Here is a 72089-nt window from a genome sequence, read left to right as displayed (position 1 = left end):
TTATTTCAGGAAGCGGCAAAACAATTTATTCTGTACGAGCCTTTTTCAAGTCTCACACAAAACACACGCATTCATATTTCAAGCTGTCATATACATACGCGCACACAAACATACGCGCCCACGTCCACACATGTACACTTATTCACGTTCGCGTACATACACTCACATTCACGTATATATACACACACACTTACGTATACACATGTACTCACACACGCGAACACGAACACGCACATGGACGACGTCACTTCCGCTTTCTAAGGAAATACACATGCGCAAAATACACTCTGGAAACGAGTATAAAACAAGGCGATAAACTGTTTCTAACTCGCTTTAGATCCACCCTCAACGAGAGAGGTTGGGCTAACAAGCCGCCGCCGTTTCGGCGCACACGCACGCGTACCTCACGCCCACTTCCTACTATGTATGGGGCACGAGCTAAAGACTGTATGTATACATTCTCACTCTTTCTCTCTCCATCTACTACTGGCCACTAAGAACACCTTCGCGTAGCTGACTACTAACTGATGACAACTCTAATATCCTCTTCTTTGTCTACACGCTGGACTACCATTCTCAATTTTCCTACAACATTTATTTCTCTTCCCACGTGCGAACAAACAATAGTGACCCGAACTAGAGATGAAAACACATTTCCTATTCTTGCTACAACACCAGTCCTGTAACGAACATGGGTTACATACACGCGGACATGTTATAACTAAAACGTTCATTTCTTTCAACAGCAAATAAACGACATTTATCTTATCCATTAATTGAGTCTTTGTTTCCTTCAATTCCCATTCGTTTCATTATTCTTTTGTAACGGGATTGGGGTATTTATATATCCTAGTCCCCTACAATTCTAACACATTGAATGAAATAGAAAAATTTGCCATCAGCGTCTGATATTTACTTGACGATATAAGCATAACATGAGTTTTCATATAAAAAAAAAAAAAAAATCAACGTGGTTTTTTAAAAAAAAAGGTTTTACACTTTGGACTTTACAGTTTTCCAAAAAAACAATTCTTTTTTTTTTGTTTTAAATTAGAATATTTTCTTTATTGATCTTTTATCTTTTAATTTGTGATTTATAAAACTTTGGTACATAAATTAATTATTAAAATTTTAATAGACATTTCAAAATGGGGGGTTGAATTTGAAAAAAAAAAAACGTTTGTCTAAAATATTATATTTGGTTTATTGGAAAGAGCATAAAATTTTACATTGACCCTGAAAATATCGTAAAAATTGAACCAATAGAGAAATTTTGATAAATTTTTAAAGTTTAAAAATTGAAAAATATTTAACTCGTAAAATTTAATTGATTTTATTACGTAAAAGAATGGCTGCATGAAGGCACGCCAGCAATAAACACTGTTTTTTTTTTTTTTTAAATAAAAAAATAATATTTCTATTATTTTTTAAACAACTTTAATAGTTTATTTTGGAAGTATATTCCATACAGAAAATAAACAACCTACTTTAAAAAGAGAAATTACGAGTTTTTTATATTTTATTTGCAGTTTCCTGTTAGGCATGTCAAAAATTCCTCCAAATTTCTGATACACCTAGGCCTGTACCACTTTCCTTTTCAAAAACTTCTACTAAAAACGTCCTGATGACTAAGAAGTTCTGAAGGCAGCATAGAAACATTCAAGTTCCTAACGTATTCTTTGCTGATATTATTAAATTTTTGTTGTGACTCCTCCTCCTCCTCCTCCTCCTCCTCCTCCTCAGCGTCTTCTATGATTGCTGGCAATGATACTCAAGCGAAGACATTCCCAGTCGAAACATGGAGTCAAATGTTTAGTAACAATCCGATCATATAGATCTCTTTTAACTTCTTGCTCAAGCGTTTGATCAATATCATCTTCAGTTTCTCCAGGTAGCTTTCTCTTTCTTCTAATCAGAATTTTTTTGCACTTGGTTTTACTTAGATACTTAGATGAATCGAGTCAGACACCAGAGCGTCTTTGCTTTGGTTAAAGAGAACTTTGGCTGTTTCCATGCGAGTTACGCAAACATCCAAACCAATGCTCTGTTCTTGGACTTGCTTTTGGATCCGATTCGTGTGTGTGTGTGTGTGTGTGTGTGTGTGTGTGTGTGTGTGTGTGTGTGTGTGTGTGTGTGTGTTTTGTAGGTGTGTGTGTGTTTTGTAGGTTATGGGGTATGTGTTCAGTACGTGCTCCCATATGTGGAGGTATACATTTAATATCAAGAAACGATAGGGGAAGGGAGCGATAGCATGTAAAGGTAGACAGGATGTAAAGGTATGGAATTATGGGATATGAATAGAGAGGGAAGGAGGTTCTTAAAATAGAGGACAGAAGTTAGGTCAGTATATATCAGAAAGAGCAATAGAATTACAAAGCAGTATTAAATAAAATATAAATCATAAAATAATAAATAAATAATAAAACAAATAAGGAATAAAAACCTACCATGGAAAACCCCTTAACCACATTACATACCTACCACTTATATCCACTATGTAATATCCACAGTTTTCTTTCTATATAACATTAATTACTGTAGTTTTCTTTTCTTCCTTCCTCCACATTTACAATGGTTTCACCCTATTCCTCTCACACCTCATTATTTTACCCCTAATGTAATTATCGCTAGACGTCACTAATATGTTACATAACACCTTCTCTCCTCTCCTGACGAGAAGCATTAGGCTTCAAAATACCTAGATATGAAGAGCATATTTATTCTACACTTCTAATTGATGTAATCTTCCTATTGAATCAATGATTTAATTTATATGTATTAGTATATATTTTTATATTGTCGTTTTTTTTTATTTTTCCTTATATATATATATATATATATATATATATATATATAGCATAATATTTTTCTAATAAATATTAACAAGCATTTTTACAGACACTAATGTTTCATGCTTACGCAATTATCAGTGTATGAAGTGATAATTACTGCTGATCATGAAAACCTGAACCCAGTCACAAAGCCATCCTAGATTTCATAGGCTAGTATCTTACCTCAAGGCCACCGGCAATTAATACAAGAATTAGCAAAATAGCAAATAGGGTCCTGAACAGAAGCGTGTGCTCTATCCCAACCATCATCAATGGACCTGAGGTAATCTCGTTAGCATCAGACGAAGCCAGACTTTTTGCATAGAACTTTGCAGCTAATTCTACCCAATGTGACCAAGGCCGCCAACCCCCATTATTTTCGCCTGTATCAGAAAACATGCTATGCAACATACAAATATCTGTGCATGATGCTGCCAAGCTAATCGAAAACTTTGATTCCAAGAAAGCAACTGGCCCTGACAGCATTACAATTATAGTGCTGACAAAGCTTCAACCAGAACTAGCTCCCATACTTACAAAGCTGTTTAAGCATTATCTTAAGGAGAATTGCTCCCCAACACCATGGAAAACCTCATCAGTATGCCTCGTATTTAAGAATTCTGGTGATCTGTCATCTTCCTCTCAGTACAGACCAATTAATCTCCTGTGCATCATGAGTAAGTTGATGGAATCTGTGTTAAATAGAGAAGTAGCCAACCACCTCAGCAAAAATAATCTTTTTAGTGACATGCAATATGGTTTTTATTCTGCTAGATCTACAGCAGATGTGCTAATGGTTATATCTCATAGAATTAGTGAATCTCTTGATGGAGGCTTTCTTTCTAGGGCAATTGCTTTTGACATATCAAAGGCCTTTGATAGGGTATGCCATAAAGGTCTACTTCATAAAATATTCAGTTACTGTATAGTGGAAATGTTTTCTCAATTATTCAATCATTTCCGTCGGATAGGTTCATAAGATTAGTGGTTGATAAGTAGAAATCAGAAGCTCACAGTATTAATGCTGGCGTTCCTCAGGGGTCCATCCTGGGTTCAACTTTCTTCTTGATCTACATCAATGATCTTACAAATAACATCCTAAGATCATTCGTTGACATTTATGCTGACGATATGGCAACACATCAAAGACTGTAAATGACCAAGTTCTCTCTGAATCTCTCTCCTCTGATCTTGAGCACATGGTACAATGGGGAAAGCGGTGGCTGGTTACTTTTAATGTATCTAAAACCAAGCTTCTATCTTTACATCATCACTGCTCTGATCCCCATCTGGCATCAATTGAAATGAATGGCTCTCGTCTTAGTGAGGCTCCATGTTTTGACAAGCTTCTGGGCTTGACCTTTACTCCTGATCTTAAATGGAACACATATATCGAATCAGTTGCCAAGGTCGCTGGAAAAATAGTAGGATCCTTCTACCGCTCCAGTAGATATCTTACTGCTGATGCAATTCTCTACCTATATAAAAGCCAGGTATGGACAATGGTGGAGTACTGTTGCCACATCTGGGCAGGAGCTGCTAGAAGCAGCTTATCCTGCCTAGACAGAGTTCAAAATAGACTTCATAGCTTAGTGGGGGATGCCCTTTTCTCTTCCCTGATTGACATTTATGCTGACGATACTTTGATAAAGTTCATGTCATTGCCTTATCATAACAGAAGAGTTGTCACTAGCCTGTCTCTGCTTTATTATTATTTTCATGGTAAGTGCTCAGCTGAGCTTCAATCTATGGTCCCCCCTTGCCAAACTTTCACGAAAAGCACTCGTCTAGCCAAAACCACTAGCAATAATTTCCCACACTCTTTATCTGTGCCTAAACCTAAACGTAGATTTCATGAATAAAGTTTCTTTCTTAGAACTGCACACCTGTGGAACTCTCTTCCATTTGCCTGCTTTCCGGCTGACTATAATATGGTCGTCTTCAAGTCCAACGTAAACAAGTTCTTGATAAACTGTTCCTCTTAAGTAATTCAATTTACCAAATTTCCACTGCTAACAATTACTACAACATTATCCCATTGACCAATGTACACTTATTAACCCTTATCCTTGAGTGGCCTCCTGGTCTTGATAAAACAAAAAACAAGGAAATTAAGTGCCTATAAATATCATTATTTTCATGGCAAGTGCTCATCTGAGCTCCAATCTATGGTCCCTTTTTGTCAAACCTTTATGAAAAGCACTCATCTAACTGAAATCACTATCAATAATTTCCCCCACTCCTTACTTGTGCCTAAACCTAAATGCAGATTCCATGAGCAAAGCTTCTTTATTAGAACTGCCCACATGTGGAAAACTGTCCCATTGGCCTACCTCCCAGCCGATTACAATATGGTAGCCTTCAAGTCCAATATAAACAAGTTCTTGTTCAGCCGCCCCCCCTTAAATAATCCAAATTCTCCCTAATCTACACCACTAACAATCACCACCTTACATTCATTACATTCATCAACCTTTATCCTCGAATGGCTTCGAACATTAATAAGTGGTGAGTCCTTTGTAAAAAAAAAAATAATATATGCAGAGACAAAATCAGTAAACATGAAACTAAAAACAGAAACAAAAACGGGACCAAAGAACAGACTGACAAAGCATGAATGGGAAATCAAAAAGTGTAAAATCTAGATCAACAAACTTTGAAAAGAAGCTAAAATTGTAAATAAGATGAAAGAAAAGAGGAAACGATGGAAAGACTGAATAAGTCATTTTTAATTTTAATTATGCATTCCCTTTCTAACACACACACACACACACACACACACACACACACACACACACACACACGCACATATATGTATCGTTAAAAAAATTATTTATTATTTTTTTGTTAAGTAAAATTAAATCGAAGCAAAAGCAAAGAGAGAAGATAGGAAAGACTTGTTCAATTTTTGGTATGTTAGAAAAAGAGTATTGTGCACAAAATAAAAGTAAAAACAATTTTAATTTATGCACGCCTTAAAATAATATTTGTAAAAAAAAAAAATGCAAAGAAAATGTGGTGGTCCTCTGGGAAGGTTGGTTCTCAGGGTTCTGACTATTATAGTCAAATTCATTTTCTGTATTAGGTGTAGTACTAACAGTACTGGGTCGGGTCTGCATTTGCAATGTGGGGTTGAATACTTTTAGCAGGATTTTGAGGTCTATCAGAGCGTGGAAAGCGAGCTAGATATCTCAACACTACTGAATCTTCCCGGCCATCATTATGTCATATTCTTGCATGTGTAGGGTTAGCTTCGAGGAGTTCCACTACATCGACAATCGGGTCATATTTGCTCCTGTTACCAAACCGTTTTAATAATACCTCCCCAGGGTCACAGAGCCAAACAGGTAAAGCAGTACCAGTAGAAGTGCGCCTTTCAAAGTTGAACGTGCGTTCGTGAGGAGTTGCATTTGTAGTAGTGCATAGCAGGGAGCGAATAGCATTTAAAACATCCTGTAGAACATCCTGCCAATCACTAAGGGGTAATCGTCTAGATTCCAGAGCTAACAACAGGGTGTTCCAAATAATGCCATAGTAGCGCTCGCATTGACTGTTGCCTCTTGTGTTGCTGGATCCAATTCCAAGTCGTGTCAAAAAATTTTGAATTCTTCTGACATAAACGAAGTTCCTCAGTTGGAATGAATAAATGAGGGGAGTCCGAATAAATGAGGGGAGTCCGAAAGCAAAAGGAAATCGACTGTATTCATCGACGACAGTAAATATGTAACAATATTCTATCGAAGATACTGGGGCAGGATCCTTTGTAGTCTATGGAGAAGCACTGAAAGGGTACAGTAGAACGGATAAATGTATTATTAGTAGAATCGAAGAATTGAGGTTTTATTTTGGCACAAGTTGTACATTCAGATGTCACACGCCAGACTTCATCAATTGAATATGACATATTTCGTGATCTTATAAAATGCCAAAAGCGTTGTACTCCAGGATGTATTAATGAATTGTCTAGGAAGAAGCAGCAACACCACATACTCTCAATAATGCATCGGCAACAATGTTTTCGGGATGGTGTTTTATGTTCTATGACAACGGGAGAAGTTCCATTTTCCACCGTATAATTTTATCATTTTTAATTTTTCCTCAGTTAGCAGGTTTAACATAAAAGATACGGCTTGCTGGTCTGTTACAATAGTAAAGTGCTTCCCAGCAAGGAGATCCCTCCATTTTTGGACGCACTCGACTATGGCATAAGATTTTTTCATGACTATGTGAAGTCGTATTTCAGGTGGGTTTAGCGATCGAGAAAAGAACGCTACAGATTTCTCAGCCTGTAAAAGAGTGCCTCCGATAGCCTTTTCTGAGGCATCAGTTTCAATAGTAAATAGTAATTCATCATCAATAACTTTTATAGATGATTCGGCAATGTCTTTCTTTAGTTTTTCAACGGAATTGATAACTATAGGAGACATGGGAAATTGTTTATTTTCGACCAGTGGACGAATTTTGTATGAATACTTAGGTATCCATTTCGTGTAATACGAAAACATTCCAAGACACCTCTTTAACAAATCTGAATTGGAAAGAGGAGGCATTTGTAAAAGAGGTTTCAAATGCTCAGGATCGTTACAAATTTGTCCCGTTACAAATCTGGTACTGAAACAAATTGATGGAATGAAGTGAAAACTTTGATTTTTCTCGGTTTATTTCGAGGTTATATGTCGAGGCAGCCTTCCAAATTAACATCATGTTCCTCCTGAGTTTTACCGCAAATAGTAATATCATCTATATATGAAAAAGTTCCAGATAATTTGTTGTCAGAAATAAAAGAATTCCTCAACCGTTGAAAAGCAGAAACCCCATTAGTGACACCCATGGGTATTCGTTTGGGGGGGGGAAAGCAAAATTTACCCCCCCCCGGGCATTTGGGTGCCCGGAAAATTCGTCCATGAAAAAAAAAAAAAAAAAAAAAAAAAAAACTCGTCCGTGGAAAATTCGTCCATTTTTTTGCTAGGTAGGAAAACTGGTCCATTATTATTAAGTTAACATTTATTCTGTAGTTGCTTAATTTTCATACCTTGCGAAAATTAGTTCTACGGTATCTAATTTTCCTAAATTCAATTAAATTAAAATTAAAATATGAAAACTGATTTTTAATATTTTTTATTCATTTGAGATTTTATCTGTTTTCCTTTTGTTTTAAGTAGATGGTGGGGGTTGCCCGGGGTGATTTTTTCCGATCCCCCAGCTAGTAATTGTAAAGTTTACAAGGAGTTATAGAAAGTATGCTACAAAAATAAACGTTTGATACTTTCAAAGTCTTAGCCTCATGAATTGGACAGTAATAAAATGAATGAATTCAAACTTTCGCATATAATGTTATTTTCTCTTTGATGTCGGTGTATATACACCCAAATATCCAACTTTCTTTTCGCATTTCCCCTTTTACGATCTCAAAATGCCGCCCCTATGCCGCCCCCACGCCGCTCAGAAAATAGGGACACATTTTTTCTGATTCCGATACCCCCCAAAATTCCAATTTTTTACAACCTTTTTGGTATAAAATTTCATATTTTTTGTTAACTTTTGTTTATTTTTATTTATTTATTCTACTTTCTATTTTTACCCTCTCAAAATGCCGCCCCCTCAGGTGTGCCGCCCGGGGCGCCCCCCCCCCCTAGCTACGCCAGTGGGTCCACCAAAAGAAATAGTGATACCCTGATGTAGTTTGAAAAAAGGCACTCTGAGTATAATTAAGAAGCACTGTAAAGTCAATTTCTTTATACTTGCAACCATTGAAGGAAATGTTCTCCATGCGATAGTTTGAAGGAAACGGCGGATGGTGCCATGGAAATTACAGAATTACGTTTTGAAGTCAACAGCTTCATTGTTTTAACAATACGAGCACTGATGAAGTTATCAGAACTGCCGGTGTCTATGAGGGCAGTTATTCTTTTTTCCTTTTAATTCAACAATTTTAGTAACGGGAGGGCACCTATCACCTTTAGCATGGGATACCATAATAGCAGAAGTAGATCGTGAAGGTGTCGGCATAGGAGAACAAAAAACTTTGGAGAAATGACCGAGTTTACCACAGTTTCGATATACCTTATCGCGGGCAGGACAATGACGGTGATCATCTTTAAAGTGACGTCTCCCTCCACAGTTGTAAAACTTACCATGAACAGGAAGGGCAGCAAAAATTGTACAGAGTCATAATCCATATGAGACCAATAGAATCAGAAATTTTAGTAATAGTGGCCTCCTCGGCAGGATCAGTAGACACAATGTTAGTTCTAGCAGAAGTAGTAGTAGCTGCAGCGGCTGCTCCAATCGGGAAGCGTATGATTCAGCACGAAAGTGAGCTTGTTCTAAAGCCCTAGCACATTGAGTAGCCTCTTTGAGAGTTAGCAGATCAGTTTCAAGAAGTCTAGCACGTATTAGTGAGGACCGAAGACCACGTATAAATGCATCACGGACAGATTCCGGTAAATAGTAGCAGTAACGTCTTTAAAGTAACAGTCAGGGGCAAGTTGATTCAAGGCCTGGCGATATTGGTCGACAGACTTGGTTTCTTCTTGCAGACACGTGGAAAGCAGATGTCTAGCATGAATAATGTTTGGAGACTTATCATAAACACCTTTCAGTAATTCGACAGCGTGTTCAAATCCTGAACAACCCTCAATAACGTCAGCAACGGTAGGACCGATCTATAAAGAACTTCGAGTTTATCAGGGTTTAACGAAGCAATAGTTGATAAATAGTAATTAAAGTTACGATACCACAACCTCCAAAGCTTGCTAGCCTGAGGGTCTGCCGAGGATACGTCAAATTTGTTCAGACGAATGATCTTCTCCATGAGGGAAATAAAATTTTGTTCAATAAATTGTAGTGTTGTAAGTAAATGAAGACGTAAAACAAAACCGCTTTCCAAGGCTTTATTGAACAAAATTCACAGCTACTAAATAAAGCAAGAGAGAAAGAACTCAGTTTTTTTTAAGGAAAAGGAACATGTGCAAAATCACGTGGCAAGAAAATGAATTTGCGTATCTATTTATTTATTTTTTTTAAATAGTAAGAACAAAACAATTTAAATGAAAATATAACAGGGAGGTTAGCAGTTTTGGTTAGCCTGTAGATTTCATGTTACTCCCTCTCCTCCTCTTCGTACACCCCCCCGTTGTCCAGCAGTTGTTTGTGCACTGCTAGAGATGAATAGGGAAAAATTGAAAATAGTTGAGTGCATGGAACTGTCCAACCATGTGGTGATAAGTATATTTGGCGAATAGGGTAGCTATAAATATCTGGAAGTTTTAAAAGCAGACAGAAATAAAAGAGATCATAATAAAAGAACTATGATACTCTTAGAAACGAAACTATATAGTAAAAATCTATTCTAAACAATAAAAATCTGGGCAGTATCACTAAGATAATCTGAACCATTCATAGGCTGAACCAAAGGTTCGGCTAACACCACAAAGAATAGTCATGCAGGATCAAGGAGAATGAAAAGGCCGAGGAGGGAAAGCACTAACCAGACCATCACTAGAAGAGTGCAGAGTGTACTGGAACCTTAGGGAGGAGTATTGATACCCAAATTCCAGAGAAGACCAATGGTCGTTGCCAGCAAGAAATTAATGGTAAGTAGCTGTTGCAACAACTCTAAGTCATTTGTAATAGTTATTGAAAGAAGTGGAGAGTACTAGAAATGTCATCCAAAGAACACCACCGGTTATTATCAGTGAGTAATCACTGATGATGACCTATGTGAGAACTCCTGGTGAGTACAAATAATAATAATAATAATAATGATAATAACAATAATAAGAATAACAATAACAATAATAATAATAATAATAACAATAATAATAATAGCTGGCAGGACCCATGGAAATTACATGGAATGAGAAATATATTTAACTAGCCTGGGTGCTCGGCGTTGCCTGGTTGTTTGGAGATGTGTGTTGAGCCCAAAAAAAAAGTGGTAGTAGGAAGGCAGGCTTGAACCCGTGACGCGAAAGTGGAAAAGAAAGTAAAAGAAAATCTGACGTTTTACCGCTACTCTATGATGCGACTGGAAGTCTAACGTGTTCAAATTTAATGTAGTCAATCAAAAACCAAAGATGACTTGCAGAAATGGTGTTGCGTCCCACGAAAGCAAATTAGACACAAGGTCATTTTTAATGTGGGGGGGGGGAAACCAGCTCCCCAAAAAGGGGACGCTTTGGCAGTATCCAAATAAACAGTAATTGTCTCAGTAGGAAGGGTTTTCTCTACATTGACCAAGGACCAATTACAGAACAGATACTAACCGACCCGAAGGTCAGGTGTTTGCGTTCGAATAGTTTCACTTTATTTATACAAAAAAAGACAAACAAACAGCCAAGATGACGGCACAGTGGGAATTTTGTTTAACTCGCTCAAAGAAAGATAGAGACGATGTATGTTGGCGAATCTGAGATATTACGTTCAGGGAAGTATGTGGAAACTTCTCACAGAATCTAACCGATGCGAGAAACCCGATGCAAAAAAACTTTCATTGGCATACACAAACGCACACGCCCATTTTGCCCTTTATATAATAGATTAGCAAATATGTTTTCATTAAGTTATTTCTCTGGATAGCACAAAAAATTAGTCTTTTGGACGGAAAAACCAATAACATACAGTAAATATAAGTTTATGATATAAGTTATTATTATATGAAAATAGTGTCCATTGTATTTTAAATACAGAAGTGACTCAAATGAGATAAATTAATAAATACTAATAAACACTCTATTCGAAAATGAAACTACATCAAAGGGAGGTCACTCTCATACTCTTGTCCAGGGTTGCCAGACTGTTTTTTTTAAGGCAAAATTTTGTGAATTTGGTCTTTTTTGAAGCAGTTTGGCCTTCAAAAATTGTATTTGGTCTTTTTCACAGCCAAACGTATGAACTAACTAAATAAGGAACAAGTAGAATATTTTAACATAGCATAGACACGCAGATGCAAATGCATGCAAGGTGACGTCACCTGCAAGGAAAAATAAAGACTTTAAAAAGATCACTTTAGAGACAACAATAACATTCGAGATCATGTGAGGAGCATGGATGACGTTCGAGAGCATAATTACATGGGTGACATCACAGCTGTAACAATGAGGAAATAAATGTCGTTGTTACATAAAAAAAAACAAGTTTAAGTTCTTTTCTATTCTTTTTCTACTTTGCAACTGAGGCTACAATGTGTTGGTTCCTAGACAATGTTATAATAATTCTTTGATGATAGCCTGTGTGAAAACTCAATAATAACAATAATAATAATAATAATAATAATAATAATGATAATAATAATAATGATAATAATAATAATAATAATAATAATAATAATACAGAAACATAAAAAAGAAACCAAAATGATCAACATGAAGAAAGCAATGTGGAAAAAAAGGAATATTGGAAATGTAACTGGCAGGGAGAGGCTAAACAAGAAACATGAAGAACTGGACCAAAAAATAAAAGCAAAAGAAGCGAGATTGAGACGATATAGATATAAATCTGAACAATACAAACAAAACAGAACATTTGAAACCAACGAACGCCAATTCTACCAAAATGTGAATGGAGGAAAAACAAAAACAGAACAACCAAATCTGAGAGAAACAAAACTCTACTGGAGTAAAATATTGGAAGAGCGGCGAGAACACAATAGAAATGCAGAATGGCTGAAAGACATGAAAGAAGAGTTACAACAAATCGAAGAAGGAACAGTGAATGAAATCAGCAAGGAAACCCTAAAGAAAACCATAGGAAAAATGGCAAACTGGAGAGTACCAGGGCACGACGGGATACATGCATACTGGTTCAAAAAATTCACAACCTTACACGAAAGGCTAGCCCAAAACCTGAGAAGATGTATACAGGAAGCAAACGTGCTAGACTGGATGATAAAAGGTAGAACCACACTGCTGCAGAAGGACACGGAGAAAGGAACCGTCCCCAGCAATTATAGGCCAATCACGTGCCTACACACCATGTGGAAGATACTGACAGCACAACTGAGGGAACAAATCTACCACTCACTGAATAACCGTAGACTCATCCCCATCCGATAACCGTAGACTCATCTGAACAACAGAAAGGATGCCAAAAAGGGAAAAGAGGAACACATGATCTGCTATATGTTGATCAAAAGATCCTAAAGGAGGTAAAAAGGAAGAGGAAAAATTTAGCCATGGCATGGATTGACTATAAAAAAAGCCAGAGAGTTAAAAGGGATTTGGATGATGAAGAAAATCAAAATAGTACCGATAATAGTAGGAGCACTAGGAACAATCCCGAAAAACCTGGAAAAAAGAATGGCAGAAATTGGAATCAGAGGAATAGCTGCAAAAATACAATGCCTAATGATAAGGAAAACGGCTGAAATATTAAGGAAAACCCTTGAATGTGGAGAATAACACAAAACAATATAACAAAGAAGCGTTACAGGGAATGAAGAACACCGAAGCTGCAGATCTACATGCTCTACCCCCCAATCATGCATCCCTCCATTGTTTCACCACCGTTCCCCTCCAAAAAAAAGTGATACCAAAGAGCCGAGGTGAGTCAATGAGGATGGAAAGACCGAGGAGGGAACACTGGCCAGACCTCCGCTGGACAAGTGCGAAGAGAACTGGGATCTTGGGGAGGCTTAGTGCCACTCAAGTTCCAGTATAAACCAATGGCCACTGGCAGCGAGAAATCAATGGTAAGAGGCCGTTGCAATGATGCAAATCTATTTGCAAATGCTAGCGAAGGAGGAGGAGAGAGCTGGACGTCTGGGGAGACTTGTTGTCACTCAGCTTCCAGAGAACACCACAGGTCTCCAATCAGATCGTTTGCTGACTTAGGTGAAAGCTCCATGTGAGCCGATAATAATAATAATAATAATAATAATAATAATAATAATAATGATAATAATAATGATGATAATAATGATAATATAATAATAATAATGAGAATAATATTAATGATAATAATAATAATGATAATGATAATAATAATGATAATAATAATGATAATGATAATAATAATAATAATGATAATAATAATAATAATGATGATAATAATAATAATATAATGATAATAATAATAATGAGAATGATATTAATGATAATAATAATGATAATATTAACTAGCAGAACCCGTGGAAATTCCACGGTAGTTGAAAACATCACATAACAAAATGATAGAATGTCTTTCAATAGAATAATCAGTGTAATATAAGATCCGATCAGACCGTGAATTAAAAAATAAATATTTTTCTAGCCAAATATGGAGAACTGCTTGAGATATATTATTACAAGAAATAGAATTAAAGTAAGGCGTAACTTTTTTCTAGAGATTATTATTTAATCAAAGTAACTTGCAAATCAGTAAGTAATAACTAGGGCTGTGACAACAGCATATTCTTTCCATTTTTTTTTTTTTACTCTCGGGTATATATCCGACGCAGTTAGACACACTTAATCAACCAAGAACCACATCCGTCTATATAAAAATATAAAAGATATTAACGGATATATATTCAAGAGTCAAAACAATGGAAAGAATATGCTGTTGTCACAGTCCTAGTAATAACTATGTCACAATGTTTTCTTGATAATCTGATAATTTGGCACGTAAGTAATAAGATTTGATGGAAACATGTTATATGTCAACTTTTGCAATTTTTTCATAAGAAAATGGAATTAATCAGTAAGGAGTGCGATTGGTGGGATTTGGTTAAAGAAAAAAAGTAAAAGTGTAGGATGTTGATATGGCAACACTTGCAAATAAATATTTCATACAATAAATATTCTTAATTCATTATGGAATTGAATCTCTGAATTTCTTAGATGAAATAAAGTTGTTTTTTAGATCATAAATTGCTTCAGCCATTTCCAGGACTGACTTCTTACAGCCCCCATTTCTTAAAAATACATATGAAATAAAGTGATGTTTAGATTGTAAACTGCTTCAGGCATTACCGGAAGTTATATCGTACATTGCACTACTAACAAAAATATGTATGAAATAAAGTGATTTTCAACTTTATTAAACTGCTTCAGCCATTTCCGTGACTGACTCTTTATACCCCTTTCGTTCCCTCCATTCGCTTTCACAATGAAACAAGGTACTTGTACAGTATTCTACCTATATGAGAAAACAATGAAATGTCATAATACTCAATAATTAGACGTGATTTTCTGTTTTAAAAACTTTTATGGACGTCACAGGTAAGATTTTCTGTGGTTTTTTTTTTGTGTACTATATTGTTTGGCCTTCGGGACAAGATCAAAGTGTAGTATCTGTTCCGGCAGATGCTGCACTTGAGATAATTTGTACCAGTCAATGGAGGGGAAGCCCTCTATACTGGGACAATTATTATTTTTGGTAACCAGAGTGACCCCTTTTAGGGGAGCTGGTTTTTACCTCACATTAAAAACGGCCTTGTGCCTAATTTGCTCAGTGGGGAGCAAATAAATACCATCTGTTCCGGCAGATACTGCAAGCTATGACTAGCTATGACTAGCAAAGACCAGATGTGGGGGCAACCCCACATGCCTGACCTTTAACCAGCTCCCATTTCCCACCTCTCGGGAGCTGGTCCCCCCTTTCCCTTCCCCCTCCCTTCACTCCTCACATTAAAAATTGGCCTTGTGCCTAATTTGCTCGGTGGGGGAGCAAATAAATACCATCTGTTCCGGCAGATACTGCAAGCTATGACTAGCTATGACTAGCTATGACTAGCAAAGACCAGATGTGGGGGCAACCCCACATGCCTGACCTTTAACCAGCTCCCATTTCCCACCTCTCGGGAGCTGGTCCCCTTTCCTCTTCCCCCTCCCTTCACTCCTCACATTAAAAATCGGCCTTGTGCCTAATTTGCTCGGTGGGGGAGCAAATAAATACCATCTGTTCCGGCAGATACTGCAAGCTATGACTAGCTATGACTAGCAAAGACCAGATGTGGGGGCAACCCCACATGCCTGACCATTAACCAGCTCCCATTTCCCACCTCTCGGGAGCTGGTCCCCTTTTTCCCTTCCCCCTCCCTTCACTCCTCACATTAAAAATTGGCCTTGTGCCTAATTTGCTCGGTGGGGGAGCAAATAAATACCATCTGTTCCGGCAGATACTGCAAGCTATGACTAGCTATGACTAGCAAAGACCAGATGTGGGGGCAACCCCACATGCCTGACCTTTAACCAGCTCCCATTTCCCACCTCTCGGGAGCTGGTCCCCTTTCCCCTTCCCCCTCCCTTCACTCCTCACATTAAAAATCGGCCTTGTGCCTAATTTGCTCGGTGGGGGAGCAAATAAATACCATCTGTTCTCCAGATGCTGCATTCTATTTCTTGTTCTCTTTCGGTGGAGGAGAAATCCTTCACGACTGAGGCAATTTTTATTTTTGTACCTTTTCTCCACGTTAAAAAACGACCCTGGTGTCTAACTCTGTTCCGTGGGGAGGCATTGTAAATAGGTACATTATTTCTTGCATCGATTACTATACAAGTACTTTATTTCTTATTTAAAATATGAAACTAGTCAATTATTTTATGCCATTTTTGGTTGTGCTGACTTTTCCGTACATCACAACTAAGAGTTTGTTTTTTCATATAAGTACTATACTGTACAAGTACCTTATTTATTTAAAAGTCATACTACTTGATGATTTTACGTGATTTTCAGTTTTAATCACTTTTATGTACATCACAGTTAAGATTTTCTTTGTTTTTCATATGGGTACTATACTGTACAAGTACTTTATTTCTTGAGTCGATCACATTTATTTCTTATTTAAAAATGGAACTCTTCAGTTACTTTATGTAATTTTCTGTTGTGGTACTTTTTCTGTACATTACGGCTTAGAGTTTGCTTGTTTTTTCATATGCGTACTATACTGGAGAAGCACCTTATTATTATTTAAAAGTTATACTATTGGATGATTTGACATGATTTTCAGTTTTAATAGTTTATGTACGTCACAGGTAAGATTTTCCTTTCGTTACGTCTAAGAGTTTGTTTTTTTTCATATAGGTATGGATATCACATGTTAACTATTGCTAAACAAAGGAAAGAAAAAAATGCTTTGGAAGCTTGGCATTGTGAGAACAAAACGAACACTATTTCCCCCCACCCAGCCCCGTCTAAACAAAAACGAAGGAGATAATGTCTGGGAGATTACCTTCTGACCACACAATAAATATTACTCCCCTACTCTTGCCTAAAAAGAAAGTTTAGTAATCCCAGGAAGCATGCAGAGTACTTATAAAAGCAAAATAATCATGCTGGTAATGGAGGTGGCAACGGTGGTAGGGGTTGATGCTGGTGGTGACCACACACTGGCTGGCAATAACTTACTAATGGTGGAAGCAATGGTGGTGATGGGGGATGCAATAGTGGTGATGATGTGGTGGTGGTGAGGAGTGTAGGTGATAGTTGTGGTAGTGGTTGTAGCATGTTAGCAGTGGTGGTAGTGATGTTGTTGGTGGCAGTGATGGCGGTAATGGTGCTGGAGGTGGCAGCAGTGGTGGTGCAAATAATGGTGGTGGCGACGGTGGAAGTGACGGTGGTAGTGGTTGCAGCGGCGGTGGCGGTGGCAGTAGTAGTGGTGGAGATTGCGGCAGCAGTGGTGGTGGTAGTGGAGATAATCATGGCGGTTGGTGTTGGTGGTGATCTGCACTGACCACACACAGGCTAGTTTTCCTCATCCAATCAGAATGTAGCTGGGGCCTAACTAGTGACACTAATTTTTTTGTTTAATTTTAATCAAATCCAATTAGAATCCGACTAGAGCCTAAACCAACTAGAGCCTAACCAGCGACATTAATTTTTTTTTTTATTAGTTATTTGGAATAGTCCATTTTTTTTTTTATTATTATAATTAATATATAGATAATAATAATAATAATAATGATCTTGAAGAACATTTGAACTTCTTGGGAATCATGTATAACCTCACCATACTCCAGAAGTCAGTTCTGCTTGGAACAGCAAACATCCTACGCCAGGTGCTTTCCAGCTAATTAATTCTTTGACTATGCTCACTAGCTTTGGTGTTGTTATGAAATAGATATGGAAGAGGATTGAATAGAACAAGGACAGATAAAAGGAAGACAAGAATGGCTTAAGTTATTCTGCAAACAAATCTACATAGGTATTTACAACAGCTAGTGTCCGAGAATATGGAGACTTTTAAAATGTAAAACAAAGGGGTGTAACTGTGCACCAATCAATAAGAGGAAGTGACTGAATTGTTCTACTAATTCACCACACGCTCCGCCGCCCAGGAAAGTCCAGGTTTCTTTGCTTGTAAGAGATCAGGTTACTACAGGTGCGTCTGCTCAAACTGAAATAGAGAAAGAAGAAGGGAATGTTCAAAGTTGGTAATTTTCCGCTAGGTACTGAGGTTTTTGTCGAAGTCTAGGGGAGCATCAAAGAATTGTTATCTCATAATCTTCTTAAGGGGTCGTCAAGTTATCTTCCCGAAGTGTAGATTGAGGCAATGTCGAGGGGGGGGGCATTCTTTGGCAGAGTTCACAAGGTCAGCAAAATTATTTAGGTCCCCCCTTGTGGAGAAAAAGGAAAGCTATATTGATTGTTCTGGATCACAAGTGGAGGGTCCAACTGGATAAGAGCATCCATAGAATCTAGTTCCAGATGTAACTGTCAACTGTCTGCTTCTCCACCTATAGGTGTAATATGGCGAAGAAACACAGTCGTTTCTCTTCCGTTATTCAGCCATATGAGAATCCCAACTGTTTTTTTCCACTAAGGGCTCATATTTGCTACCACATACATACTGCTTCAGGAGTACGGATTTTGATTTAGTTAACCATGTCGGTATGGATTCTCCAGAGGATGATAAGCTTTGAAAGTTAAACATGCGTTAATGAGGCGTATTGTTGGAGGCAGTGGAAAGAATGCTACATCTAGAACTTTTTCCCAGCTAGCAATAGGGAGATTGCTTGACTGCAGCGCTAGGTTCACCATTTGCCAGATGATGCCATTGTCTCTCTCTACCTGTCCGTTGCCTTGAGGATTGAAGGTGGTAGTTCGGCTAGTGGTGATTTGTCGAGAATGTAGGTATTTTCTCTCAGTTCATCTGATATGAATGCGGTTATCCAGTCGGATTGCATGAAAGAAGAGTTCCCAAAAATGGAAAATAGGTTTGCTAAATGTTTTTTTACTGTGGCTGCTGAGACATCAGCACAAGGGTAGGCAAAAGGGAAGTATTCATCAACCACAGTTAGTATGTACCCATTACGAGAGTTACGGAGCAAAGTGAGTAATGGACTAATTCACCACAGGTGTAAAAACCTGCTCCTGAGTGGAGAAAAAACCGGTGTAAAAAATCACAACACTATGAAATTAACGAACATGATGATTAATAGTAATAATAATAAATGAATAAATAATTTTTTAAATATTCCTTTTCTGGTCAACCAAGAGGGAGAAACAAGAAAGTATATGACAAGATGACATTGATGCCCGTCTCGTGTCACCCACACACTCCATCACTCAAGAGTTAGTGAAATAAAGTAACAACAAAACTAAAAAAGAGAATTGAAAAAGTAATACCACATCAGGATTTATTATTTCAACTAAAAAAAATATGACTCACTCCCCCCACACACACTCTCTAACGATTTGTATCATCCCCCACCATCACCCAGAACATTTATTTGGGGTTAAAATGCCGGAAAGACAATTATTTTGAGCTTTTCTGAATGTTAGTTAGACTGTGTGAGCCACGTATATATTTACTGAAGAAATATTTTTGTGTAGATTATGAAAAATCCTTCTTGGATCCAAATGCTGGAATGTGTTTGTGAAACAGACAAAATTCCTTGCAAGATGGATCGGAGCGGAGGGAAGAGACTGGTCTGTTTTCAGATCAGGGACTTGCAAAATGGATGGTACCCCCCCCCACACACACCATTCCCCTGGAGTGTTAGAAAGGTTTATGGTGAAGAAAAAAAAAGAGTGATAGGGGACGTTAAAGATGAGTCATTTTCACCTGAGGAAGAGAAGTTCATTCTGTTGCAGTCACATATTTTGATGCACTATTTTCTTTTGATGTAAATAGACAAGGTTTATCACTGAGTGATTCGTCCATCAAACAATCAGATGTAGGGATACAATTTGCAGCACATATAAAGTATTTTTTATTTCCTAGTTTTCCTAGGCAGTTGAATTTCAACAGTCGTACGAACTGGCCATTCTGTTTCTCGCTCTTCCAACTTTCTAGCACAAGATGAAATCTACAAAAATGTGCGACTCCCTGCTTTTTTTGTAAAGATAAATGACTGTTTATAATTGGTTTTAAGCACTGCCAAAATATTAAAGAAAGTTCTTTCTGTGAATCTTCAATATCGTCTGCCATTGACTACTATGTCATCTATGAATTGAATGGACATTCTAATTCTTTGGAATACAGAGTCAAATGGATGTTATATCATGCCAAAACTTTAATTATGATGAAGACAGATATCTGTTTACCCTGTTCATTATAACTATTATAATAGAATCAGGTGGACTTTCTCTAGCACTCAAATTTTAATTATAGTGAAGATGGATACTGTTTTACCCCATTCATTATAACCTGTTGTGAAGTAGAAAAAAAAGAAATTAAAAAAAAATATATAAGACACAGCTGTTCCTTCCAAAAGGTCGAGCTCTTCAACGTCCAAAAATAATTCACTGTGACAAAAAGAATTTGCCGTCACTTCTTCCAACCATCGTTTCACTCTCTGCGCTCTTTACACCTGCTTGAAAAAAAGTACCGTTTATATGCTGCCCATTTCTCCACTTATGCAAATTGACTATCAACCAGAGCCATCTAGTTTTCCATTTCTCCAAACAGCCAATTTGCCAAGGGGGACAACTCAAACCACACAGAGCCATCTAGTTTTCCATTTCTCCAAACAGTCAATTTGCAAAGGGGGACAACTCAAACCACATAACCATTACAATGGAATCAGATGAATTTTCTATTATAACGTTTTAGATTACTGTAAGTTATACATGGGTAATTTTGCTCTTTCTTTTATATGGGTTGTCCACAAATCCAAATTTGAGTAGAGAAATAGCTCACATATGAGAGAGAGACTAGTATTTTCTTAATTACTTAGTTAACTATCTTAAGGATAAATGGGTGGACATAGCAAACAGTGATCTTAGTGGAGCATTTCACTCTTGACAATTATCTAAGTCTTCCTTTCAGTTATTACAGCATTGTTGATGATCTGTCTCACGCAATGTCCCATAAACAAACTGATCTGAAACTGTTGTATCTCTGTCAACCTCATTATCCGTGACATCATTTGGATGACGTTTCTTTATTTGTACTTCTACTTTAACCTTTTTAACCTAATACCTAACCCTAAATTCATCTTTACCATCATAGGAACCGGCTCATTTCTCAAACTTTGTGTCACTTTGATCTGTACTTAGTACGGCCCTTGTCAAGATTAACACTAGCTGATGTAATCGCTATCCAAGATAGGCAAGTCATTATGTAAACTGTCCATAAGACCTTCACGAAAACCCTTTATAACGGCTCCAAATCGAAAATTAAACGAACACTGGTAGAAATGCATCATATGTCAACAATCAAGCAAAAATGTTATGTTCTACCAATATTTTGTATCGATTGTTGAGCGATTAAACAAAATTGAAAAGTTAGAATGGGCCGGAAATTATTATCATTTTATGTTAAATTCTAAAATTGTTTTTTTTTCTTTTTGCCACATAAAAGTAGAATCTCATTTTGGAGAGTGATTTAGCTAAAGGTGTTAATCTATTTGCTAGGATTATTATTATTTGTATCTTCTTTTTATTTTTACATACACACACACAAATTTTATAATATATATAAAATGAACTCATTTTTTCCCCTTTGATTTTGACCTTAATAGGATTAAAAATCAACATGTTTCATGCAAATGTAATATGCACAAACTGCAGCACAATATCTGAGGTGTGTTATAGGCCTATTACCTCTCCACTTCCTCGATAATCGTAGATTCCTATATTTTTTCTGCTGAGAGTTCACTGCTTTTTTTTTGGGGGGGGGATTTGTTTTTTTACATTAGGTCGACCTCCACAATTTTCTTTAAAATGGAAGTTTTCGACTATGCTGAATAAAAAAATCTCATTTAAAATTTGCAGAGGCAAGTAGTTTTCAAGATATAAAGACCTGTACTATGCATTATAATTCACTGGTGGCCATGAATAAACACGCCCAACCTCCCCATATTAAGAACGGCTTTCGGAATAAACCCCCCCAACCTACTCATGTTAAAAATTGCGGAGAGGGACCTAATGTGAAAATTTACTTGTTGTTTTTTTTAATAAATTGTTAGTTGAAAGCACAGAATAGTGACAAAACATCATCCCCTCCCCATGGTAAGAATGGCTTAAAAAATAACGGTTTTCTTGGTAGAAACTTTTCTGTATTTCACCTAACAATTTCTTTAATAAATAAATAAAGAAAGAAAAAGCATTCATATTTTCTTATAGTCTAATACCTTTTTATAATTTCCCGATATCTTTTTTTAAATAATAAATTGTTAGTTTAAAGCACAGAATAGTTCCAAAACTCCCTCCCCTCTCGATGGTAAGAATGGCTGAAAAAAAAAAAAAAAAAAAAAAAAATGTACTCATGCAACGTTATCATTTAAAAGCCCATTCTTAACATGGGGAGGGGAGGGTGTTTTGGAACTATTCTGTGCTTTCAACTAACAATTTATTATTAAAAAAATAATTCTGTACTTTAACCTTACAATTGAATAAAAAAAAAAAAAACTTTAATTAAACTTGGAAATACGATTTAAAAAATAGCACGGATTAGTAAGTGCATTAGCACCAAAAAAATAAATAAAATAAATAAATAAATAAAATATCATTTAAGCATGTTACCAAACCGTAAATTTTCTTTAAAAAAAAAAAAAAAAAAAAAACTTGTATCTTCACCTAATAATTTATAGTTTTAATAATAAAAAAGTTACTATTTTCTTATATCAAAACAACTGTTAAAAAAAAAAACCAAAAAAACAAAAAAACCTGTATTGCCAATTTTGTTAAAATATGACATTTGAAAGGGGTGCTCACTTTTTAGTTACAACGTTCTGGTAAATCAGTCACACATTTTTTTTTTTCCCCTAAATACAGAAGTGTCTTCGGGAGATATGAAATGGTCCCATGCTAACGAAGCAATGTATTGGGAGGCATACGATATGAAAATTGACAACGGGATGGAAAATTATGAAACATTTCTCCAGCATGTTAGTGAAATTTATAATACTTAAAAAAAACAAAACAAAGAAACATGTTACATTAAATAAAAACACTAAAAACATATCCAGTTGGGTAGAAAAGTAACTTATATTGCTTTTGATAACATTTATTTGTTATATATTTGTTTTTTTGACAACTTTTTCAAATCTATGTGTACAGTAATAAAAAAACCCAAAACTAAATAAGTTAAAAAAAAAACAAAAAAATCAAAACTTTATTTTCATAAAAAACAATTAAAAAAAAGTCATGTTCATTCTTTTTTTTTTCTTTGAGAAACAAAAATATTTCTGACTTACAAATGCGGTAGGCTCATACCATTTTTACTTTCTATGGTTTTGATATACCCGCGGTTTTATTGGTTACAAAATGGGTGACTGATTTACCAGAACGTTGTAACTAAAAAGTGAGCACCCCTTTCAAATGTTGAAATAATGATTTTTTCAATTTTTTTTTTTTTTCATAATCTGCTTAATTAGTGTCCAATCAATAATAATCCAGTGAACAAATTTCTAAAAACCTATCAGTATACAAATTACGCAGGTGTGTGTGTGTGTGTGTGGGGAGGGTGATGATGGGTGTACAATTTTTTTCTTTTTTTTGCCTGATATAACAAAGAAAAAGATTTTTAATTAAAACATTTGGAAGATAAACAAATGAATTTAAATTTTTAAAATAGGGGATGTTTTTTTTTTTTACTTATCGAGTAAACAGAAAATGAAATCTTGTAATTCGTCTTGTCAAATCGTGGTGTATGAAATGAATTTAAACAGAAATTCAGTTCTATCAGAAAACAGTCCCGCAGACCAGGCTTATGAAAAATATTTTTATTTCATTTAATATTTTTATAATATACGATGTTAATTTATTTTAATAACATAAAAACATCCCTCAACTCTAAGGAAAGGCTGTCTGAAAATTTCAAATAAATTGGTAATGTAGAAATATGGTTTTATTGATAACGAACGAACCAAGAATTACATATGGTTCTTCTCCAGAATTCCACAAAAATAAAAATCTGTATGATGTACATGTTTGTAATGGAATGAGAATGTCATATTCCAAAAATCACAAATATAATAAGTAGTTTTATTTTTAACTAAGAAAATCTAATTTTATGAATAAACAAGAAACTACTGTCTCGTGTCGCAACTTTGAAGAAACGAAGGGAGATAACTCGATAATTGAATTTTGTAAGATCAGCCCTGTAATGGCTACAATTTCATATTAATTATTTTAAATCGTTTAAAAATGATTTTCTTTATAAAAATTTATTTTAGATTTTTAATATGAGGGGAATTCTGGACAAGATCCATATATACGAGGTGTCTTCATTAAGTTTCCAGACTTTTTTCATATGGGCACTTTTATTGATAGTACATACATGAAACTCTAGTCCCCTTTGAAGTAATCTCCTCCCACTGTAATGCACTTGTACTATTACAACAACTTATGGAAGGCCCCATGGAAATCCTCTTGTGTGAGGATGTCAATGCCTCTCATCACAACCTCTTTCATCTCAAGTGTCTCATAACAGCAGCCCCTAATGTTTTTCTTGAGCTTAGGGAATAACCAACAGTCACAAGGAGCAAGGTTTGGACTATAGGGAGGGTGAGGAACTGTCTTGATGCCCATCTTGGTCAAAACATCTTTCTCTCTGATCTTCTCTGAGAACTCTTGGAACAAACTTCGTGCAAATCTCCCACCTCTTCAGTTCTTTGCAAATAATTGTGTGTAGTTCCCACACAGACATCAAACTGTGCACTTATTATCTCTATAGATACATGACAGTCTTTATTCATGAAATTCTTTATTTGGCCAATCAACTGGTGTTCTGACTTCTTTACTCCTCCCACACCTCTCATCATCACTCACAAACTCCCTGCCTCTCTTATGCTCCTCAAAAACTGATGCTCGATTCATGCAAGATGGTTTAAAAGCACTCTGAAGCATTCCATATGTTTCTGTGGCATTTTTTCCGTTTCCAACAAAATTGCATATCGTTCTTCTAAAGTGTTCTCACATCCAGATTGCACTTTTAAAATTAATCTGCTGTGACAATCAGGCTTTAGTAGGGTGTATTCCAATTTCTGCTGTAGCTGTTCATTTGAACCTGAAATCATAAAAATTGGTCAGTCATTTCATATAAGATGTGTAGCAATAACATACTGAATATTCAAGAGTCTACAATAATTTTAAATGCCTGTATAAAAAGTCTGGAAACTTATTGAAGGCACCTCGTATATGCAAGATATTGTGCAGCAAAATAGCAACATGTTTTGAGTTGTTTACTTTTCTGCTTTGCCATCTTGTTTCTGTTATAGCTAGACCATCAATGTCTGCGAAACATTCATAAGCCAACCTAATGTAACAATAATAAAAAAAATATAATGCTTTGGAATTTGCTTTTGGTTTGAAATTTATTATTTTTCTAAAACAATAAAAATAAATAAAAATATATATATACACACATATATATCTTTCTTTGTATTTTAATTAAGTCTTTTTTGTTTTTTTCTTTTTCTTAGGCGTACTCGTCGTTTCGTTCTCATCTTGCCTGAATGTGTAAATCGTAAAAAGTTTTGGTGAAAAGGCAACTTTCTTTTTATGGCAGATCTCCGTCATGTCTTTGTCACTTATCCTCTTTTTAATCTCATTGCGTAAGATTTTAGCAGGCTGAGTTTTTTCTATGCTCGATTGTTCGTCTTCAATCAAACCTTTTTCGTCAGTTTCTTCGTCTTGTTTCTTTTTATTCTTTTTCTTTCTTTTTTTTTCTTTCTTTACTTCTTTCTGCAACTCATCTAGCGTTGGATCCGTTTTAAAATTTTCTTCTTCTAATTCTGTTTGTTGCATTTCTGCCTTGTCTTCAACCTCCCGGCATTTCCTCTTTTTCTTTTCCGACTGGTACTCCGCTTCCAATTTATTTTTCTTTCTCTTTTTTCTCACACTGCAAACATCCTCTACTCTTTCATCATGCTCATATATTTCTTGGCTTTCCTTCTCTAATTCTTTTTCTTCTTCTAAGTATTGCCTCTTTCGCTTTTTCTTCTTCCTTTTCTTCTCATTATAAACTACGTTTTCCATATCTCCTGGTCTCGTTTCATCTTCTTGTATAAGATCTTTCTTCTTTTTATTGGATTTAACTTTCCTATTTTCTATGAGTCCATCCATATCTTCCCTCTTTAGATTCACTTCGTTTTCCTTTTTGCATTTTTTCTTTTTTGTCTTTTTGGTCAGCACCGATAATTCGTCACCTTCCGCTCTTTCTCTGCCAAGAGAACCTATTTCATCTTTTATTTTGTTTTGTTTATTCTTTACATGCAATTTGTCCTTCTCTCTGGAAATTTTTGCCTCCTTTTGCTCCTCTGCCTTCAAAATGACCGATTCTTCAACAACTTTTCCATCCTTCTGTCTTTTAGTCCCGGACATGGATAAATTCTCAACAGATTTTGATTTCTTATTTAAAGATTCCAGAAATTGTCGTTCTTGCTCTTGAATTCGCTGTAATTTCCCATTCTGTTTCAACCCATGTTTAGCAGCCCTACAAAATTTAAAAAAAAAAAAAAAAAATAAAAAGAAAGGAAGACAATGTAATTAGACTTTATCTCATTTATTCATTAATAAAAAAAAAAAAAGAAATTGGTACATTCAAGGTCAATAGATTAGGCCAAAGATATTTATTTAAAATTGCAATTTCCTAATTTAGTAGATATATCAGATAAAAATTTATATTCATCTCAAGAATTAAGATTATACTAGTAATTAATAAAAACGTGTATAAATATGCATATGATTCTTTGGAAATTTTGTTAAAATTGAGGTTTATTTGATTTTAAAAAGGTTTTTTGAAATTTCCGGAATTTTTTATTTTTTTATTTTATCTGGAAAACTGTTTTTTCTTGGACTCAAATTTATTTTTTCTACTTAGCTATCCTCCATAAATTAAAATTATTTTAAAAATTGAAAAATCAATATAAACATTACATTGGAATTCATTTAAAAAATATATATATAGTATATTTCTTAATATTCATAAATGACCTCCCTGACAAAATTGTCTGTGAGATGGGTATGCATGCTGACGACACCACGCTCTATAACAGACACAACAGGAAAACAAATGAACACATATCTAAAGAAATGGCAGAAACACTAGAGGATGACCTCCGATCCGTAGTGGAATGGGGACAAAAATGGATGGTCACCTTCAATGCTGCCAAGACTAAACTTGTTTCCTTCAATAATTACAAGAACACTTCCCTACCGCCAATAGCAATGCCCAATGACTCTTTATCTGAAAGTACATCTTTTAAACTCTTTGGCCTACCGTTTACAGGAAACATGAGTTGGAACAATTACATTGAGAACATTGCCAGGGCCGCTGCGAAGAAGGTGGGCTCTCTTTACCGTGCTAGAAAGCTACTAACGCCTGAAAGTATCCTATACCTCTATAAGGCCACCATTCGCCCATGTATGGAGTATTGTTGTCATATTTGGGCTGGTGCATCTGCCACTAGTCTCTCGCTCCTAGACAAGGTTCAAAAGAGAGTCGCCAATCTGATAGGTCCTGAACTGTCAGCTAAACTTCAGCCTCTGTCCCATCGACGAAATGTTGCATCCCTCTGCCTGTTCTACAAGTACTTTAACGGCAAATGCTCTGACGAACTGCAAGCACTTGTGCCCCCACAATGTAAATACCCCCGACAAACCCGACAAGCAGCTAAATTCCACCCCTTCACAGTAGAGATCCCTAGATGCAAGAGAGCCTTCTACTCCAGTAGTTTCTTCCCCAGAACAACTAGACTTTGGAATTCCTTTCTGGGTCCATGCTTCCAACTGCACTGAGATGCAGAAGTTCAAGTGCAACGTGAACCGACATCTTGCTGCCCAACTTCCTACACAGTACCCCTGATGCTTATGTCCTCGATAGTAGCCCCCTACACCAAAGTGGCAATGTGCCTTGTTTGGGATGAAAATGTAATAATAATTAAAAAAAAAAAAAAAAAAAAAAAATACTAGTTTAAATAAATATAATAAATGTTAAAATAATTTTTTTTTTAATTATTAAATTAGTAGAACATAACATTTAATTAAAATAAAACTCATAAAATATCTAAGAAAACGATTATAATATGTAAGGGAGATGATACAGTAGACTTCTAATGTAAAACAGCATCCCTTGATTGAAAAAGATAAACAAATGTAACGAAAAAGTATGAATCTCTCATATTAATGAAAATAAATGGTTAATTAATTCTAACTAAATGGCAGTAATAGAAGTCTGTTTAAACGCAGAAATATACATAATAAAAATAGTTATTCATGTAATAATTAGGTTATACCTACATAGCTTCTTTGTTATTGTAGCAAAATACAACAGTCAAAAGTGTTTACAAACAATAACTACTTAAAATTAATTTTTCCAAATAAATGTAAGGAAGAAATTGAATTGTATTCTTTTTCCAAATAATAAATTCTCATCTTGAAAAATTATATTTTTCTGAATGAAATTTAAATAAAAAATGTGTGTGTGTGTGTGTATATATATAATATATATATATATATATATACACACACACACACACACACACACATGTATATACACACACACACACATATATACATATTATATGGAAAAATTGCGCATGAAAAGTAATATTCTTAAGATTTTATTAAACCTGAAAAAGTAAAGGACAAGAAATTCAACTTGGAAAAGTAAAGAACAAGATATTCTAGTAAAGTAAAAAATAAGAATTTTTTAGACTTAAAATATTGCAGCTAAAAATAAAATTTGAATATTGATAAATATTTTATTTATTATTTGCATATGTTGTTTATTGTTGAGTTAGAAAGGGTGCCAGTCGCTGGATTGAACTTATTTCCCCCTATTATTTGCATATATTTATGTAGTAAAAATTGTTTGAATAAAATTAATTCATTAGTTAGTTAGTTAGTAGATGGAATTAATAATTTTATAATTTACATAAAAATTAATAATTTTATTATATCATAATTAGGATCTTTTAATTCTTTCTAACTCAACAATAAACAACAACATATGCAAATAATAAATAAAATATTTATCAATATTCAAATTTTATTTTTAGCTGCAATATTTTAAGTATAAAATTTTTTTATTTTTTACTTTACTAGAATATCTTGTTCTTTACTTTTCCAAGTTGAATTTCTTGTCCTTTACTTTTTCAGGTTTAATAAAATCTTAAGAATATTACTTTTCATGCGCGCATTTTTCCATATAATCCATGATTTTTCCAGGCATTGCTATTGTATTAATATATAAATTTATATTTATTAATGATTGTCAAAAAAAAATTAGCTCTCAAACACACATTTATGCAATATTTATCATTCAATCACAGTAGTTCCGAGCCAGGGTCTCTACCGAGACTGCGGTTCATGAATTCGTGATCTGTATAGAGCGTAAACTAACAACAAAAAAAAGATGGCACTCGGTGTCTTTTTAGATATCGTTGGAGCTTTTGACAACATACCCTTCAGTAGTATGTTCAAGTCGCTACGAGAACTCAATGTGCCACGAGTACTCATCCGATGGATTGAGTATATGGTGAGGCACAGAACAGTTCAAGTAGAACTACTGGGGACAACTGTTAAAAGGGAAGTAGTTAAATGAAACCCCCAAAGTGGGATTTTATCCTTTACTATGGAACTATATGCTGAATCCTTTTAAAGGAGTTTAAAAATAGGAATATTTATGCCCAGGCTGCTGCTGATGACATCGCAGTGCTGGTCGCGGGTTCAAAAGCATCATTGGTCAGGCGCATTGCCAAAATGGGACTACATTTTTCATCAAATGTGATAACGAAAAATTTGAGTTCATTAATGTATATCATAGAATTCACTAATATTTTTAATCGATAAATCCACCATTTTTTGCTATAAAATCATAAGGAGAGTTAAAAAAAAATTAGTTATTAAAAAAAAAAGTTCGGCTTTTTAATTATAAAAAAAAACGATACACGGGATTGAACCTAAAATCTTTCCACCAACCCCTGGTACTCTAACCGTTATGCTAACATGTCATACTGGTAAAATCGCAGTAAAAAATATTTATATACAAAAAAAGTTATGCAAAATTATAAAAAGCGTTAGTCACTTATGTACTTACTCTCCTGTTTGTGAACCCACATATTTTGTTGTAACTTTTTTTCTACTGAACCAATTTTCGAAATTTTTTTTTTCAAAATGTAGCTAATGAGGTGTTCTATCCAACTATATAACCTATTTGAAATTTGGTTGCGAACAGAATTAGTGGTGGGGGTTTGAATGTGTCTCGATTCATTCAATTTCGGACTTAAGCATATATTCAACCACTACCGTGGTTGAATGATTATAGACACACAATTTTTATTTAAATTTCATTCAGAAAAATATAATTTTTCAAGATGGGAATTCATTATTTGGACAAAAAATACAATTCAGAGTTTTTTTCCTTAAAATTAATTTTTCCGAATTAAATCTTGCTAGATTCAGCCACTCTGAGGAGTCGTAGACAACGAAACATGTGTCAGTGGATAATTATATTTTAAAAACAAAATATATATATATACACACACACACACACACAGAGTGGAATCTTCAGAAATGAAAGACACTGCTTACTAAATTTTCAGTTTATGAAATGTGATACGAAAGAATTTTCAGTCTATGAAATGTGATACGAAAGAATTTTCAGTCTATGAAATGTGATACGAAAGAATTTTCAGTCTATGAAATGTGATACGAAAGAATTTTCAGTCTATGAAAGCTATGAGTGACAAAAAGATCTTGCTGTCTTAAAGGAATCCATAAGAATCGCTATTTTTAAAGCTTCTGATTCTTTGAAAATTTTGTTAAAAATCGAGGTTTATTCGACTTTAAAAACGTTTTTCTAAATTTCCGGAAAATATTTTTTTTTTTTTTTTATCTGGAAAACTTTTTTTTTTTTTCTATTCACCTACCCCCATAAATTAAAATTATTTTAAAAATTGAAAAATTAATACATGCATTACAATTTTTTTTTTTTTAGCATATGTGAAGAATATATATTGATTTTTTAATTTTTATCTTACACCTTCTGAAATTTTTGTAAAGATGTGGGAGAGTTTGTTGTTATTTTTCTTGGAAATCACAAATTAACTGTAAGGTAAATAATCCATTTCACATTGAATTCTTTTGTGCATCTGTGTGCCCATAGATTTGATTGAAGCCGTGACCTTATGGGTAATGATTGAAATTTGTCAAGAACTTTGCAGCTAATTCTACCCTTTGCGATCAAGGCTGCCAACCCCCAATATTTCCTCCTGTATCAGAAAACACGCTATGTGATATACATATATCTGTACGTGATGTTGCCAAGCTAATCAAAAACCTTGATTCCAGTAAAGCAACTGGCCCTGACGGTATTCCAATTATAGTACTAAAAAAACTTCAACCTGAACTAGCGCCCATACTTACAAAACTGTTTAAACGTTGTCTTAAGGAGAATAGTTTCCCATCTCCCTGGAAAATCTCATCAGTATGCCCTGTATTTAAGAATTACGGTGATCGCTCATTCAGTACAGGCCAATAAGTCTCCTGTGCGTCATGAGTAAGTTGCTGGAATCTGTGTTAAATACAGAAGTAATCAACCATCTCAACAAAAATAACCTTCTTAGTGACACTCAATATGGTTTCTGTTCTGCTAAATCTACAACAGATGTGCTTACAGTTATATCTCATAGGATTAGCAAATCTCTCGACGGAGGCAACCTTTCTAGGGCAATTGCTCTTGACATATCTAAGGCCTTTGATAGGGTATGGCATAAAGGTTTACTTCATAAGATCTCTAGCTATGGTATTGCTGGAAATGTCTTCTCAATTATTAAATCATTTCTTTCTGATAGGTTCATAAGAGTAGTAGTTGAGGGGCAAAAATCAGAAGCTCACAGTATTAATGCCGGTGTCCCTCAGGGATCCATCCTGGGCCCAACTCTTTTCCTGATCTATATTAATGATCTTCCAAATCACATCCTTACATCATTTGTAGACATGTATGCTGACGACACTACCATTTATGGTAACACATCTAAGACAGTAAACGACCAAGTTCTCTCCAATTCTCTCTCCTCTGATCTTGAGCACGTAGTACAATCGGGTAAGGAGTGGCTGGTTACTTTTAATGCATCTAAAACCAAGCTTCTCTCTTTACATCATCAACATTCTAATCCACATCTGGCATCAATTGAAATGAATGGCTCTCGTCTTCAGGAGGCCTCAAGTTTTGACAAGCTTCTGGGCTTGACCATTACTCCTGATCTTAAATGGAACACATACATCAAATCTGTTGCCAAGGCCGCTGGAAAAATCGTGGGATCTTTCTATCGATCCGGTAAATATCTCACTGCTGATGCTATTCTCTATCTATATAAGAGCCAGGTACGTCCAAAGATGGAATACTGTTGCCACATCTGGGCAGGAGCTGCTAGAAAGGACTTGTCCTGCCTTGATAGAGTTCAAAATAGACTTCGTAGCCTCGTAGGAGATGTCCTTTTCTCTTCGCTGCAACCTCTATCTCACAGAAGAGATGTTGCGAGTTTGTCTCTGATGTATCGTTATTTTCATGGAAAGTGTTCGACTGAGCTTCAATCTATGGTCCCCCCTCGCCAAACTTTCACAAGAAACACTTGTCTAGCTGTAAACACTATCAATAATTCCCCCCACTCTTTATCTGTGCCTAAACCTAAACGTAGATTCCATGAACAAAGCTTCTTTCTTAGAACTGCACGCCTGTGGAATTGTCTTCCGTTTTCCTGCTTTCCGGCTGACTACAATATGGTTGTCTTCAAGTCTAACGTAAATAAGTTCTTGATGAGCCGTCTCATATAAGTTATCAAATTTTCCAAATTTTCATTACTAATGATTACTATATTGTTCAATTTCTAATGTACAATCTTTAACCCTTATCCTTGAGTGGCCTCTTGGCCTTGATAATGTGGGGATGCCTATGTAAAAAAAAAACCTATTCGTAACAACCATCACCGTCGTCGTCATGAATGTTGAGGATTCGTGCCGTTATGAACACGTCTTCGAAAGAAGACTGCAAAGTTGTAGAACTCTCACACCTGAGGATATTCTCTATCTCTACAAATCTACTATTAGACCATGCATGGGGTCCTGTTGTCATATTTGGGCTGGTAAATCTGTGTCCCATTTGAAGGTTCTTGATGAATTGCAGAAACGAATCTAATTTGATTGGCCCCACCCTTTCTTTTTCACTGCAACCTCTTTCTCGCAGATGTAATGTTGCTAGTCTCAGTCTTTTCTACAGATATTATTATGGCATGTATTCTTCAGAATTGTCTAATCCATTCCCTGCTTCCTTTGTACCAGCTCGTTTGTCTCATTGGTCTAGTGGTCTTCATCAATTCATTGTTTTAATACCTCATTATAATACAACTTCCTATTCCAGTAACTTCTTTTCAAGGACTGCAAAGTTGTAGAACTCTCTTCCTGCTCAAGGTTTTCCTTCTGCCTACAGCCAAGGTCTTTTCAAGACTGAGGTCAGTCAATAGGCATCTCCTGTCTTTGCAATAATCAGCTTTTGTTCTTGTTAGCTCTTTACATCAAGTGGCTTCATGCCTTGTCTTGAGCAGTTTCCATTAAAAAGGTTAACTTCTTTTTTACGACTGCAAATTTTTCCGCCAAGTCTTTTGGGATGATTTTAATTTGTATTCTGATTCTGAGATTCTTTTTGGAGTTTCAACAAGACACATTAATGGCGAAATCCATGGAGGCTTCTTCTAATGTTTATATTTATAAAAGCTCCACTTATGTATTTAGTGCTTTTGAAAAAAATATTGGTTTTTGTTCATCTTATCAATATACTTGAACTTAATGCATATATGGAAAATGAAAATGAAAACCAAAAATATTTATATATTCATCAACATTTCGTCTTTATTACAAAACTTTTTCAAGATGACTAATTTGAAGAAATAATACACAAGTACAATCAATTATCTTGAGAAAGTCTTGGAATAAAGACAAAACATAGATGAACATATGAATAATTTTTTTCTTTTTCATCAAGTTGGAATATTATTTCCATAATTTTCATCATAATTACATTCACCAGTGAAGATTCCAACTTGTGTCAAATATTAAAAAAAAAAAAAAAAAAAAAAAAAAATTAGTCAATGGTGAATACTAAAGAAATTTTAAAAAACTTTCAGATAAATTAGGGTTTAGCATTTTATTTATGAATTTTACATTAAATATTTTAGTCATTAATATATATATATATATATATATATATATATATATCATACTTGAATAGATTAGATGCTTTTTATTAAATATTTTAGTCATTAATATATATATATATATATATATCATACTTGAATAGATTAGATGCTTTTTATTAAATATTTTAGTCATTAATATATATATATATATATATATATATATATATATATATATATATATATATATCATACTTGAATAGATTAGATGCTTTTTATTAGATCATTACTGGTTTCACACAGTGATTGTTAAACAACCTAAAAACACAATCTAAATCCTCAGTGGGATCGATACAAAGAAGACAATGATTAATGATTTAAGACTTCTACTCAGTCATATCCAACAGAATGAAAACTTAACTATCTCTGTGGATTATTAAATAAGGACTTTTGTTCGAAATTTTTTATGAATTCTAGAGTTTGACAAGATACACCTGAAGATGGCCAAAAATTACATTGGCTGAAAATACTGTGAGAATAACATCCAAGACGAGAACGGTAAAGAACAATAATGCCAATTTTAAAATCCACTTACTTATGAGCAGTACTTCCTCCACAGATTTTTAAAATTTCTTCATCCGTAAGTCTAAAAAAATAAAAAATAATTAGAAGAAAAAAAAACCCCCAGAAAACTTTATTCATAGCTGAATGAAAATATAAGTCTTCATATACTAGGTACGAGCAAAAATGGACAAATAAAGATAAGGGGACCTAGTTTTGAAAGCCAATTTATCAAAAAAATAAAATAATTAGAGGAGAAAAACAGAAAACTTTACTCATTCAAATACAAATGCTAAGTAAAGATTAATTTTTTTTTTTTCACTTGAAACAAGTTATATTGCTACTTAGACGAATGAAGTAAAATCAGGAACAAACAATGGAAGAGAGAGACTCCTTATTTCCAAGATAGGTTGCTCATTGAATGCTGAACAGTTCGATGGAATCACTTTATGTTAGATACGAAAAGTATCAGTTCTTGGTAAGAAGACCACAGTTTCCCGTAAAGACAATAACACTTCAAAGTCTGGGCTTCCATAAAGAAAGATGAAGGAAAATCCACTCCTCACAAGTTCGTTAGTTCGTTACAGAAACAATTGCCTCAAAACTCCACGGATCGTCACATTCAATAACAACACCGCCTCGTAGTTCGTTACACACTATCTGCCAAGTGGTCTCCTGCTGTCACCTTTATGCCAGCGAATGCCAACCAATTTACATACGGCCAAGTTCACCTCTCGCTAATCCTTGCAGCTATGACTCACCATAATGGCAGTGTTTCTTCCTTTGAATCAATTACTGCCCTGCATGCCAGACACAAACGAACCCTCTTACGTCGAGAGCTAAGGTTAGTTTCACTTTTATACACACAACGAAGGAGATACTATTTGGGATCATGTTTAACAGAGGATTGTAGGGAGTTGAGTAGCTAGACATCTGTTCACATTTAAACTTCTGCATGTTAGTACAGTATGTGAAGCAGGAAACAGGGAGGGAATTCCAAAGTTTAGCAGTCAGAGGAAAGAAATAATTAGAATAGAAGGCTTTCCGGCATCTAGTGATCTCAACAGTGAAGGAGTAAGATTTCACTGCTTGTCAGGTTGGTTGGGAGTATGTATGATTGGGGGGGGCACAAATGCTAGGAGTTCATCAGAGCACATTCTAGTCATTTCTAGTCTCTTTAAATCTGTGTCCCATTTGAAGGTTCTTGATGAATTGCAGAAACGAATCTAATTTGATTAGCCCCACCCTTTCTTTTTCACTGCAACCTCTTTGTTATAAAGTAGAAATAAGATTCTGTTTTTATTATATACTAGCCTGGGTACCCGGCGTTGCTCGGGTGTTTGGAGGTGTGTGTTGAGCAAAAAAAAAAAAAAAAAAGTGGTAGTAGGCAGGTAGGTTCAAATCCATGATGTGAAGGCGGAAAAGAAAGTGAAAGAAAATCTGAGGTCTTACTGCTACTCCATGATGCGACCATTCCGGAGCGTTAAAATTAGGCAAAGTCAATCCAACAGATACGATGACTTTCAAAAATGGCTTGCAAAAAAAAAAAAAAAAAAAAAAAAAAAAAATAAAAAAAATCGACCCCTCCTTGTAGAAAACTGCCCAGTTAAGAGTAAAGGAATTAATGTTTTTGGCCAATTTTTCGATATTTGCCATCCAAGATGTCGAGCTTCAAAATGATACTAATCGTGAAAATCTGTCGCCTCTGTCGAAAGTTTTAGGCAGGCAGGCAGAAACACATACATTTAAACGGACAGGAGAGATTTATATTATAGACTAGCAGGGGTATCCGGCATTGCCCGGGTGTTTGGAGGTGTAAAAGAAAAAAGAAAAAAAGTTTTGGTAGGCAGGTAGGCTCGAACCCGAAGCCTCGAGGCGAAGGTGGAAAACAAAGCCTGACATCTTACCGTGACGCTAAGAGGGCAGAGAAGTGAGAATGGTTTAAATTAAATGATTAAAAACGAACGTCTGGTTTTCTAGGTTAAACATTATGCCCTAGAGAAACGAAATCATGCGGAGCCAATTAAACTGCAAGTCTGTCGTTTATAACAAAGTGTGAATAAAGGAAGACTTGTTGCCCAAATATCTTAATACCTTGGAGGGATCTGTTCTTTTTCATTATCAGATTCACTGGAGGCTTCTTCCGCTTCTTCGACTGTTATCCCTTCAGACGATTTTAAAGTGGCACCCTAATAAAAATAGGGGAAAAGTGAGAAAATATTCATTATCGATCATGACAATTGATTCGGTTGTCCGTTTCATTTTAACTTACGTAATGCTGAAATATAAGAAATGATTAAGTGTAAAAAATATTTGCGTTATTTTTCTTTCAACTCTTCTCCTCATCATATTGTCCATCCAATGCATCTGCCTCCATTTTTAAGAAGGTCGGCTTTTTTTTTTTTTTTTTTTTTTACACAGTGATCACCACTTATCAAGGCCTGGAAGCCACTCAGGGATAAGGGTTATTGCAAGTACATTACATTAGTGTGGAGATTTGATGAAGTGTTTAATTAAGGGGGCGGTTCATTAGGAATTTGTTAACATTGGACTTGAAGACATCCAAGTTGTAGTCCGGAGGGAAGCAGGCAGACGGAACAGAGTTCCACAGGCATGCAGTTCTAAGAAAGAAGCTTTGTTCATGGAATCCGCGTTTTGATTTAGGCACATATATAAAGTGGGGGAAATTTTTCACAGTGGATTCAGCTAGACGGGTGTTTTTCGTGAAAGATTGGCGAGGGGGGGGACCAGAGATTGGAGTTCAGACGAGCATCTGCCATGGAAATAACGATAAAACAAGGATAGGCTCGCAACGTCTCTCCTGTGAGAGAGAGGTTGCAGGGTAGAGAAAAGGGCATCCCCCACTAAGCCACGAAGTCTATTTTGTACTCTGTCAAGGCAGGACATGTATAACTAGTGTAGGATACAACTAGAAGGGCGTGGATGGTAAAATAGAAGAGTTAAAAAAAACAAAAAAACAAAGATGAATACCATCTTTGTTTTGTTTTGGTTACTTTGACAATTATTCTCATCTTGAGTGTTACTGGCACAACATTTCGGTCGATGTAACCTACGACCTTCCCCCGTTTCCTTTTTTTTTTTTTTTTTTTTTTTTTACAAGGTAGTTACCACTTATCAAGGCCCGGAAGCCACTACAGTAATCAATGGGATAGTATTGTAATAATCGTTAGTATTGGAGATTTGATAAAGTGTCTTATTTAAGGGGGCGGTTCATCAGGAATTTGTTTACGTTGGACTTGAAGACATCCAGATTATAGTCAGGTGGGAAACAGGCAAACGGAAGAGAGTTCCACAGGCGTGCACTTCTAAGAAAGAAGCTTTGTTCATGGAATCTACGTTTTTGGTTTTGACACAGATAAAGAGTGGGGAAAATTTTTTCTCAACTAAGGAAAAGAGGGGTTAGCTCTGTATTGCAAGAATTCGGATTGTGGGTTTGAGGGTGTGTCGAAAATCATAAACAAAGTTCAATCTTCAGGGTTCACTAAGATATTTTTAAGGCTTTCCTATGAATCGATTTCACAAAATATCTATGCTAATTGTCAATATTAGCGAAAAAATGTTTCATGAAACAGCGAACAGACAACCCACACATATTTTCATTTTTTTTTTTTTTTTTTTTTTTTTTTAAATGCAATGCAAGGAAGACAACTCCAAGAAAAGTTTTTTTTTGTGAAATTACCTCCCTTGGGCTAGCCACATTTTTTTGGCTATTTTTTCCATTTTTCTCCTGTGAATTTGTAATTAGGAGAATCCAAATGCGGCTAAATTCTATATAATGGAGCAGATTGTTTCAGCAATCTTTCACTTAATGCTTGTATCACTAAGTGAAAGATCCTTATAGAATATGGAGATAACCTGCCCCACTAATACTAGGATGGCTAATGATATTAGCGTTTTCTACCATACGTACTGCTTCTTTTAGTTTTCTGATCCACCATCTTTCTTCTGTATCCAGTATTTTGACATCATCCCACATTGGGGAATGGGTACCCCCCCACTCTTTCCATATATGGTCGGCTTGAACACGGCTACCGAGAGAGAAGGCTGGTGAACATGACAGCGCGATGTCATTACCAGATCAACATGTAGGTAAAAGGTGCCTAAAGTTTCTTGTGTTCAACCACATTGCTAGTCTAATAGGCATAAAAAATATTTTCCGTTGCCTTAGAGAATGGCCGTGTTAATTTTATGAAGGTAGTTCAAATGTGCATGTATTTTTCCTCCTAAAGAGAAAAAGAGAAGGTAACCAAACAAAAATAAATGTAATTGCAATTAGATATAGTTCATAAAGAATTTATTTTCCAACTAGCAAGGCCACCTGGTATTGCCTGGAGTAAAACCGTATCATATTTCTGTTAAAACTTCTATCGCTAAAACTTTCCCCTACCGATAAAACAAACTCGGTAGGTCTTGAGTAAATTTGGGGTTTTAATGTTTTGACAAATCTTGATTGTTGTTTTTTTTTTTTTTTGTTCTGGTTTGTTTGTGTGTGTGTGTGTGCGCACATTTTTTCTTATTATTTATGTTGTTTTTAATGGGTTTAATGTTTTTTCTTTTATTATCCACCTATCTTTCTCTTTTTTCTTTTCCCACATTTCCCCCTCTCTCTCCTCGACCCATTCCTCTCCAGACATACATACACACAACTCTCATAATATATGGGTCGCAATCTGAAAGTTGCCTCTGATCGTCTTAAGACCACAGCTCAATATGCATCAAGCTGGATTTGGTCAAAAGTGAAAAGACTTCAGCATGAACAGACGTTATAATTTCTCCTTGTTGATCTGGGTTTTTTTTAATACCCTACCCTGTGGCAAAAGCTGCTTGGTTGCATCAGAAGTGGCAGTACTGCCTTGAGCTACCAAAACTTATCACCCTGGTTGGCAGCTGATGAGGATAGAGTATCGCACATGCTTTCACATGTTGTATGATAAAATTCAAATTCCTCAAGAAATTCAGAAACAACTTGTTACAGACGCGAATTAATACAAAAATGGAAAGGACTCGACTCCCATTCCGTTTCATGAATGCATCCCACATTTTGAATTCTAACAACTATGGTTCGTTTGGAAAAAACAAAAACATTCTTTCCACCATTTACCAACAAGAGCCATTGTCAGGATAAACCTAAAAAAACTGGTCAGAGGTTACAGTGTCTGAAACATTGTGAGAATAACACCCAAAATGGAAATTGGAATCCGAAAAATACAAATGATACAAAAAAAAAAAAAAAAAAAAGTATAGATACATTTCAATGCTTCTCCATTCTAAGAAGATATATTTTACATATTATGTAATTAATTGCTGTTATAAAGAAAATAAGAAATCGGGTTTGTTTTACAATCCACAGAGATTCGAAAAAGTGGTAAAAAAAAAAAAAAAAAAAAATATATAACAAATAAATGTTACCGAAGGCAAGATACACGAGCACAAGAAAATATGCGTACATAAATACATTGCGGCCATTTTTCCTTGTTCTTGTGTAACAGTTGACATTAGTTGTTTTTCGAGCTGAATAAACATTGTACACTAAGTAAAAACACTAAAAACCTACTCACCTGTGTAAAAGAGTAACTTATCTTGCCTTTGGTAACATTTATTTGTTATGTATTTGATTTTTTGGACACTTTTTTGAATCTCTTTAGATTGTAAAACAAACCTGAAGTACTTATTTATGATGGAAAAAAAGTAACATTCACAAAAGTTTATGGAATTTAATCTTGTAGTTTTGTTGTTATTTATGAGAAATTGTTAATCTGTCACCTGAATTTTGCAACCATTATCATCGTCATTATGAATCATCCCTGTTTAACTCTCCTTAATATACCTCTCCATAAATAGAGATTTAAACTGGCGTTAAACCAGAGAACAAAAAAAATGTTAATATTAACAAGTAATTCCTCGTTTTGTTATTAAACATTTACTGGATAAATTTCGGTGCAACTCCAGGGTTCAGCCTAATTAAAAAAAAAAGAAAAATTCAGAATATCTTAATGATGTACATACTCATCATGTAACAAAAATGTCATATTCCAAAAATCATGTAAATTGATCAAGAAAATTTTATTTTAAAATTAAGAAAATGAAATTTTAGGATTTTTAGCGACTAATAGTAGTCATTACAATGAATTACAAGAATAAGAGGTAGTTAATCAGTACCATATTAGTCTCCCTTTATTTATTAAACATGGCTGGTCAAGACAACATTTAGCTTCCTCGTAAGATTCGATTTTCTTAGTAAAAAAAAAAAAAAAAACTACTTGATCAATTTACATGATTTTTGGAATACAGTTGCCCCAGGATATATTTTTTTCAGGTTATGATGTGGAATGTGTTTTTCTGGACCCTGGTTATAGTATTTGCCCCACCTTACGGTGTTATTTATAATGTTATTTGATTATATACACATGTATTATACACTGTACTGTATTTTGTTACCAATTTTCAATGCCGTATCCCAGGGTTTTACTGTATAACATTTTCTTTCCTTGATGGGTACATACACCATAAAGATTTTTCTGCAGTTTTTTTTTTTTTTTTTTTTTAAAAACAAATTGAACTCTGAACTTGCACTTAATTTTTCATAAATTTTGGTACACAGTAATATTTTTCGCTAGAAAGCATTTAATAAAATTATCCTGTTAATTTATAAGTGCAATATTTCATATGTGTGTAATCATGGAGAAGAGCCTTTTTTTAAATTTTATTTTATTTTTTTACAAAAAAAAAAAACAAAAAAAAAAACAACTTACTTTCACAAATCTTGCATAGAGCAATGTTTTATTTTTCTCAATTTCTTTTGTTTCTTTTTTATGAACGGTGGCACCATCCTGCAACAAAAAAGAAGATCATTAAGTTAAGCAGTTTGGACAATTATATAAAACTAGCAGGATCCGCTGACCACTGGAAATATGACACAAAGCCAGAACAGTTATGCCCCCCCCCACCCAATACGAAATAACCTTTGATTATCTAGTGCATTATCGTATATGAGTCACGTAAATTACTGACTATGGATAAACAGCTAAAAAAAAAAGGTATTTGTACAGTTTAATTAAGACATTAAAAAATGAAAATATCGAAAAAAGGTTATATTGTACGTATCCGTTATGGATTAATTTCATCAAGTAGTTTTTTTTTTTTTTATAGCGAAAAAACAATTTCTTATGATACCGAGGAAAAGGTTTGATTTTTAGAAAGAAAAGCTAGTACTAAAGATGGGGAGGGAGTGACGCCGCTTTAACTGGAGTTAACGTATTCAATAAATTCCAAAATGGCTGACTTCAATGCGCTCTCATAAAAACATGTTTTTCCGCTTTAAAAAAAAAAAAAAAAAAAAAAAAAAAAAAAAAACTACTTGATCAAATTAAGTGAAATTTTTTTTTCCGGAGGTCCAAAACGGATACGTACAATATAAAATTTTTTTTTCGATATTTTAATTTTTTTTATGTCTTGATTAAACTGTACAAGTACGAAAAAAAAATATTAACACAGATACAATCACTATACAGCACAATCACGTTGACACACCGGTTCGTATCACATCACCTGTTAAGCAAAGATGAACCTTGTCATCAGTGACCATTTGGGAAGGTTAAGCGCTGTATGTATTACGCCGAATCATAAGAAATTTCTAGATTAGTATCTGGAGGTGCATTAATCCATGGAGGAGGATGAATGTCTAGCAGATCAACAGTTCTATGGTATTAAGAGCTAGATTATTCGAATGCAGCTATGCGGATGATCTAAGGACAACGGATAGGTGCAAACAGGCGAGTCAGATACCACTATGCTAGGGAAGATAATGGCAACCTACCCCATGTATTCTGCCAAGTTCAAAATCATGTGATTTTTTCAAAGGAATCGGACCAACAATGGAGAACACTAACCATGACTTCATCTATGGCATGAACATTCCACGATACAAGAAAGAAGACAGCGGCGGTTGATAACGGTAGCTATTTTTGACTCAAGAAAATTGCGGGTACTGGTGGCATCGACCAAAATTAAAGCATCTAGCTTTCACTGTTTTGCATTGTCTGGCAGTGGCAGCTAGCGGAATCCACTGGTTGTCATTGTTGGCACAGGTGTTTACTGGTGATTACTGTTGTTTTAGGATTGTTACTTGTCTTTATAATGGTCACTGTCAGTGCATGGTGGTCAGTATTGATCACTGTCATCCTGTGGCGGGCACTGTTATCTAGTTGTAGTTATGACTGCTATCTGCAGTAACTGGGGATAGTGATCTTTATAGGTGATTACTGTCAGTTGATGGAACTGTTGGGCACATTCAGTTATTGCTGTATCGAGGTGGTTATTTTTGGGCATTTATTGCCTTAACAACTGTTTGTCATAGTCATCAAATGTTGGTGAAGGACAGTCATGACTGAGGTAGTGCTCGCTGGGTTGGTATAGATGCTATATTGCAGCATGTGCTTTGTAATTATGCAGAATACGGAGCATGCCATATTTTGTTCAAGTAAAATTATAATGTATATGGTAGGTATTGCTTAATTAATTGTTAGGTGTATCCCATGTTAAGACTGGGTCAATAAATAATAATGTTAGTATTTCAACACAGTCCATATGCTTAAAATGCTAAGAGCCTAAAGGCGGTCTGACATATTTATTAATACACAATTTGCGAAAGTATATGTTCTCAAAAAAAAAAAAAAAACCCATTTATATTTGATTTTTGGAAATTATTCTGGTTTCATTAATGAAGTTAGCAATCTGTGTCAAGCCGAAATCCTAGCGTATAGTATGTTATCAATGTGCATTTAAACTGTCAAATTGAAAATCATACTTGTGAAAAACACTTTATTCAATCAGTGGTGTTTCCCTTAAACATCCCGTGAGCAATTGTTTACAGGTTTTATGATTATGATGGAAATGAATAAGAAGAAGACTAAAGAAAGAAAGAAAAGGCGGGGAAAAAAAGGAAGCCACAGTTATGCCAATGAGTAAAAGAATAATGCCTTTGTTTATGTTTGGGCGGCAAATAATGACTGAATCTGGATAAAGGAAAGGAAATTTTAGGCATTTCAAGTGTCAAAACAAAAGAAGCAAAACAAACCTCTGTAATTTTCACTAAAATCTGGCTTGCTGCCTTGTTGTAAGCCTGGTCCCACCAGTTTTTAGTCAAGTCAGAACCGGGAATATGGCCAACCTATAATAAAAATAAATAATTAAAAAGACAGTTTTTTTTACTAATGAGTTGCCACTTATCAAGGTCGAAAGTACCTTGAGGATAAATGTTTATGAAATACACGGATTATCAGTTGAATGAAGAAGAATATGATGAGATGATTGAAAATGGTAAATGGAACGATAGCATAAGAAAGGTATACTATAACTAGTGTTGGGACGATTAATTGGAATTGGAAAAAACTGAATATTTATTTATAACTCAGTTATAACATGACATTGGGACGCAATGAGAGGCGACCACCTATTATAACTCTGACCGAAGGAAAACACAAGAAAACTTGATTCGTTAAAATAACCAATGAACCAAACAAGATACAGAGAAAAAACTCTTTCATCAACTGTTAAATATAGATTTTTCTTAATTATATTTGACCAAAAGCATTTATGTTTTTTAAAAGATAAAAACAAACATTACTATACAAACATTTGCTCCTAATAAGAAGGAAATAACTAGAAACAGAGTTACTTCTCTTCCACTATCGATTATAAACAGCTTATTAGACATTCGTTTTTTTCTTTACTATTTTTGATTTTGTTTCTCTTTTTCTTTGTTAATAAAAATTTGTTTTTCTTTTCAAATTATCTTTGTTTTACTCTTATTTTTCATTGATATGTTTACGGCGTTCCCATATCCCTAGACTAGGAACAAATCCATAACAACTTCAACTGGAGTAAATTGAAACAAGATAAGATTATTCAATGCTGAATCCAGTCATTTTGGTAAAAGTTCTTATACTTCAAGTTCTTTATATTTTTAAATATTTATTCATGCTGTTTGGTTTGGCTGATTTGTAGAGGAAAATTGTTGCCTTGGTTTTGGGATTTGCAGAACATGATTGAGTTTTGCAAAGGGAAAGGGAATAAAAAAAAACAATCACATCAATGTTTTGGTGCATTTTAGGTTAGATAGCCGATATCTTCAGACAGCCTGATCTAGTAGCACCAGGTAAATGGAATAAAACAAAGTTTGATTATTTATGGGAGATAGTTTATGACAAGTATTTGTTGACAATGGATTTAAAGATGACCATGTTGTAATCTGCAAAGAAGCAGGCCCATGGTAATGTGCCTCATGTGGGAAGCCATGAGAAAGAAACTCTTCATGGAAACTGTTTGATATTAAGTACATGGAAAAAGAAAGACCGAAAAGGTTGGTGCTTATACAGTATAGGACACAAGTGACGATGGCATTTCAAAGTAAAAGATGCAAAAATAAGTATCTTCACCAAAAATTAGGAGAAAAATATTGGATAGAATTTTAATCTATATATATATAAAAGCGAAAATGTGTGTGCGTGTGCATGTGTGAGTGCATGCATGCATTTTTTTCTGTATGTCCGCCCAAAGTTTTTTCGCCGGGCTTCTCGGTCGGGTCACTCCTTCTTAAAACTTTTTATATACCCCCTAGATAATAATATCTACCAGTTATGACCGGGGGGTCACATCTATCCTTTATTTGTCCGACTTTTACGTGCTATTTTCGAGATTTTTTTTTGATCGCCGTGACTTCATTACGCTTTTCAGTGTAAAAAAAGTGAATGCTGGGGCGTTTGACCTTAATAAGGTCAAACATCACGCGACTTCTTTCTCGCACCTGTCAATTTCACTTTATAAACGTTAAATTAAGACACTTTTCACATCCTCTCGCCTTGTGGCCAAGATGGTTGGGTGTCACGGTTTTTTTCGCTGTCTTTTCCACCTTCACGTCAAGTCTTCGGGTTCGAGCCTACCTTCCTACAAAAACTTTTTTTTTCTTTTACACCTCCAAACACCCGGCCAACGTTTTTTTTTTATTTTTTTATTTTTTAAAAAGGTTGTTTTGACAATGGAAATAGTATTCATGTTGCATCCATGGCAGATGCTCGTCTGAACTCCAATCTCTGGTCCCCCCTCGCCAATCTTTCACAAAAAACACCCGTCTAGCTGAATCCACTGTCAAAAATTTCCCCACTGTGTTTAAATCAAAACGCGGATTCCATGAACAAAGCTTCTTTCTTAGAACTGCACGCCTGTGGAACTCTGTTCCGTCTGCCTGCTTCCCTCCGGACTACAACTTGGATGTCTTCAAGTCAAATGTTAACAAATTCCTAATGAACCGCCCCCTTAATTAAACACTTCAGCAAATCTCCTCACTAACGCAATGTACTTGCAATAACCCTTATCCCTGAGTGGCTTCCGGGCCGTGATAAGTGGTGATCACCGTGTAAAAAAAAAAAAAAAAAAAAGTTATTTTGTAGGTTTTTGTTCTTCAAGCTCTTTGTATCTTCAATCACTAGTTTGTAGTGTTTAATTTGGTTGGTTATTGTTTCCATTCCCTGCCCCACAAAACATGAATGAGTTTTGCAATGGGACAGGGAAAAGGGTTACAGTATTAATATTTGATATATTTTAACTTAGGAAAACAGTCAGGAAGTGGGGGAGAGAGAAAGAGAAAGGTGGGTTGTTGTTTTTAGTTTTGCAGAACATGATTAAGTTTTGCAAAAGGAAGTAGAAAAAAACAAAATGCATCAATGTTAGGTGCGTTTTCTCTCAGGAAGCCAATATCTTCAGACAGCCTGATCTGGTAACACCAAGGAAGCTTGTCTGGAAGATCTAGTGAGATTGTGGAGTTTCTCGAGAGAAGAGGTATAGACCCATGTTGTGTCCAAGAAACTTGGAGTGTTAAATCTACTAGAACGATTGTATAGAAATTGAGGTTGACAGAGAAACAGAGATATAGGTCAATCTATCTATGATAGTTGCACAGGATACTTTGTCAATAATTCTGCAATATCTGAAAAGAAAACTGATAGCCGCCAAGAGTGAAATGTCTCCCCCAAATCTTTGAATGTTTTAGTTTCATTTTCTATGTATGTAAAATGTTACAATTTTGTATAACAAGCTGCAAAGATTTTGAAATTTTGGAGATTTAATTGGGGTCATCTTGACCAAGCAAGGAGACAAGTGTGGTATCTGTTCTGATAAGCGGTGCGCAGAAGTCTGCTGATGCAATTATATTCGAACATCGTGGATATCAAGGTTGATAAAGAATGAAGGTTTAAGACCAGTTTTGTCTATGGTATCACCAATAATGCTGTAATAACTGAAAGGAAAACTCTGATAATTGCAAAGAGTGAAGTGTCCCTCTCTCAAGATCTATGTCCACCCATTTATGTTTAATAAGATAGTTAATCTATATAATACTAAAACTCTATGGATCTTGTATGTTTGCAATCAGATTTCCGGTTTTCAACATCCGGTTGCGCATGCGTAAATAGCAACGTCTTCAATCCGTTATTCCAATTCCGGAATTTTTATATCGCTTTTAATACAAACAATTTCATTTAATTTGATCAAATAGTTTTTTGTTTTTTTTTAACGGCTAAAAACATTCAACTTCGTAAAGTCTGTCGCAGTTTCAAAAAAACTTCTCCCTTTTAAAAAAACAAAAGTAAACAAACAAGAAAAACAACACTCATTATTAATAGAAGCAGCGGCGGTGAAAGAAAACACCTCTCACTTTCCCTCTAATAGATTTCAACACTCCTATTCCCTCTGTTTTCGTTACGTACGCGAGAAATCTTTAATTCATGTCATTATAAATAAATAATTTTATAAAATCAACCGTAGTTTTTTTTTTTTAACGGCTAAAAACATTCAACTTCGTAAAGTCTGTCGCAGTTTCAAAAAAACTTCTCCCTTTTAAAAAACAACACTCATTATTAATAGAAGCAGCGGCGGTGAAAGAAAACACCTCTCACTTTCACTCTCATAGATTTCAACACTCCTACTCCCTCTGTTTTCGTTACGTACGCGAGAAATAGTTACGTGTATGTGTGAGAGAGAGAAAAAGGGAGCGATGTAAAACTGGATAGTTAAGCGAAAGGAAAACATAAAAGTTTTTTTAAAACACTCAAATTGTACAAAAAATGTTGTAAATAGAAAAGTATTGTCTTAGTTTTAGTGACCTTATTATTAGCATATGAATACAATATTTATTTTCTGTACAATAAGTGCTTAAGCACCCATGCTTTTCAGCGATACATATTCAATAAAATAAATTGATTAATATAATTAATCTGGATATAAGAGAGTTAGAACCTGATAAGAAGTCTCAATTAAGCAAAAGGATAACAAAAGTTTTCTTTAAAAAAAATTAATTGTACAAAAAATGTAAATAGAAAAGAATTGTCTTAATTTTATTGACCTTATTATTAACATACAAATTAAATATTTTACACAATGGGTACTGAATGTTTGCTTAAATTAAATGAAAAAAGTTACATTTTATTTTCATTTTCTATTTAAAAAGCCATTATTAACATGTGGAGAGTGTTTTTTTTATTATTCTGTACTTTCAACTAACAATTTCATTTAAAAGATGATATATCAAAATTTGAATTTAACTATAATAAGGATTATGATACCTGTTCAGTGCATATTTACCTATAAGTATGACCAACCACTTATAATTCAGTAACTGTAATTTAAAAAAAAATAACAATTATAATAAACAGAACGACTCATAGAAATCTATCTATATTCTTTTTTCATTTTAATATACTTTCATAGAAATGCTTCTGTTATGTAAAAAAAAACTATTTTCTTTATGCCACAAGTGTCACGCTCATACATGAATTCCATAGCTAATATAACGTACTGACCCAACGGGTCACGGGTGGTCTAGTTAATTAGTTAAAAGACACTTGTCTCTTTCATGTGTGAAATATTGCTCTCTAAAATAAAGTCAAAACTGAAATGTCCAACAAATTTCTTAGTTTCCTTTTCTGCGCGCATTAAATTTTTTTTTTTTTTTTAGAAATGTAAAATGTTACACCAATTTTGTATAACAAGATGCGGAGATATTTATTTATTCATTTATGGACCATTATCCTCATCTTCCTAGTTGTTTCATGATGTTTTGGCCAACTATTCCTCTGGCCTTTGTCAGGTGGTTAACCACGACGGGATAGGAATGCTGAGTCTTAACTGTATCTTCAGTAATTACTGCCTCATCACGTTTTTCAATCCATGTTTAGATCCTACCTAAAGCCGGCCAGAGGATCAGTTGGCCAAAAATGTGGTGAGACAATAAAAACTATAGAAGGCAGTAATTACTAGGACTTGGACAACAGCATATTCTTTTCATTTTAAAGAGTGTATCCGTTGATATCGTATATGCTTTTATATAGAGTGATGTGGTAACTGTGTCGGATATTTACTCGAGAGTCAAAACAATGAAAAGAATATTCTGTTGTCGTAGCCCTAGTTATTACTGAGGATACAGTTAAGAGACTCAGCATACCTATCCTGTCATGATTAACCACCTGATGAAGGCCAGAGGAACAGTGCACACCTGTGGAACTCTGTTCCGTCTGCCTGCTTCCCACCTGACTTCAACTTGGATGTCTTCAAGTCCAACGTTAACAAATTCCTAATGAACCGCCCCTTAAGTAAACACTTCATCAAATCTCCACACTAACGTACTGTACTTGCAATAACCCTTATCCCTGAGTGGCTTCCGGGCCTTGATAAGTGGTGACCACCGTGTAAAAAAAAAAAAAAATTGTGAAACAACTATGAAGATGAGAACAGTCTGCAAATAAATAAATAAATATTCAAATTACTCATCTTAAAGAATCACAATAATAAAATAATACGCCATTCAGTATGAACCCGAGGAGGGAAAATCAGATAAGAATGAAAAACTTGGATTTCTAAGACCAAAAAATCCAGCCTTGATCGGCCCTTTGGGGCCCATAGCAAAGTGGGTAGAGGCATTGAATCTCTACGGTTCTAGGTGAGTATCGTCTGAAGATAGCGTTTTCAATATTATCCAAAGCCTGCCAGATGATTAGTTGGCCAAAACGTGGGTAGACGACAACTATGGAAGGCAGTAATTACTGAGGATAGAATTAAGGGATTCAGCATTCCTATTCTGTTGCAGTTAACCACCTGACGAAGGCCAGAGGAATAGTTGGCTGAAACGTTGTGAAACAACAACTATAAAAAGACGAAGATAACAGTTGGCAAACCAAGAAATAAATATACAAATTACTCATCTCAAACAAAATAAGTTGCAGAGAGTCAAAATCTTGGAGGTTAAATAACAAAATCGGGATCGTAAACATGAAATCAAAATCATGGATTTTGATGAAAATTGGAAAAACGATTCTTGAAGACAAAAGGTTTTATCTTTAATTTTAATTTTTTTAAAGGGGAACATAAAAGTGGTGCAAGTCTGTTCTCGAATGGATACCTTCATAGTTCTAAATAAAATTAAAACATTACCCCATCTTTGTTATTCTTCTGGTAAAATTTTATTGGATCTGTTATGCCATTTTCATGTTTCCCGAGACCAACTCCTGAAAAATAAAAAAATAAATTAATAAAAAATAAATAAAATCTATCTCTACTATTATATAAAAGGAACAGTGTGTGTGTGTGTGTGTTTTCCTTCCCTATGTGTTCAAAAACGGCTGGGCTAATTTTTATGAATTTTCACATGAAGATTACTTTTGTATCGGAATGTCTTCGATAAGTACTGATAATTGAAAAATCCGATGAAAGAAGAAACGAGTGATTTTGACCAAAGTTAACACTTTACACAGGTTAACATGTATAGTTTTTTAACAGATGCTTATGCAGTTTAATTAACCGTTTTAATGTAAGTAACGCGCCGACATTAACCGAGCAGAAGAACTGTTTAATATTTTACAAAAATTCTGTTTACATTTGGTGGGAGGTGGTGGAGGGGCAGGGGGTGTTGTGGCAGCGGCCGCCTCTCCACCGCCTCCCACCGAATGTAAACAGAAGTTTTGTAAAATATTAAAAAGTTCTTCTGCTCGAAACAGTTAATTAAACTGCATAAGCACCTGTTAAAGAAACTATATAATCTCTATGATTGAATATCCCCTTCCAAAAAAAAAAAGAACGATAAACAAACCGGCAGCCCCCCCCCTCAATTTTTTTTTTTTTTTTATATCTTGGAAACTACTTGTTTTCTGGAATTTTAAAAGTTAGTGGTAATTTTAAAGGATTTTCTGAGGGTGGAAAGAAAGTCCCCTCCCTCCGAAAAAAAAAAGTCGTGGGCACAAAGAGGGTGCTCATTTTACGTTAAATTAATATAGAAAATTGATCCCCCACTGTTTTAGAACTAACATTTCTTCATATCTTGGAAACTACTCGTTTGCCGTAATTTTAAATGTTATTTTCGTTTTCAATGACCCCGAAAACCTAAATGAGAGGTAATTTTAAAGGAATTTTCGAGGGTGGAGTAATTCTTCATATTTACCGGTTTTTTTTCGATATTTTAATTTTTTAATGTCTTGATTAAAATGTACAAGTACCGGTCATGCCTACGAAATTGCTGATGGCGTCCATGTTGATTATTGCACGATTAAAATGTTTACACATTTTAATCGTGCATTTCTCAAGTTTATATTGATAAAATAAATTTTGGGTTTGTATTACTGTACACATAAATTCGAAAAAGTTGTCAAAAAACAAATATATAACAAATAAATGTTATCAAACGCAGAATAAGTTACTTTTCTACCTAACTGGATAAGTTTTTAATTGTTTTATATAGCATACAGTGTTTACCGATGTATTGGAAATTAAAAATGGCGCCGGACTCTCTGTTGAGCACGGTAAGTTTGGGAAAATGAGTTAAAACTAAAAAAACTAAACAAAATACTGTTAGAAACTCGCTCAATATGTTATCACAACATAGGCTGACATATACATTCGGTGGGTTTTAACAGTATTTTGTATATTTTTGTAATTTTAACCCATTTTCCCAAACTTACCTTGTTCAACATGGAGTCCCCCGCCATTTGCAATTTTCAAATACATCAGTAAACATTGTATGTTTTTCAAGCTGAATAAACGTTAAATTAAATAAAAACAATAAGAAAATTATCTAGTAAGATTGAAAAGTAACTTATCCTACCTTTGATAATATTTATTTGTTATATATTTGTTTGTTTTTTTATTACTTTTTGGAATCTATGTGTAAATACAAAACCCTAAATTTTTTACTCGAAATGCCTCCCCATCTAAAAATGTTTAAAATAAGAAACATTCTGAATGCTTTATTTTTTCCCCATATCACCCGCAAACCCTATTTAGCCACACGAATCGACTATTTTATTTAGATAGATGCGAAAATCTAGAATACCAATCTTGTATACAGAATGCTATTACTTGCTTCCTCCTCCCAGCCATACGAAGGCAGAATTGAGACAAAATTGATTTTCAACATTCAGCTCCCACAAAAGAGCCACTCTGGGTTGGACCAAAATTATGATTGAAGAATTTCTCTTACACAGGTTGAAGACGGAACAAATGCTAAACTTTGGTTCCAGCCCGAAATCAAAAACATGCTTTTTCGGTGGACACCTAACACCCACGTGTTCCTAGATTGACGTCTATATTTTGCCGAATGCTATACATCAAATAAAACTGAAATATAAAAGGTAAGAAATAATGATATAAATAATTAAAAATACAAAAAATCAATTAAAAACAAAGTCTTCATTCAAACCTTCAGTCCATCCATGCTTTTCCAATTGGTATCTGCCAAAAGCCGAGTCAGCCATTTTATGAAACTTTTCAAACTTATCTCCCCTTGATAAGTCTAAATGTCCCCCGTTAAAATATTTCCGGGTTAAAAGTTAAAATTAATTTTGCTTTGCTTTTAAGAAAGTAAGTATAAACTAAATGAGCTGTGACCGTTGTGTCAGTGTTGGTACACTGTGCATTATTAATCCCTCCTCCAAATGAGATTCTACTTTTGTTAGGTGATTACATATGAACAATGTGAAAAACAGTAAGAGGAAAAATAACAACAATCAGTTTAGAATAGAGGTTTCGTTTCAGTTTGAATTGTGCATATAAATTTAACGTAAAATGATACACCGTTTTCGAGCCATTCAACATTTAGGGAAGTGAACCAAACCATTACCAAATCTTTTTTTTTTTTTTTTTTTGTCTATAGGAGGTAAATCCTGCCTTTATTTATTTTCAAGGGAGTGCACTTTTTATGTTATTACCTGTGGTTTTACAAGATTTTTTTTTGGGGTGGGGGTGGGGGGGGGTGGGGGGGGCTTGCCAGTCGACCTTAGGGTAGTAATAAGGTTTAAGGTGGGATTTTAGAGGGGTAAAGGGTGGGTTGCCACTCGGGCCTAAGGTTACTGGTAGGATAAGTAATTAAGGTTTGAAAAAATGGTCAAAAATTAAATATATAACAAATAAATGTTATTAAAAGCAAGATAAGTTACTCCTTTACCTATCTGCAAAAGTTTTTAGTGGTTTTACTCACTTTAAAACATGGGATCGGCTCGAAAATCATACAGTGTTTATCGGTATATTTGAAAAAGCAAAATGGCGGTGTGCTCGCTGTTGAATACGGTAAGTTTGGGAAAATGAGTTCAAATTAAATGATTACACAAGATACTGTAAGAAACCCACTGAATATATGTCCACCTATGTAGATGTATCAGAATTTGGGGGGGAATTTTGACACCTTTAACACAAAACTGCGAATAAAATATACAAAACTCATAATTTCTCTTTTTAAAGTGGTTTGTTTAATTTCTGTACGGAATATACTTCAAAATAAACTATTAAAGTTTTTTGAAAAATAATAGGAATATTATTTTTTATTTTTTAAAAACAGTGTTTACAAAGTGCTTGCGTGCGCTCATGAAGCCATTTTTTTTCTATGTAATAAAATGAATTGAATTTTATGAGTTAAATATTTTTCAATTTTTTCAATTTAACAATCTATCAAAATTTTTCTATTGGTTCAACTTTTATGATATTTGCAGGGTTAATGCAAAATTTTATGCTCTTTCCAATACACTGAATATAATATTCTAGACAAGCGTTTTTTTTTTTACCCCCCCCCCATTTTGAAATGTCTATTAAAATGAAAATAATTAATTTTCTCACCTCAGATTTATATATCACAAATTGAAGATAAAAGATCAATAAATAAAATAATCTAATTTAAAACAAACAAAAAAAAATAGTTTTGTGCAAATTTACCTGTAAAGTCAAAAGCTTAAAACCTTTTTTTAAAAACCACGTTGATTTTTTTTTAGGTGAAATCTCACATTTTTTAAATTTTATCCTGAAAAGACTGAATACCTACAACAATTCTGCTTCATTAAATGTTTTTTTTTAGATTTAAAAAAAAAAATCACTCCATAAAGAAGAAATAAAATATATTAAATCTAAAACTCATGTATATGAGTTTTAGACATAAAACTCATGAGTTTTATGTATAAAATTATATTTTATACAAATATAATATTATGTTTTAAAAATAATATGTTTTAAGAGAAAAAAAAATGGAAAATCGGTAGAGTGGAATTTTTTTAAATGGCAAAAACTGATAAGTGAAATGTGATCATTTTCCAAGTTACGGTGGCCCATATTGACTAACTTTTGTTTACAGCCAGAAATAGAAAGGGAGATTAATTCTGGCGCTTACCAGCCACCGAAGTTCTCAACTCGAAGAAAGGTAGACGTTTGTCTCCCCTTTATTTCAGTCGTGAAGGCAGAAAAAAAATTGCTGTAGGTTGAATACCTACAGCAATTTTTTTTCTTTTCAGGACAAAATTTAAAAAATGTGAGGTTTCACAAAAAAAAAAAAAAAAAAAAAAAATCAACGTGGTTAAAAAAAAAAAGTTTTAAGCTTTTGACTTTACAAGTAAATTTGCACAAAACTATTTTTTTTTGTTTGTTTTAAATTAGATTATTTTTTTTATTGATCTTTTATCTTCAATTTGTGATATATAAATCTTAGGTGAGAAAATTAATTATTTTCATTTTAATAGACATTTCAAAATGAATTAAAAAAAAAACGTTTGTCTAGAAGCATAAAATTTCACATTAAACTTGCAAATATTGTAAAAATTGAACCAATAGAAAAATTTTGGTAGATTTTTAAATTGAAAAAAATTGAAAAAAAAATTTAACTCATAAAATTCAATTCATTTTATTATGTAGAAAAAAATGGCTTCATGAGCGCGTGCAGGCACTTTGTAAACAGTTTTTAAAAAATAAAAAATAATATTCCTATTATTATTTTTCAAAACACTTTAATAATTTATTTTGGAAGTATATTCCATAAAGAAATCAAACAAACCACTTTAAAAAGAGAAATTACGAGTTTGTATATTTTATTTGCAGTTTTGTGTTAAGGGTGTCAAAAATTCCCCCAAAATTCTGACACACCTAGTGCTGCTGTACAACTTATGCTCTCTACCAATCCAAGTTATGACAACAGGACCATTGCCAGCACCCTCAAAATGCAAATCCAGACAGTTCAACGCTTGAGGGACATGCCAAGGGTGATAAAAACAAAGTTTCCAGCCTTGATTATGGTTTTTAGTGTGGTTTCAAGTGAATGCATTATGCCACCTCACATCTTTGAAGTTGGCTTGAAAATCAACACTGTTTCTCCAATTTTTTCAATAGCTGGTTCAATTTCTTTCTGGATGTGCTGAAAAGTGTTGTGATCCCATGGTACAATCAGGTGGCCACTGGCAGACCCTGGGTGTGACAGCAAGACCCGGTGTCAGCCCACAAGTCCAAAGAGACCCAAGCTTGGCTTCAGAAGGCGTGCTATGACTTTGTACTCTTCTCTTACTGCCCCCCCCCCTTTCTTCCTTAACAGAATGGATTTTCCGGGAAAACTCCGGTTGTTCCCCCGGGGTGCCTTTTGGATTAAAATGGCTAAAATTGACACTTTTGTGCTTATTAAAAAAATTGGTGTCTTGGAATTTTATAAATTTTTCTGAAAGTTGTAACTAACTGATTTCTATATAATTTTGTTTGTCTATATTTTGCGATAACTCTTGGGTTTGTCCCAGGGGCTCTTTTAGGCCTAACAAAAACCCTCTATTTTTGGGACCATTTTACCATATTTGTCCAAAACTTTCTGTGTATGTCTACTTAGCAGTTTTGCATGGTGCTGAACTCAAATTTAAATATGTTAAGGCCTTGAGGAGAAATGGAGGCTAAATGGAGAAGGGGGAGCAAATGATAGACTTAGTCATTTCTTTTTTTGCATGTTGCAGAACTCAAATTTACATATGTTAAGGCCTAAAACTGAACCGTTTGTTCATTTTCACCAGGATTTGACATCCTCTGCGGACTTTTGGGGTTAAATGGGGAGGGGGAGGAGTCAATGGGGAGGGGGAGGAGTCAAATGCTGAACTTAGTCATTTTTTTTATGCCTGTTCACTGACCATGCATGCTTCACTTGTTTTCTTTAAAAAACATTTCTTTACATTTTAAGATATGAAGCAAGATTTCACTTTAATCGAGGCCTTTTAAGACAATTTCTTTTTGTTAATCATTTTTTTCTCTTGGAGATGTAAAAATCTTTCTCGAAAGTAGTCCATTAGGATGTTACATGGACAGTTTTTTGGTATCCTCAAGTACAAGCATATGGCTTCATAACAATTTTATAGTATGAATAATATAATATAGTATGAATAATATGCGTATATAAGTACAGTGCTTGTTGAGAGAGAGGCGATAGATCAATTTAAAAAAAAAATTTCATTTTGAGCAAGAACAATATTACTTACTTAAATCGAAATAGTACTTTATCCAAAGACTACGAAAATTCATCAAGTAGAAATTTATTTATAGTTAAAAATAATTTTTTACAGAAATTGGAGGAAACTACATTTTCCATAGACGTGAACACCATAAAGATTGTGCACTATTTTTAGTATGAGTTTATGAAAACGGAACTGAAATTACTATTTTTGCTACTTGTTTAAAAAATTAATATTTTGGAAAATATTCAAATTTTATTTAATTTAAATGACTTACAGTTTTTGCTGTTTATTGTTCAAATAAATTAATATTTTGGAAAATATTCAAATTTTATTTGATTTAACTAACTTACAGTTTTTGCTGTTTATTATTCAAATAAATTAATATTTTGGAAAATATTCAAATTTTATTTAATTTAAATGACTTACAGTTTTTGCTGTTTATTGTTCAAATAAATTAATATTTTGGAAAATATTCAAATTTTATTTGATTTAACTAACTTACAGTTTTTGCTGGTTATTGTTCAAATAAATTAATATTTTGGAAAATATTCAAATTTTATTTAATTCATTGATTTACTATTTTTGCTGTTTATTGTTCAAATAAATTAATATTTTGGAAAATGTTCAAATTTTATTTAATTTAAATAACTTACAGTTTTTGCTGTTTATTATTCAAATGAATTAATATTTTGGAAAATATTCCAATTTTATTTAATTTAAATGACTTACAGTTTTTGCTGTTTATTATTCAAATAAATTAATATTTTGGAAAATATTCAAATTTTATTCAATTCATTGATTTACTATTTTTGCTGTTTATTGTTCAAATAAATTAATATTTTGGAAAATGTTCAAATTTTATTTAATTTAAATAACTTACAGTTTTTGCTGTTTATTGTTCAAATAAATAAATATTTTGGAAAATATTCAAATTTTATTTGATTTAAATAACTTACAGTTTTTGCTGTTTATTGTTCAAATAAATTAATATTTTGGAAAATATTCAAATTTTATTTAATTCATTGATTTACTATTTTTGCTGTTTGGTGTTCAAATAAATTAATATTTTGGAAAATGTTCAAATTTTATTTAATTTAAATAACTTACAGTTTTTGCTGTTTATTGTTCAAATAAATTAATATTTTGGAAAATATTCAAATTTTATTTAATTTAAATAACTTACAGTTTTTGCTGTTTATTATTCAAATAAATTAATATTTTGGAAAATATTTAAATTTTATTTAAGTTAAGTGACTTACAGTTTTTGCTGTTTATTATTCAAATAAATTAATATTTTGGAAAATATTCAAATTTTATTTAATTCATTGATTTACTATTTTTGCTGTTTATGGTTCAAAGAAATTAATATTTTGGAAAATGTTCAAATTTTATTTAATTTAAATAACTTACAGTTTTTGCTGTTTATTGTTAAAATGAATTAATATTTTGGAAAATATTCAAATTTTATTTAATTTAAATAACTTACAGTTTTTGCTGTTTATTGTTCAAATAAATTAATATTTTGGAAAATATTCAAATTTAATTTAATTTAAATGACTTACAGTTTTTGCTGTTTATTGTTCAAATAAATTAATATTTTGGAAAATATTCAAATTTTATTTAATTTAAATAACTTACAGTTTTTGCTGTTTATTATTCAAATAAATTAATATTTTGGAAAATATTCAAATTTTATTTAATTTAAATAACTTACAGTTTTTGCTGTTTATTGTTCAAATAAATTAATATTTTGGAAAATATTCAAATTTTATTTAATTCATTGATTTACTATTTTTGCTGTTTGGTGTTCAAATAAATTAATATTTTGGAAAATGTTCAAATTTTATTTAATTTAAATAACTTACAGTTTTTGCTGTTTATTGTTCAAATAAATAAATATTTTGGAAAATATTCAAATTTTATTTGATTTAAATAACTTACAGTTTTTGCTGTTTATTGTTCAAATAAATTAATATTTTGGAAAATATTCAAATTTTATTTAATTCATTGATTTACTATTTTTGCTGTTTGGTGTTCAAATAAATTAATATTTTGGAAAATGTTCAAATTTTATTTAATTTAAATAACTTACAGTTTTTGCTGTTTATTGTTCAAATAAATTAATATTTTGGAAAATATTCAAATTTTATTTAATTTAAATAACTTACAGTTTTTGCTGTTTATTATTCAAATAAATTAATATTTTGGAAAATATTTAAATTTTATTTAAGTTAAGTGACTTACAGTTTTTGCTGTTTATTATTCAAATAAATTAATATTTTGGAAAATATTCAAATTTTATTTAATTCATTGATTTACTATTTTTGCTGTTTATGGTTCAAAGAAATTAATATTTTGGAAAATGTTCAAATTTTATTTAATTTAAATAACTTACAGTTTTTGCTGTTTATTGTTAAAATGAATTAATATTTTGGAAAATATTCAAATTTTATTTAATTTAAATAACTTACAGTTTTTGCTGTTTATTGTTCAAATAAATTAATATTTTGGAAAATATTCAAATTTAATTTAATTTAAATGACTTACAGTTTTTGCTGTTTATTGTTCAAATAAATTAATATTTTGGAAAATATTCAAATTTTATTTAATTTAAATAACTTACAGTTTTTGCTGTTTATTATTCAAATAAATTAATATTTTGGAAAATATTCAAATTTTATTTAATTTAAATAACTTACAGTTTTTGCTGTTTATTGTTCAAATAAATTAATATTTTGGAAAATATTCAAATTTTATTTAATTCATTGATTTACTATTTTTGCTGTTTGGTGTTCAAATAAATTAATATTTTGGAAAATGTTCAAATTTTATTTAATTTAAATAACTTACAGTTTTTGCTGTTTATTGTTCAAATAAATTAATATTTTGGAAAATATTCAAATTTTATTTAATTTAAATGACTTACAGTTTTTGCTGTTTATTGTTCAAATAAATTAATATTTTGGAAAATATTCAAATTTTATTTAATTTAAATAACTTACAGTTTTTGCTGTTTATTGTTCAAATAAATTAATATTTTGGAAAATATTCAAATTTTATTTGATTTAAATAACTTACAGTTTTTGCTGTTTATTGTTCAAATAAATTAATATTTTGGAAAACGTTCAAATTTTATTTAATTTAAATGACTTACAGTTTTTGCTGTGTATTGTTCAAATAAATTAATATTTTGGAAAATATTCAAATTTTATTTAATTCATTGATTTACTATTTTTGCTGTTTGGTGTTCAAATAAATTAATATTTTGGAAAATGTTCAAATTTTATTTGATTTAAATAACTTACAGTTTTTGCTGTTTATTATTCAAATAAATTAATATTTTGGAAAATATTCAAATTTTATTTAATTTAAATAACTTACAGTTTTTGCTGTTTATTATTCAAATAAATTAATATTTTGGAAAATATTTAAATTTTATTTAAGTTAAGTGACTTACAGTTTTTGCTGTTTATTATTCAAATAAATTAATATTTTGGAAAATATTCAAATTTTATTTAATTCATTGATTTACTATTTTTGCTGTTTATGGTTCAAAGAAATTAATATTTTGGAAAATGTTCAAATTTTATTTAATTTAAATAACTTACAGTTTTTGCTGTTTATTGTTAAAATGAATTAATATTTTGGAAAATATTCAAATTTTATTTAATTTAAATAACTTACAGTTTTTGCTGTTTATTGTTCAAATAAATTAATATTTTGGAAAATATTCAAATTTAATTTAATTTAAATGACTTACAGTTTTTGCTGTTTATTGTTCAAATAAATTAATATTTTGGAAAATATTCAAATTTTATTTAATTTAAATAACTTACAGTTTTTGCTGTTTATTATTCAAATAAATTAATATTTTGGAAAATATTCAAATTTTATTTAATTTAAATAACTTACAGTTTTTGCTGTTTATTGTTCAAATAAATTAATATTTTGGAAAATATTCAAATTTTATTTAATTCATTGATTTACTATTTTTGCTGTTTGGTGTTCAAATAAATTAATATTTTGGAAAATGTTCAAATTTTATTTAATTTAAATAACTTACAGTTTTTGCTGTTTATTGTTCAAATAAATAAATATTTTGGAAAATATTCAAATTTTATTTGATTTAAATAACTTACAGTTTTTGCTGTTTATTGTTCAAATAAATTAATATTTTGGAAAATATTCAAATTTTATTTAATTCATTGATTTACTATTTTTGCTGTTTGGTGTTCAAATAAATTAATATTTTGGAAAATGTTCAAATTTTATTTAATTTAAATAACTTACAGTTTTTGCTGTTTATTGTTCAAATAAATTAATATTTTGGAAAATATTCAAATTTTATTTAATTTAAATAACTTACAGTTTTTGCTGTTTATTATTCAAATAAATTAATATTTTGGAAAATATTTAAATTTTATTTAAGTTAAGTGACTTACAGTTTTTGCTGTTTATTATTCAAATAAATTAATATTTTGGAAAATATTCAAATTTTATTTAATTCATTGATTTACTATTTTTGCTGTTTATGGTTCAAAGAAATTAATATTTTGGAAAATGTTCAAATTTTATTTAATTTAAATAACTTACAGTTTTTGCTGTTTATTGTTAAAATGAATTAATATTTTGGAAAATATTCAAATTTTATTTAATTTAAATAACTTACAGTTTTTGCTGTTTATTGTTCAAATAAATTAATATTTTGGAAAATATTCAAATTTAATTTAATTTAAATGACTTACAGTTTTTGCTGTTTATTGTTCAAATAAATTAATATTTTGGAAAATATTCAAATTTTATTTAATTTAAATAACTTACAGTTTTTGCTGTTTATTATTCAAATAAATTAATATTTTGGAAAATATTCAAATTTTATTTAATTTAAATAACTTACAGTTTTTGCTGTTTATTGTTCAAATAAATTAATATTTTGGAAAATATTCAAATTTTATTTAATTCATTGATTTACTATTTTTGCTGTTTGGTGTTCAAATAAATTAATATTTTGGAAAATGTTCAAATTTTATTTAATTTAAATAACTTACAGTTTTTGCTGTTTATTGTTCAAATAAATTAATATTTTGGAAAATATTCAAATTTTATTTAATTTAAATGACTTACAGTTTTTGCTGTTTATTGTTCAAATAAATTAATATTTTGGAAAATATTCAAATTTTATTTAATTTAAATAACTTACAGTTTTTGCTGTTTATTGTTCAAATAAATTAATATTTTGGAAAATATTCAAATTTTATTTGATTTAAATAACTTACAGTTTTTGCTGTTTATTGTTCAAATAAATTAATATTTTGGAAAACGTTCAAATTTTATTTAATTTAAATGACTTACAGTTTTTGCTGTGTATTGTTCAAATAAATTAATATTTTGGAAAATATTCAAATTTTATTTAATTCATTGATTTACTATTTTTGCTGTTTGGTGTTCAAATAAATTAATATTTTGGAAAATGTTCAAATTTTATTTGATTTAAATAACTTACAGTTTTTGCTGTTTATTATTCAAATAAATTAATATTTTGGAAAATATTCCAATTTTATTTAATTTAATTGATTTACTATTTTTGCTGTTTATTGTTCAAATAAATTAATATTTTGGAACTGTTTATTTTTAAATTTCTTTTTTGTTAAACTGACTTATCTCCCTTGTTCCACATGTTTTGCTATTGTAATGGTTGACATACTGTTTCAGCCCTTCACGATAGACTTTTTTTTTTTTACTAAAAACACAATAACAGTTGTCCTACTCAAGGAATTTTTGTAATTTTTGGATATATCACTATTTTCGACACAACAATTAAGTAATATGGTTGTTTGCTTTAAATGACAGATTTAAAAAAAAAAAAAAAATGGATCTGTCGCTTCTTTCTCCACAAGCACCATAAGTTCTATACAAATGTATGTATGAGTTTTTGCCAGCAAGTATGTCTGTTGGTTTACCTTGTTCTTGTTAATGCGTGTATAACCGTGAGTAACAATTCGTTTCTGTTCAGCTGACTGTTGCTAGTGTGTAAGAATGAAAAAAGCTTGGATGTTCAAGATGCTTCTTTCTGCCATACCTCCCATGATCAAATGCATGGCGGGATGGGGAGAGCCAACATTCTCGTGTTTCTGACCAAAAAAATTCTAGTTTTGGCTGCATGTTTTATAGGAGTTTCCAATTTTGTGTGGGCTTGCTACTTTTTGGAGTTTGAAACGATTTTCATTGGTTTAAAGCACTTTGAGTCAACACGTTCCTGTGAATACTTACTTTGTTTTGGAAATGACAAAGAAAGCAAATGCTAACAAAGCAGAGAAAGAAAGAGGTAGACTATTAGAGCCATTAGCATTTTAGTGTTTATCAGAATCGCTTTGTGATTCAGTCTCCACAATATCACTGCAATTTGGAATTCTAGAAATTAAAATAATAATAAAAAATGAAACAGCGCAAAAAAAAAAGAAGATTGATAAAAAACGAACTTAATACCCCTAAACTGTTATTATTGTAATATATATATATATATATATATATATATATATATATATATATATATATATATATATATATATATATATATATACAGGGTGGCCGAAAAGTCCCAGGACACTATACATGTATTTTTAATAAAACACAGTATTTTTTAATGAAACAAACAGTAAATACACTGATGTCAGTCATAACCTGAAAAAAGAAATGAAATAAATTGTTTTAACAACATTAGAATATTAAAATCAATCATATTTAACAGCATTAAAATATTAAAAATGTCCTGGGACTTTTCGGCCACCCTGTATATATATATAAAGAAATTAGTTTCGCTTTTTTTTCTACAATTCTGGAAATTAGTAGAGCTAAGAAGTGGGTGATCATTTTACGTTAAACATATATAAGAAAGAGATTCCCTATTCTAAAATCTAAAATATTGGATAAAAAAGTCAAACACAATTTTCTAGCGACTTATAAATAAATAAAAAGTCAGTGCACAAAAAAAAAAATGATCCATAAAAATTGGCAAAAGAAGTGATTGGCTAAAAACCCTTCCTCCTCAAAAATGTGCCATTTTTTATTTATATCTTTTGCTGTCAGACTCAAAAATATTCAAAGTTGCTTTGGGATTCTGTATTCGTATTCAGAATTGCTTCTGTCACGACAGCAATTCCTAATTTGTACTTCTAATTTACATTTCTCTCATATATTATTGCATATATGATGGCATAATTTTAGAAATATGTAATAATTTTAGTACAAAATTTAATAAAATTCTGTACTTATGCAGTATAAGGCCACTGGAAAAATGGTGGGATCCTTCTACTCCTCCAATAGATATCTCACTCCTAATGCAATTCTCTACCTATATAAAGGTACGGCCAACGATGGAGTATTGTTGCTACATCTGGGCAGGAGCTGATAGAAGCAGCTTATCATATCTTAACAGAGTTCAAAATAGACTTCGTAGCTTAGTGAGGGATGCCATTTTCTCTTCCCTGCACCCTCTTTCCCACAGAAGGGACGTTGCGAACCTGTCTCTGCTTTATCATTATTTTCATGGCAAATGCTCAGCTGAGTTTCAATCTATGGTCCACCCCCCCTTGCCAAACTTTCACGAAAAACACTCGTCTAGCCAAAACCACTATCAATAATTTCCCACAATCTTTATCTGTGCCTAAACCATGAACAAAGCTTCTTTCTTAGAACTGGACGCCTGTGGAACTCTCTTCCATTTACCTGCTTTCCGGCTGACTACAATCTGATTGTCTTCAAGTCCAATGTAAACAAGTTCTTGATGAACCGTACCCCTAAGTAATCCAATTTACAAAATTCCCACTACTTATGTTTACTATGCTATAATCACATTGATAATGTATACCCATTAACCCTTATCCTCGAGTGGCCGCTGATACGTGGTGATTCCTGTGTAAAAAAAAAAAAAGAAAAAGTATAACAATTGTATTATCATCGGAATCATCAGGGCGATTTATGTAAATTGCTGGAAGGTACCAGATGAAAGTTTTGTTATTTTTTTTTGTGTAAACGTTAGCCACTGGCCAATTATTTCAATGAAAAATATATAGGAATGGACAAAAATGTCGGAAAAAATATTGGGTGGGGGGACATAGTTGTGAAAGCCAGTTTATCATAATTTATTTTGTAGGCTTCCAACTACTTTTTGATTATATTTGAAAGATTAAGATCTAAAGTTAATTTCCAAAAAGGGAAAAAATATTTGTACATGTGAAAAAAAAAAAAATGTTATAATGAAAAATGTTTTCATGGCGATATTCTGAAGCTGACAAATTCAACTAAATTTTGAAGTTAAATAAATTCATAGTAAAAATCCTTTCAAAGATAGATATTACTTTTCTAAGTCTATTTCAAAGATAATTAGTAAAATATTAATATATTGAATTAAATAAAAAATAACACCTTATTTAAAAGTACCTTAATTAGGCCCCAAAAGCAAGAGATTCGATCTTCGCACAATCACAACAAACGAAAAATCGTCCAAATGTAGATTCTACAGAAACCTAAAATGTCAGAAAGTCGGAAGGTTGTTTGAAAATGACGTCAGATAGTTAAAGGGAGATAGGGGGTGCTGGTTTTCTTCTTTTTTTCCCCCCATTGTAATTTGGTTTTCAAGTGCACTTGATGCGTATTTTATTTTATTTTGTTTTAGTAAAGGTATTTTTTGTTTAAACAAAATAATACATTTCCACTAAGATTCAAATAAAAATAATGAGTTCATTATATTCCGTGATCATTATTTAATAAATTCTGAAAATTTAATTAAAATTGGTTAATTTCCTGATTTTTGGTGAATTTTTAAGTAAAGGGAGAGGTTAAAAATGTTTACACATTTTGAGCATCAGCTATTCATTTTTCACCAGTGGCGGCTCGTGCCTGAGATTAGTGGGGGTGCTGCTTCAAAAATTTTACGTATTTTTTTAATATCGTGTAAAGGAATTCGAATATATAAATAAATATTTAATCAAATAATAAACAAACATTCAAATAAATATTCAATTATATAACAAAGACAAATAATCAATCAGAAATGGATAATACGCAAAAACTTTTTATTAAAAAGATTTTTTTAAATTATGTACACTTTACAGAATAATAAAAATAATATATACATTTATTCCTTTTAAACTTTTCAGATTAAATAAAAGTTTGCGTTTTATGTTTTTTTTGCAAACAAACGAAAAAACATTTTTAAAAGTAACTTATTTTTTATAAAAACAAAAAAGAAAAACTTTGAAATTTACCTGCCTCCCTACGAGGGTTAATTTAGGAGTTTACTATTTGAAAATAGCGTTTTATTTAATAACAGTTTTATTTACAAAATTTATTTTTAAAGATGTATTTATAACAAAACGTATTTGTAAATAAAATGCAAAATAAAAAAGTTTACATTTTTATATAGTGAGTAAACAAACAAAAATATTTAAAGATACAAAATTTTGTTTACAAATCTTTTAACAACTTGCTTTTTATATAAAAAGAACAAACTTGGCTATTTACTGACCTTCCCATGCCGGTAAAGATCGACATAAAGTGATTTATTATAAGAAAATAGGATGTCATATATAAGCATTATAAAACATCGACTTTTAATGTAACTTTCTTCCCCAAAAAACAAAAAATTAAAATTGTCTCAGTCCAGAAGGATTTCTATTTACTTTTTTTAATGCGTATTATCTGACCCATCTACTAACAAATTCAATGTAAAGTTTAAAAATGCATAATTATAAAAAAAAAAAAACTGTATTTTTTTTTTTTACTTACAAACACATTTTAATTAAAAAAATCTTGTGTAAAAAATCCATTTTTCAAAGTGTAAAACTTCTAACATTGTCCTTGTCGGAGGCAAATAAATGCTAATTTTTTTATATCTAAAACATACACATTAAAAAGATTTCTAACTAAAATATATTTTATACATAAACTGTTTCTTCGCTTTTTTGCTTCTAGGAAAAAATGTAAACAGTTTTTTTTGTAAAGTTTAGTTGTTGCAAAATAAATAGCATTTAAAACTACTTTATAGAAACAAACAAAAAGGCAGGTAGATGGAAAAGTAACTTTATTTTTATGGTAAGATTTATTTATTGTATATTTGGTTTTTACCCTTGGCCGCGTGTTCGCTTCACTGCTAAATTCCCGAATACTTTTAATAAATAAAAATAAACAGTTTCTGCATATTATATATTTCCGTCTGCTACCAACTTAAATCGCAACGCTAAAAGTGTGCGTATTTTAAAAAAAAATAGCACAATATTTTATGTACAAGAACACGTTATGTGCAGATTTTAATAATAATTTTAAAAAATATAAGTAAACCTCCTTTTTTCTTTCAATAACAATGTTATCATATCTATACAGGCGCACGCTCTAAGCAAACAACGAATTTCACGACACGGAACTGCGCCAAGCGACAGTTCTTCAAGCGGTTTTCATCGGCTGCCTAAAGCGTCTTATCCACGCAGGCGTACAAGAGAATTTCATTAAGAAAGTGTAACTGAATTTCACAGCTTCAAGCAAGTCATATCTATGAATTCTGACGATGCTAGTTGGATTTTTTCCTCTCTTTGAGGATTTTCCTCTAGCTGAAACAATTTGTAAACACATTCTGGACTCACAGTAATAAATTTCCTATATACTGCTCTGACTACACATTGAGCACTCTAGTCTGGTTTTTTCACCACTGGTAAATATATATATATATATATATATATATATATATATATATATATATATGTATAAAGATATCCACGTATGCTTCTAATTTAAAGGTTATGTGGGTTTTATGAACCACAAAAACGATGTTGTTGTTTTTTTTAATATAAAAAAAACAACAACATTACTTTCATGCTTCATAAACCCCTTATATGAGGGGCGTGCAATAAGTAATGTCCTTGACACACTTCCAGTTGTCTGATCTAGCTGAAATTTTGCATGTGCAATGATTTATATCTCTACGGGTTATGTGGCAAATTACAGCTCTGAACTAATTTTGGTTTCTGTTTTACAGGTGTTCGAACTGAGTCAAGTGTGAAATGGAGCCTGTTAAATGTCGAGCAGTGATCCGGTTTTTGTATTTGAAAGGACGCACACCACAGGAGACTTTTGATGAAATGAAAGAACCTTATGGTGATAATGCCCCATCATATGACTTTGTAAAACGCTGGCATCATGAATTCAAACATGGCCGGAAGTCTGTAGAAACAGCTCCCAGACCTGGTCGCCTCCCTTCTGCTATTGATGAGGCATCTGTCTGTCAAATTGAGACTGCCATTTTGGAAGATCGGCGCATTACTATTCGCCAAATAGCCCAAGATGTCAAGATTAGTAAGGGTCTGTGGAAACTATCATTCATGCATATGCATAAGGTGTCTGCCAGATGGATTCCCAGGTTGCTCACACCATTCCAGAAGTGAGAACGTGTCGAGTGCTCGAGGATGAATTTGGAGATGTGCCAAGAAGATGAGCCAAAGTTTTTCAAAAGACTGATTATACAGAATGAAACCTGGGTCCATCCCTATGATCCAGAGACCAAAGCCCAGTCAATGCAGTGGAAGCACTTGGACTCACCACCTCCAAAGAAGCCCTCCGCTGGCAAGGTCATGCTCACAGTCTTCTGAGACCAGGACGGAGTAGTGATGACAGATTTCCTGGCAAAAGATACCACAATTACAGGAGCCTATTATGCTTAACTTTTGAGGAAATTAAGGGAAGCTATCAAAATCAAGAGGCGGGGCAAGATCAGCAAAGCTACCCTCCTCCAGCAGCACAACGCTCTGGTCCACAACTCGCATGTCGCCAGATCAGAAGCAGATCAGAAGCACAGGCGTGTGGTTATGAAATCCTTCCTCATCCTCCCTACTCTCCTAACCTTGCATCCTTTGACTTTCACCTCTTCCCAGCCATGAAGTTGTTTTTGAAAGGAAAGCGTTTCCCAGATCATGCAGCCTTGATTTCTGAAGTCACGTCGTGGTTGGAGGACCAACCTGGGGTGTTCTACAAAAACGGTCTCCAGAGCTGCATCAAACGATGGGAGAAATGCATGACTCTGGGTGGTTCCTATGTAGAGAAAGACTAATAATTGTGCCAAGTTTCGTTGCTCTACTGCTATGGAAGTGGGTCAGGGGCATTACACCCCTTATAACCTTGAAAAAAAAATATATGCAAACATTGTTAAAAGTAACCAAATTTTCTGGTCAATTATACTTTTGTTTTCAGTGTTTGTTTCTAATAGACATTTTTCTGTTAAAATCAATAATGCATCATGAACATTTTCGATTCTTTATTGAACAATCATCAAAGTGAACAAAAAGTGGAGGAAAGAGAATTTGACATTTTCTTTTTATCTAGCTGTTATTTACAACAATGAAAAACACTGCCTTAATACGCAATGTGTGTGTGTGTGTGTGTGTGTGTGTGTGTGTGTGTGTGTGTGTTTATGAGCACTTGTGTTCAATTTAAAAGAAAACGTAAAAATTGATAGCACACGCTATTTTGTAGTGAAAGGGGAACAACTATCAGTTCCGTAACTACAATTGTAAGAAAATAAGAGTAACGTCCCTTGGACCCTCAAATACCGAAATACGAAAGTCAACTTTGAGTGCATTTGTCCAATTAGTCCCAGGGAAATAACTTTGGTTCTCATATAGAAATGATAGTCTCCCTTTGACTAGTAACTAATTGATGCAACCCTTTCTAAACCTTCGTTTCTTGATTGGTTTAAAATTATATCGCATTCATATATGATATTTAATTTATTGTTCTCGCTTAAATAATTAACCTTTTCTGTTAGTAATTATTCGGGGGTGGGGGGGTATTTAAAGAAACAATCTTCTGAATTTTTAACTATTCTATCAGACTCGAAATTTGACAGAAGGGTTATTGAGATTTGAAAAAATCTTTTTAATCGGTTTTCGGCTAGAAATCAAGGGGTCAAAGTTCAACGATTTGACAATTGAAAACTCTACCAAACTTCTCTGTCAATTTTAGGTCTAAACATTTGAAATTTTAGATATAGGTTACTTGGCCATAGATCAAACTTTTTAATTTGATTTGAGCCCAAAGCAATAAATGTTGGCGCTTATGTCAACGGATCCTTAAATCTAAGGGAGATAACCAGCATAGACATAGCGAAAATAAGCATTTTTTGCAAGATATAATTTGGGACGCTGAAATAATCAATAGAATAATGAAAGAATGTTAAATGAAGAAAAAAAAAAAAAAAAAAAAAAATTAAATATGATTTCACGAATACCTGCAAGCACCGGGTGAAGTTGAACTTAGTCCCAGAAATTTCAATAAAAAGAAAACAAGTTAATCAACGAACTTAGAATATGACAATGTTAAGTAACAAAATAAACTTATTAATTAACGTACACAAAACAAAAGTAAACTATTACAATGTAACGTATGTTAATTAATCAACAGCAAAAATTAAATAAACTTGTTTGAAACGATGGTAATTAATAATGATAAAAAAAATTAAATAAACTTGTTTGAAACGAAAATAAAACTTTTTTTAAGGAGATTTTGAAGGTTTTAAACCTTCAATTTAATTTTTTTAAACAAAAATAAAAAAATTAAAAAATAATAAATTTGTTTTCCTTTATTTTAGGTAATCAGTCAACGTCAGGATGATTAAAACTTTTTTGAAGGAGATTTTGAAGTATTTAAACTGTCAATTTCTGGCTATGATCTATAAGTTCAATTTAATATATATATATATATATATATATATATATATATATATATATATATATATATATATATATATATACAGTTGTGCACAAAAATATTCGACCCCTGTCTTAATTTTCTTGTTTCGTTGAATCTATACTTCAAAAATCTTCATAACGCCTTTTAACGGCTAATTATGAATAAATTGTATATTTTTCAACAATAAATGAGGAAAAGTAATTCGAGATTAATAATATATATCAATTTATTTACAAAATATATAAATATGGATGTTGCAAAAATATTCGACCCCTTTAATTTAAAGTTTAAATAAAAGCGTCATTAAGTTTATTATTTTAGTATGACCTTGTATTTATTTCCTATAAATAATATTTATGACTCTACTGAATCTAAAATCAGTTCAAATTGAACTTCAATGCCATATTGAATGATTGAATAATTGTTTCAAGTAAAAAAAAAATTCTTTTTCAACGTCAACAAATCTGCAACTATGACAAAGAACAAAGAGTACTCTGAAGACCTTAAAAAGAAAGTAATCGATGCCTACCAGTCTGGAGAAGGTTATAAAAAAATTTCCAAACGTTTTTCTATACCACGGTAGACTATTATGTCCATTATCAAAAAATGGAAAGTAAAAGGGATTGTATCAAGTCTTCGAAGATCAGGTCGTCCAAGAAAAATTACGACACGTGGGGCTAGGAAAATTGTTAGACAAGTTTTAATAGACTCTAAATCTAACCTAAAGGACGTGCAGAACGATTTGAAGTAATGCTGGCTCAGATGTACACTTGTCAACTATTCGTAGGGCATTAAATCGTGCCGGATTGCATGGACGTATTGCCAGAAGGAAGTCCTTACTTTCCAAAGCTCATCAAAAGGCTCGATTAAATTTTGTAAAAAAGTTCCTAGAAATGCCTATTGATTACTGGAATAATATAATTTGGTCAGACGAAACGAAAGTGGAACTATTTGGACGCAACCAGCAACGATATGTTTGGCGAAAAGGAAATACTGCTTATAATGTGAAGAATACCGTTCAAACCGTTAAGCATGGAGGTGGATCAATCATGGTATGGGGCTTTTTCAGTATAAATGGAACTGGAAGATTAACCATAATCGATGGAAGAATGGATTCAGTAAAATATCAGTCCATACTGAAAGAAAATCTTGTTCCGTCTGCGAACCAGTTGGGGCATGGAAGGAGGTATACCTTTCAACAGGACAACGATCCTAAACACACTTCGAGGAGCACTAAGGCATGGTTAAAGAATAATAAGGTGAAAGTTCTAGAATGGCCATTCCAGTCTCCAGACCTAAATCCGATTGAGCACTTATGGCATGATTTAAAAATTGCAGTACATAAAAGAAAACCATCTAATTTGATTGAATTAAAACAGTACTGTCAAGAAGAGTGGCTTAAAATTCCAGTGGACAGATGTAGAAGTCCCGTTAGATGTTATAGGAAACGTTTACTTGCAGTAATCAAGGTCAAAGGAGCTTCAACCAAGTATTAATGAAAAGGGGTCGAATACTTTTTCAACATCCATATTTTTTATTTTTGTAAAAAAATTTATTTATATTATCAAGCACTAATTACTTTTTATTATTTTTTGTTGAAAACTATACAGTTTATTCGAACTTAGTCGTTAAAGAAGATTTTAAAGATTATTGAAGTATCCATT

General features: G+C 32.7%; 1 protein-coding gene across 1 annotated transcript; it reads right to left on the bottom strand.

Annotated features, from left to right (window-relative positions):
- Positions 1-25474: 25474 nt before the first annotated feature.
- On the bottom strand, positions 25475-52806 carry LOC145246060 (uncharacterized). Its single transcript, XM_080107900.1, has 7 exons — positions 52656-52806; positions 50399-50472; positions 43995-44087; positions 41671-41748; positions 36992-37086; positions 34932-34982; positions 25475-26637 (listed from the first exon to the last, which is right to left on the bottom strand). Exons 1-7 carry the CDS (start codon positions 52708-52710, stop codon positions 25593-25595), a joined length of 1491 nt encoding a protein of 496 aa, XP_079964026.1. The 5' UTR covers positions 52711-52806; the 3' UTR covers positions 25475-25592.
- Between the last annotated feature and the right edge of the window lie 19283 nt (positions 52807-72089).

This window comes from Euprymna scolopes, chromosome 23 (genome assembly GCF_053919585.1).
Source record: "Euprymna scolopes isolate OS-2025 chromosome 23, ASM5391958v1, whole genome shotgun sequence".
NCBI classification, from domain to species: Eukaryota; Metazoa; Mollusca; class Cephalopoda; order Sepiida; family Sepiolidae; genus Euprymna; species Euprymna scolopes.
This window is presented reverse-complemented; position numbering and strand designations above follow the sequence as displayed.

Excerpts from the sequence above, each read along its gene's own strand:
- LOC145246060 (XM_080107900.1), bottom strand. The coding sequence starts at position 52,710 with ATGGCTGACTCGGCTTTTGGCAGATACCAATTGGAAAAGCATGGATGG. Across the intron at positions 41,749-43,994 it reads TTTTAGTGAAAATTACAGAG|GATGGTGCCACCGTTCATAA; the intron begins GTTTGTTTTGCT and ends TTTTTGTTGCAG. Across the intron at positions 34,983-36,991 it reads AAAGAACAGATCCCTCCAAG|ACTTACGGATGAAGAAATTT; the intron begins GTATTAAGATAT and ends TTATTTTTTTAG.